Source organism: Citrus clementina, unplaced genomic scaffold (genome assembly GCF_000493195.1).
Source record: "Citrus clementina cultivar Clemenules unplaced genomic scaffold, Citrus_clementina_v1.0 scaffold_5, whole genome shotgun sequence".
NCBI classification, from domain to species: Eukaryota; Viridiplantae; Streptophyta; class Magnoliopsida; order Sapindales; family Rutaceae; genus Citrus; species Citrus x clementina.
This window is the reverse complement of record NW_006262201.1, coordinates 20,910,923-20,983,011: the sequence shown is the minus strand read 5'-3', so window position 1 is coordinate 20,983,011 and position 72,089 is coordinate 20,910,923. Positions and strand designations below refer to the sequence as shown.

Below are 72,089 nucleotides of genomic sequence, written 5' to 3'. Positions count from 1 at the left end.
TCGTTTACAACCTTTAGGCAATTCAATAAGGTCTCAAACATCATTGTGATGCATTGATTTCAACTCTTCTTTCAAGCGTCTATCTATTTAGCATAATCAGCACTTTCCATGACTTAAGAAAATGAATCTAGATCTTCATTAATTCCCAAGTCAAATTCTGACTCTTGTAAGTAAACCACAAGATCATTAGAAATGATAGATCTTTTTTGTCTTCACTACAAGAAAAATGATATTTTATTACAAAAATTTAGTCACTAAAGGATAACAAATTATTCACCTTATACTTTCTAATAAATCATCACATGTTAGTCGTAGAAAGACCGTCTTAAAATGTTATAGCGATCAAAACTATTTTCGTTATGTTAAAAATATGCTTTTGTGACAAAAATCATTGCCTTAAAATTAAGTTAAAATTGTCACAAATGATAACTTTGAAGGTGCCTATCATTTTCGATATTTATAAAATTGAAGATTTTTCTAAAAGTATTTCACGATTTGGTCATCTATTATTGGTACATCATTTTCCTCCATCTATCACTAGGCCCTACATGATTAAAAAAAATATTAATAATAAAAAACTTGAGAAAACACTTAATTAGTGTAGAAGAATACCTTACAAAAGAAAATACCATTGCCAATGCATAAAAGAATAGTAAATAGCAAGGCAAATAGATATAAATGAAAATATTTAGGTAATAATGCAACATTAATTAAACTTCTCAATGAAACATATCTGCAATCCATTCTTTCATCCAATAAAAATATGTAAAAAAAAATCTAAATGAAAGATCAAGAGATTACAAGCACATACTTGCTTCCATTATTACTTCATATTAGTAATATAATCAAAAGATTACAAGCACATAATCAACCTCGATTCACTTGCACAAATTTTGCATCCAAAACTCTTAAGTTAATCTATTAAATAGTTGGTTTCAAACTTGAACTAAATTAAATTATTAAGCAGTCAATGAATCAATATTTACATTTAGTTGAAAGAAATTAAGAGAGAGAGAGAGAGAGCTTACACATTTCGATTTTTTTATGAAGACTACTTGTACATTCTTTCCTCACTCCAATGCATCTTCTGAAACAAAGTAATTTAAGAGACTCTCCATGCTATTTTGTTATCCCAATACAAAAGAAGATGATTCAGAAGACTCCCCTTACACATTTAGATTTTGTATGGAGACTAATTGTACCTTTTTTGCTCACTCCAATGCATCTTTTGAAACAAAGTAATTCAAGAGACTCTCCATACTATTTTGTTATCCCAGTACAAAAGAATATGATTTAGAAGACTCCCCTTACACATTTAGATTTTGTATGGAGACTAATTGTACATTTTTTGCTCACTCCAATGCATCTTCCGAAACAAAGTAATTCAGGAGACTTCTCCATGCTATTTTGATATCTATCCTAGTACAAAAGAAGATAAGTACATTAATTTTGATTAAATATAAAACAACCACATTAAAAGAAAAGAAAAGAAAAGAAAACAAGGCTTGTTGACCTTTATTTAGTCACTTCATGTTCACTTCCTAACAAATCCAACAACATTTTGAGCAAAGTGTAGCAACCCAAGCTTTAAATTTGTAGCTTAAATATTCTATAACTCTAACTTCTAATTATATTGGTTGGACTTGAATAACTTATTAACTCTTTTCAATATATTAATACTAACTACAATTTTCTTTAAAAAAATAAAGAAAGATGATTACTTAAATACTAATTACCAAGTTGAAGTGAACAATAATAGGAAGATCCAAATTTTCGAAAGTTCTTATGAAGGACTATTAGGAAAAAAGAATCTAATGTTATCACATCTAAACCCATTGCCCGAATTGACAATTCATCTTAATATACTAATTTTGCAAAAGTTTCTCAAAAACTACTAAATTTTTTCTTTATTTATTTGCATATATTTTCTGTTTTTCTTTTACTACATTCTCTTAGGAATTTTATCAAGCTCTTGATAAGCATAAAAATATATTCAAATAATAGATGTAAGAATTTCAATCCTAGTTTCACCAATCACAAAAAATATAAATTTTACATAACCCAATCACAACTAAACTAATCAAGATTAAATTGGCTGAGTTTATATTTACTCAAAATAAGAGTGAATTTCATTGAGTGGCTTATTTTGACATGCGTGAGTGCACTGGTGAGGGTGGCATGCTTTTGGGCGGCGACAAACGACATGATTCTAATGGCCCTTGCGGTGGAGTTACGATGTTGCCTCCCTAGTTGCGTGTTTTCTATTCATTCACACATATACAAATTGGAAGGAAAAAAGGATAAAGATGGGTTGTTTTTTAATTCAAAACCAATCAAAGTGAAGTGGCTAGGAAAGGAATGTGAGGGAATTCATTTATTTTGTTTGAACTACAACAAAAGTGATAAGGGAGGTGTTGTGCGCGAAATGCAGAATCAATCGCACCAAATAATTATAGAAAAATAAAGGACACAAGAATTACGTGGTTCGGTAATTAAACCTACATCCACGGAGGCAAGAAAGGCAAGAAAGAATAATTGTTTATTTAACAATTAATAGGGTACAAATATTTGAGTAACGAATCTCACTTTCCAGAAACCCAAATTATACACAGTACTCTCACACTCTGCAGGAAAGATATATTCCCCAGACACACTTCTCTCATTTCTCTCAAAAGCTTAGAAACTTATAAGCTTAACAATTTTGGGATACAAAAGAATGGAAGAAGTGCCATATATTTATAGGGAAAACAATGGCATTATTGCACCAACCCCTTTACTATTCCACCTAACCTAAGTAAATAGTCAGTGGTGTCCATTTGGCAAATTTGACAAATTTGCCAACTTTCCATTTCTTTCTTCAAATGTTTGGTAGCCATTTGAAATTTTGCATGCATTTTTGAATTTGAATGTCACGTGCATGACTTTTCAACAATTCTCCACTTCGGCGAAAATTTGTCCAAATCTGAGCCAACTACCAACGAACCCTCATCCCCAAAGTGATCCTTCAATAAGGATCCAGAATGGCTGTGTCGATTCGACTGCCTACGTACCCAAAATTTAAGATCAAGCCAACCTTAGTTCATAATTCCCGAAGGACATATCTTAACACAATCGAAGGATTTGAATTAATTTCAAGCAATGTTGAAACTTAACTCCAGAAACTACCTTCGTCAACATATCTGATGGATTATCTTTGGTATCGATCTTTCTCAACAACACAACACCGCTCTCGATAATCTCTCTCACATAATGATATTTCACATCTATGTGCTTTGTCCGAGCGTGATATGTTTGATTCTTCACAAGGAATATCGCACTTTGATTATCACAGAAGACCGCAATGCTCTCCTGGATTACTCCCAAATCACCTAACAAGCCTTTCAACCAGATAGCTTCTTTTACAGCTTCAGTTGCTGCCATATACTCTGCTTCCGTAGTGGACAGATCAATTGTCTATTGTAGAATCGACCTCCAGCTAACCGGACCTCCACCCAATGTGAATACGTAGCCCGTTGTTGATCTTCGCTTGTCAAGGTCTCCAGCGAAATCAGAATCACAATACCCAACACATTATTGACCACAATCCTTCTTGAACAATAACCCAACATCAACTGTCCCATACAGATATCGGAGAATCCACTTTACCGCAAGCCATTGATTTTTACCCGGATTGTGCATGTATCTACTAACCATGCTCACTGCTTGAGATATATCGGGCCTTGTGCATACCATAGCATACATAAGACTACCCACAACACTAGCATATGGAACACGAGCCATGTAATCGCGCTCCTCTTGAGATCTAGGACATGAAGAAGAGCTTAATTTGAAATGAGGAGCTAGAGGTGTACATACCGGTTTAGTTTTGTCATTCATACCGAATCTTTCTAGCACTTTCTTCAAATAAGACTTTTGAGTCAACCATACGCTCTCATTCTTCTTGTCTCTACGAATCTCCATCCCAAGTATGCTATGTGCATCACCCAAGTCTTTCATCTCGAACTCAGAAGCCAATTGCTTCTTTAATCTTTCGATCTCATCTCTATTCTTCGAAACTATAAGCATATCATCGACATAGAGTAACAAATAGATGAAAGCTCCATCTGGTAGTCTTCTAAAGTAAACATAATGATCATGTTCACTTCTGGTGAATTTCTGCCCTTGTATAAATTGATCAAATCTTTTGTACCACTGCCTTGGCGATTGTTTCAGTTCGTACAAAGATTTAATCAACCTACACACATGATTCTCCTTTCCAGCAACTCTGAAACCATAAGGCTGAATCATATAGATTTCCTCCTCCAAATCTCCATGCAAGAACATCGTCTTAACATCCAACTGAGCCAACTCTAACTCATATTCTGCAACTAAGGCAAGTAGGATACGAATGGAAGTATGTTTTACAATTGGAGAGAAAACTTCATTGTAGTCAATACCTTCCTTTTGAGCAAAACCTTTTGCCACGAGCCTTGCCTTGTATCGAGGAGTTGTTTGATTCAGAGATCCTTGCTTTTTGGTGTAGACCCATTTATTGCCAATAACCATGTTCCCCTTTGGTAACTTTACAAGTTCTCAAGTCTAGTTTTGATGGAGAGATTTCATCTCTTCCTCCATGGCTAACTTCCACTGATCACTTTCACTACTGCGTAATGCTTCACCGAAAGTGTTGGAGATGTCATCATCAATAACTGGAAGTGCATAGGCTACCACCATATCTTTAGTAAGCTATCCGGGTTTCTTTATCTCTCTTCTTGGCCTCCTTGTTGCTATAAAATCATCATTATCTACATTATCAATTATTTCTTCATTTTGTGGGACATCAGAAAAAACAACATCTTCTTCAACTCTAGGTGTCACCTCCATAATTGAACTATTCTTTGATGTAGAACTAACTGGTACATATGGAGTTGCATCAAACTCCACTCACTGCAATACCTATTTGGTCTTGTTCTCCACCTGCTGAGAACTTGAAGCTTTCATCATTGAAGCTTCATCAAATGTGACATCTCTACTACACACAAACTTTTTATCTTCGAAATCCCAAAGCTTGAAGCCCTTTACTCCACCTTTGAATTCCACAAAAATAGATTTTCTAGCACGAGGATCCAGTTTACCATCTTTGACATGATAATAAGCTGGACACCCGAATATACGAAGGGAATCATAGTCTTGTGCATACTTTCCAGACCACATTTCCATATGAGTTTTACCTCCAATTGCAGCAGAAGGCAACCGGTTTACCAAGTGATTTGCGTAGCTCACAGCTTCAGCCCAAAACTTTTTATCTAAACCAGCATTAGATAACATACACCGTATCTTCTCCAGTAAAGTACGATTCATATGCTCAGCCACACCGATCTGTTGCGGAGTATGTCTCACCGTGAAATGTCTTTTAATACCCTCGTTCTGGCATATTTGCAAGAATGAATCAGAAGTATATTCACTCCCATTATCAGATCGTAATATTTTGATCTTTCTGCCAATTTGAGTCTCCACCAATTTCTTCCATTTCACGAAAATCTCTAGAACCTCATCCTTTGCTCGCATGGTGTACACCCACATACGTCTAGAGAAATCATCAACAAATATAACAAAATAATGGCTTCCACCAATTGATGCAGTCTTGGTTGGTCCCCATACATCACTATGAACATATTCAAAGATCTCACGAGTATCGTGATTAGCTGTACCAAACTTGACCCTTGTTTTCTTGCCTATTACACAATGCTCACAGAAACTTAATTTATAGGTTTTAGTACCTTTTAAGAGTCCATGTCTCATCAGAGTTTGCAAAGACTTCTCTCCAGCATGTCCCAGTCGTACATGCCATAGCTTGGTGGTGTCACTGTGCGCCTCAACAACATTTGCTTCATTAGTTGTACCTCCTTTCAAATAGTACAAATTGTGACGCCGAACCCCTTGCAAAATCACCATAGCCCCATGTGTAAACTTCATTATACCATCTTCAATGGTAACCTTGTAGCCTTTAGCTTCCAAAGCACCCACAGAAATTAGATTTTTCTTTAAAACTGGAACAAATCTAACCTCTTTGAGTTCTCTAACCATTCCATCAAACATTTTGAGCCGAATTGTTCATATCCCCATTGTGTGACAAGGTTGATCATTCCCCATCACAACTGCACTGGATTCCAGATTACGAAAATTTGTAAACCATTCCTTAGTAGGACACAAATTATAGGTTGCTCCAGTATTAAGTATCCACTCACTCAAACTAGCCACGTATGCTGCAGGAGTAATACTTAGTGAATAATCAGAGCCCTCATCTTTTCGTGGCATGTTTGCTGTTGCTGGTTTCTTCCCATCTCTCTTTTGAGCCTTTGGACAATCTTTCCTCCAATGACCCTTTTCATGACAAAAGGCACACTTATCTCGAGCTATATTTCTGCTTCTCGATTTGGATCGAGAATCTTTTCCACCACGCTTCTTCTGTTCCTCCATCGCCCCATCTCTGCTCACCAAAGCTTCAGACGATGCTCGTTCAGAATTTTTATCATTATTCCGAATCTCTAAGCTAGTCAATGCTGTGCAAACATTTTTAAAGACAATCACACTCTTCCCATATATCAAAGTAGTCACAAAATAGTTATATTCCTCTGGTAGTGAGTGTAATAGAACCATAGCCTTGACTTCATCCTTAATATCTTCATCAAGATTCTTCAAATCAGCAAGTAACTTTTTAAATCTTGAGACATGATTGTGCATTGACTCCCCAGGCTTCATTCGAAAACCATATACTTGGCTCATTGCATGAAGGCGATTTTCAGGACTTTTCACCAGGTACTTCTCTTCCAATGTACGCCACAAAGTCACCGCACACTCCTTATCTTTCACCAAGTATTTCACCTTCTTGGTCAAATAAGATCTAATCTGACCACATGCTTTTTCATTCATACGATCCCAAATTTCTTCATCATACAAGTGTCTTTTATTTTTCAGAACAACGTCGAGATGGATTTGAATAAGTGCATCCATAACTTCGCGCCTCCACATGCCGAAGTTGATTTTCCCATCAAACTTTTCAACATCGATCTTCTGGCCTCCTATAACAGGTGTTAAATAGCGATTTGAAAAATCTCGCCTCCCACCTGAAGTGTCTCCTGAAATAGTCTCGGTAGATCTCTCCCAAATTCTGGAAGTTTCACCTTCTATCATTTTCTCAACGAACTATTTCCACTTGAAAAACAGTCTCTATGATGTTAATTTCGCGTGCATAAATGCATCAGGAAAGTTCCTAGGAAATTGAACGGGAACTTGGTCCCAATTAAAAACCAGAATCCTTAGACTCTTATCGCATTTGTTGACAGAACTTTCCTAGACATGCAAAAATACACACTACTTACAATAGACTGTCTCCCAAGTACAAATGGTCGTCTCCACCGTATTCGTGAACAGTACCATATGTGAACAGTACCGTATACATGAACATTACCGTATCCCCCCAAGTATGAACCTTCGGCTCTGATACCACTTGTTGTGTGCGGAATGCGGAATCAAGCGCACCAAATAATTATAGAAAAATAAAGGACACAAGAATTACGTGGTTCGGTAATTAAACCTACATCCACGGAGGCAAGAAAGAATAATTGTTTATTTAATAATTAATAGAGTACAAATATTTGAGTAACGAATCTCACTTCCCAAAAACTCAAATATACCCAGTACTTTCACACTCTGCAGGAAAGATAAATTCCCCAGACACACTTCTCTTACTTCTCTCAAAAGCTTAGAAACTTATAAGCTTAACAATTTTGGGATACAAAAGAATGGAACAAGTGCCATCTATTTATAGGGAAAACAATGACACTATTACACCAACCCCTTTACTATTCCACCTAACCTAAGCAAATAGTCAATGGTGTCCATTTGGCAAATTTGACAAATTTGCCAACTTTCCATTTCTTTCTTCAAATGTTTGGTAGCCATTTGAAATTTTGCATGCATTTTTGAATTTGAATGTCACGTGCATGACTTTTCAACATGAGGGAGTGGGGGGGGATTAATTTGTGTTTCATGATTTCATTCAGAGAAATTTAAGTGATTGTTTTAATATTTATCCAATATAATATGTATATACATATATCTACATATATATATATACATATATATATCTATACATACTTAAGGGATCATCTTTGGCAGAGAGCCAATCTCGAACCAAATTTTCAGTCAATTTTGACTGTTCGTCAAATTTGGACCACCATTTTACTTTAAAGGTTCTTTGAAGGATGAGTTGGGAATCTTGGGTATGAAGCCTAAGGTTCCACATCCATACCCATGGAAGGAAGAAATTTGTACAGAAACAGAGAAAGGGGGGAAACCTTTTCTCGGATTCAGAAAATGGTGGTCCAAATTTGACGAACAGTCAAAATTGACTGAAAATTTGGTCCGAGATTGGCTCTCTGCCAAAGGCCTTCTTCAACCCACCATAACACATTCCAAAGCCCAACAAACCTTTTTGACCCAAAAGTCCAAAGCCCAATCCCTATTGGCAAGTGCCAAAACAGAAGAAGAATACTTCAAAGCCATGGAACAGCTCCTCGCTTCCCGGTCAAAGTCATCAGTAGCTGACACCTCTGAAGACGAAGAAGAAGATGAAGATGAAGAGCCATTTATTTCTCTTGGAGATGATAATGAAGATGACTGTTTCAAAATTTTCTCTCTAGTAAAGCATTGTAAATAATTATTTGATTATTTAAAAAAAAAATTATTTGTTCTGTTTCTTCGGGTGGTCCTCTGGACACAAGTGAGAGCGCACATGTCTCTTCACCCGTATCGTATTTCAATTTTTGTACAAAGAATCTACTATTTAGAGATACGATCCAGATGTTACTGTGCACTTAAAGCTCCACTACAGTGAACAGTGCAGATTTCCAGAGTTTACTGTGCACTTAAAATCCCGCTACAGTGAACAGTTTAAAGATCTTTGTATAAAAACCGAGAGGAAGACTCAGACTCCTCAGGTTTTTCATTTCTAAGTTTAGAACTTCTCTTTCTTCTTCTCTCCCTTCTCTCTAGAATCCTCTCTCTCTCTCTCTCTCTCTCTCTCTCTCTCTCTCTCTCTCTCCAGGGAATAGGAATCTGTTATCCGAAGACAAAAAAGGAATCTCTCCTGTCTTCAGATTAATTTCCCATTATTTCCCTTTCTTCTCTACAAAGAAAACCAACCGATGTAAGCATTTCATTCCAGTTTTATTAAAGCATTAGTAATTTTATTTAAAGCAATTTAAATTTCTGCAATTTAATTTTATGTAACATTTAAATTTCCGCAATTTACATTTAAAGCATTTAAATTTCAGTCTTTTAAAGCTTTCTATGCATGCTCTGCAGACTGATCTGTATCAGTTCTGCCATATAAACTGTACGTTCCTCTGAGGCAAAGAGACCAGATCTTGATCCTCAGTTGTAAATCTTCTCTTCTCCCTCCATTCCTTCAGAGCACCATTTCCGGGAACCGGATCTGGTACTGTGTTTGTACCCAAGCCTTTAGATGTATGTGTTGCTAGGCTTGCTAAAGAATTTAATAAAGATTTGGTAAATTGTTTAAAATTTGACAACCGCGTTTAAAGAACTTAATTATTATCTGGTAAAGCAAAATTAAGTTGGTATATCGGCTGGAAACCCGAACGTGCGGGCTATTGATCTGTTCTAAGTCAGATCTGGGTCCAAAGGCAGATTCCCTTCTGCATCGATCTGGTTTAACAACGCCACGTACTAATTTAATAAATATAAAACCTGACCAACCGCGATCCAAAGCAAATCTACTTAATCTAAAGTTGGTAACTGAATTTAAAATTTGAACAAACGCGATCCAACTTGTTTTATCTAAAGCAATCAATAAAGAATTATTTCGAAAACACATCCATCTTTCGATCCTATTTCCTTCTGGTATCAGAGCTTTAGTGAGAACAATAAGACATTCTAAATTCCATTTCCTTCTTGTAAACTTGGCTCTGATAAAAGGTTGGTGGGATCATCTTCTCACTAATCAGCAACAATTAGACATTCTAAATTCCATTCAACTCGATGAAAATGGGGTCCCTATTCTTGATGAGTTCAACAATCCAATTCAGGATGCTGTTGCTACTCTAATTTTAACCATTTCCCTCCATTTCATTGGTGACCCCTCACACCTTCGTGATAAAAACGCTGAGTTACTATATAATTTAAGATGTAGGAAACTTAGTGAATTTCAAAGTTACAAAACCTCATTTTTTACCAGACTATTTCTAAGGGATGATGCAAATCATATAACTTGGAAAGAAAAATTTCTCGCTGGATTACCTACTCTTCTAGGTGAAAAGGTAAGAAATTCCATTAAAGTCCTTTATGATAACCGTATTCCTTATGATGAGCTCACCTATGGTGAACTCGTCAGTTTTGTCAATAAACAAGGATTAAAGATTTGTCAAGATTTGAAATTACAGAAACGACTTAAGTGGGAGCTTAAGAAGTCTAAACAAGAATTAGGCGGTTTCTGTAAACAATTCAATTATGACCCCTTTAAAACTTCTATCTCCAAAGATTGTAATGGCGAGTGTTCTACTAAACCCCCTAGGAAACATTACAAATCAAAAAATTTTAGGAAACCCTTTCGTAATTTTAGAGAACTTCCTTATAAGAAACCTTCGAGGCCTTATAAGAAACCCAAATTCTCTAAAAGAAAAGAGTTTAGAGCCAAACCAAAGACCCCTTTCAATTACAAAGAAGCTATATGTCATAAATGTGGCATGAAAGGTCATACTGCAAATTATTACAAGATGAACAAAAAGCTTCATGAACTTGACCTCGACGAAGAGATCCTTTCCAAATTAGCCCCCCTTTTTGTCGAATCTTCTGATTCCAAATCTTCCATGTCGGGAGACGGTGATCCATATCAAGTTGATGAGCTTTTTGACTCAGATGACTCTGTATCTAGCAGTAGTGAATCTGAATCTGATTCATATTTAAAGAAAATCAATGTTTTGACTAAAGACCAAGAAACTTTTCTTGAACTTGTAAAGCATATTTCTGATCCAAATCTTCAAAAAGAATATCTTGATAAACTTTTGAAAACTTTGGATTTTAATAAAGCCGAGACTTCTAAAGTCCCAATTGTTAAAAAGAATTCTTATGATCTTACTCAAATTTTGGATAAAAAGAAAACAAAGAAGACGGTTTCTAATATCCAAGATCTTCAGAAAGAGATAAAAGAAATCAAATGTGAAATCAGAGATTTAAAAGAAAAACAAAAAAGTGATTATGATAATATCCAACTTCTTTTACAAAAACAATTGCAGGATAATTCAGACAATGAATCTAATCCTGATGATGGTGATGATATTAAAGTAGAAAACATTGAGTCAGTACCCAATGATTTTCTATTTGTTTTAAAGCAAATCACCACAAGAAAGTATTTGATTAAAGTCACTTTAATCTTTTCTGATGATTTTGCAATGGACGCCATTGCCCTTTTTGATACTGGCGCCGATTTAAATTGCATTAGAGAAGACATCGTCCCCAAAAGATTTCATGAAAAAATAAAAGAAAGACTTTCTACCGCTAATAATTCAAAACTGAATGTCAGTTCCAAGGTTGAAGCCTCAATCCATAATAATGGTTTTGATTTTAAAACTTCTTTTGTCCTCACAAATGATATTCATCATGCCATCATTTTGGGAACTCCTTTTATACTTAAGTAGGCAATCCGCCCATCACTAGGTAACGCCTTCACGTTAATGCCACATCACCCACATGGGTGTTGGTAGAGTCACCACCGTGGTGGTGCGGGCCCCAGTTACAGTGACTGGGATATACATTAAGCTCATTCCTCCCCTACGGCTCGAACCCTGGCTGGCTCTGATACCATCTTAAGGCGCTTACCAATTGCCCCAAAAGCTTAAGCTGTCAGGAATGACGCTACTTTATACTTAAGTAGGCAATCCGCCCATCACCAGGTAACGCCTTCACGTTAATGCCACATCACCCACATGGGTGTTGGTAGAGTCACCACCGTGGTGGTGCGGGCCCCAATTACAGTAACTGAATTTATAACGGAGGGTATCCCAGAAGGAAAGATAGATAAAACAATTAATTTCCCATTATTTCCTTCTGGTATCAGAGCCAAGGGGAGGAAAGTGTTTTATTGTTTAGAGTTTCGTGTTTAAAATCTTGTGTTTTATTTTGAAGTTTTGTTTTGTGGTGAATTTTTACTGGTTGTAAGTCCCGTTTTAGGATAAGGATTCCGCTGAGGGCTGTAAATCCATACCTGTAGCCATATTGACCAAACCAAAAATAGACCATAAGGTCTTGACCATGGATCCTCCGATCTATAGAACATCGTCCTTTTCTAGCTCTTCTTCTGGGAAGACTAGTGAGTCAAAGCATGTTGTGAGTTCAGAAGAATTCATTATTGAGAACTTTGATAAAGCAATTGATTGTTGGGAACTTCCAAAAATTTCCAAAGAAAAAATTTACAAAACAAAAATGCTTGATCTTTTAAAGCATGATTATATTATAAAGACTGAAGAACGTGATATAACTCTTTCAGAGCCTTTTGAAACAATTTATTTGTTTTCAGAAAAATCTTTAAAGAAATTAAAAGAAAAGAATTTCAAATATATTCACATTGGTTTAATCCAAGTAGGAATAAAACCTTTGACCAAAGAAGGCCTAGTACTTCTATCCTTGCTGTCCTTAGAGATGGGCGATTCATCTCTTTTGATGATTCTTTACTAAGTAGTATCGAATCTAGTCTATGTAAAGGTCCCATATCTTTTGATTGTTATCCAAATATAACAATTTCTCTTAAAGACAAAAATATTTTAAAGAGCATGATTTTACAAATCAAAACCCATAATTATCATATGATTAAGGGATCCATCCCAGTTGCATTAATTTTTAAAATTTCTTACAAAGCCATGATTTCTGCATTTAGCACACAGCATAAATACCAGTCGAAAAGAGATGAGACCCTTCTCTTGCAGACTGACTTGTCCAAAGCAAACACGGTCATTCCTAAACCAATCCAATGGAAGGATGTCAATCTTCCAGAGGAATGGATCCTTGAAGGAGCCGCTCCACCAGTGATTCCGAAACAACTTGAGCCCAATATAGAGTTGCAAAATGTGACTCAGTATTCCGATGGTAAAGTGAAACTATCATTCAAGAGATCTACCTCATCCAGATTTTCTGATAAAGCGTCGTGCTCAAGCATTCCTTCATTAGAAAGGAAATTTACAAAAATACCCTCTGTTATAAATCTCCATTTTCAGTCCATAAAAAGTCAACCTATGTTTTCTACTTCAGATATACCTAGTACCTCCATTCGATCAGTTGATTACACCACTAGTGTTCCTCATTCGATCTACACTAGTAATCAACATGTACAAAGTCAGGAAGAGAAGGAACCTTCTCCTCCAACTTCCCCTACGTTTTCTGCTGTTACAGAAAATGTCATCAATGTCATTGAAAAAGAATTTGAATTAGATAACTGAATTTATAACAGAGGGTATTTTTGTAAAAGGTTTTATTGTTCTCACTAATCAGCAACAATTTACTGTGCACTTAAAGCTCTGATACCAGAAGGAAAATTCCGAAACAATCATCTTCATTATTTCGAAAACACATCCATCCTTCGATCCTATTTCCTTCTGGTATCAGAGCCAAGGGGAGGAAAGTGTTTTATTATTTAGAGTTTCGTGTTTAAAATCTTGTGTTTTATTTTGAAGTTTTGTTTTGTGGTGAATTTTTACTGTTTGTAAGTCCCGTTTTAAGATAAGGGAAATAGGATCGAAGGATGGATGTGTTTTCGAAATAATTCTTTATTGATTGCTTTAGATAAAACAAGTTGGATCACGTTTGTTTAAATTTTAAATTCAGTTACCAACTTTAGATTAAGTAGATTTGCTTTGGATTGCTGTTGGTCAGGTTTTATATTTATTAAATTAGTACGTGGTGTTGTTAAACCAGATCGATGCAGAAGGGAATCTGCCTTTGGACCCAGATCTGACTTAGAACAGATCAATAGCCCGCACGTTCGGGTTTCCAGCCGATATACCAACTTAATTTTGCTTTACCAGATAATAATTAAGTTCTTTAAACGCGGTTGTCAGATTTTAAACAATTTACCAAATCTTTATACTATGCGTTACAAAATTTCAAAGTGATTTATTAAATCAAAAATTTCTACTTAGAATTGATTGCAAAGCTGCAAAACATGTTTTAGAAAAAGATGTTCAAAATATTGCATCAAAACAGATTTTTGCACGATGGCAAGCCATTTTAAGTGTTTTTGATTTTGATATTGAATATATTAAAGGTGATACAAATTTTATTCCTGATTAGTGCCTCTTTCAATTTTAGAATTTTTATTAACATAAAAAGCGGCACAAGACCATGGGGACCTTGACTTAACAATGAGTCCTTTTGACTCTAAATCTTTGATTTCATTTTTGCAATGTTGTTCCAATTCCATGTTCATCTGGATTGGACGTGCTTTAGTGGGGATCTGTCTTTCATTAAAAGAAGTTTCATAAGGTAGATCTACCATGTGTTGTTTTCTGTCCTCAAAAGCAGAAGGTAGATCAGCACAAATTTCTTTTTCAATGAGAGTTTTGAAATCAAAAATCTTTCTTTTAATGAAATTACTTTGTAATTGGCTTTCAATTCTTTGTAAGTTTAAATCCTTTTGTAAAAACATTAGATCACACTGTTTTGATTTAAGTAGGTTATTTATTCTGTTTTGGTAAACAGAACAGGCCTTAACAATATTCAAATTCCTTGTTTTAGGTTTTTCAATAAAAGGGAAAACAAGTTTTTTGTTTTTTGCTTTGAATGATATACTATCATAATTGACAGTATATGGAGTTATAAGATTGCTTCTATATCAAAAGAGGCTATAGACATTTGGTCTTGTTCTAATACTCCAATCTTGCTAGATTGAGGAGTATCAGGGGCTATCTGAACTTTGCTAGATGAGGAAGAAGCAGCTTCTATCCTATCTAATTGTTCTCTAATGGCTTTAGCAAAATCTGATTTTGACTCTTGAACAAGCTTTTGGCTAGTTTTCGAAACCTGAAAGGGTTTGACAATAGGTTCCTTAAGCTTTTTGTCAGAATCCGATTTTGTTGGAATAGGAGAAATTGATGGAACAGTAATAGTTGACTTCTGGATTTGGTTTTCTATCCTAGTCAACTGCTTTCCGATTGTATTTAAGTTAGTATTACAGAAATTATTCTGTTGGATAATACTACTTAAATTTGCCTCAGAATCATTTGATTTTAGAATTTTGTAAGGTGAAGCTCGAATTTGGATAGGAGGTTCACCGTGATCAACGGTTACACTCCGAAGAGGTGGGTGTTCAGACTCTATAGTTCTATCACTATCAAGAAGTTTCCATTCAGGAACTTTCTTCCTAATAGTAATAGGGTTTGACTCTTTAAAAGGATAAGAGATGTTGTTATCAGAAGAATATATCTTAAACCAATCAAAAAATAATATATGAATTTTATGAAAATTCACAAATTCATAGTAAGTTTGTTAGATTTCTTTTCTTTGGTTTAAAAAGTGTCTGAAAAACCAAAGTCTTTTTTCTTTGTTTAAATCAGAATAAAAATCATTATGCAGAAAAGTTAAGTAGGATCGAAGGATGGTCCAAAGACGAGCCAACAATCTACTTTATACTTAAGTAGGCAATCCGCCCATCACCAGGTAACGCCTTCACGTTAATGCCACATCACCCACATGGGTGTTGGTAGAGTCACCACCGTGGTGGTGCGGGCCCCAGTTACAGTGACTGGGATATATATTAAGCCCATTCCTCCCCTGCGGCTTGAACCCTGGCTGGCTCTGATACCATCTTAAGGCGCTTACCAATTGCCCCAAAAGCTTAAGCTGTCAGGAATGGCGCTACTTTATACTTAAGTAGGCAATCCGCCCATCACTAGGTAACGCCTTCACGTTAATGCCACATCACCCACATGGGTGTTGGTAGAGTCACCACCGTGGTGGTGCGGGCCCCAGTTACAGTGACTGGGATATATATCTACATATATATATACATTTTCTGCAGTCACAGAAAATGTAATTAATGTCATTGAAAAAGAATTTGAATTGGATAAAAATCTTCTTCACAATGATTTTTACTCAGACATTAATAAAGACAAAAGACTTTGGTTTTTTAAGAATTTTTTAAACCAAAGAAAAGAAATCCAACAAATCTATTATGAATTTGTGAACCTACATCAAGTTCATATATTATTTTTTAATTGGTTCGAGATATATTCTTCTGAGAACAACATTTCTTATCCCTTCAAAGAATCAAACCCTATTACTGTTAGGAAGAAAATTCCTGAATGGAAACTTTCTGATAGTGATAGAACCATAGAATTTGAGCATCCACCTCTTCGAAGTTTAACCATCGATCATGGTGAACCTCTTATCCAAATTAGAGCCTCACCTTACAAAATCCCAAAACCAAATGATTCCGATGCAAATTTAAGTAGTATTATTCAACAGAATAATTTTTGTAATACTAACTTAAATACAATAGGAAAACAGTTAACTAGGATAGAAAACCAATTCCAAAAGTCAACCATTGTTATTTCCTCTGTTTCTCTTGTTCCATCAAAATCGGATTCTGACAAAAAGCTTAAGGAGCCTATTTTCAAACCTTTTCAGGTTTCAAAAACTAGTCAAAAGCTTGTTCAGGAGTCAAAATCAGATTTTGCTAAAGCCATTAGAGAACAACTAGATAGGATAGAAGCTGCTTCTTCTTCATCGAGCAAAATTCAAATAGCCCATGATACTCCTCAATCTAGTAAGATTGGAGTATTAGAACAAGACCAAATGTCTACAACCTCTTCTGATCTAGAAGCCTTTAAAGAAGAACCTACCCTGAAAGCCAATAAAATCCATTGGGAACTAGCCCTTCCCACTGTCAAGTCTCCACCTGATTTGACCATAGACAACAGGCCTAGTGCATTAAATCAGTCTCGATATAATGCATCCTCTGTCTATGAGTGGAATATAGATGGAATGTCCGAGTATAACATCCTAGGATTGTTACAACAGATGACCATGACAGCCAATGCCTATAAAACCCAATCAGGAACTTCTGACAAAGCCATTGCAGAGATTCTTATTGCGGGTTTTACAGGTCAACTTAAAGGTTGGTGGGATCACCTTCTCACCAAGCAGCAACAATTAGAAATCCTAAATGCTATCCAAATTGATGAGAATGGAGCCCCCATTCTTGATGAGTTTAATAACCCAATTCAGGATGCTGTAGCCACCCTGATCCTAACCATATCCCTCCATTTCATAGGTGACCCTTCTCACCTTAGAGATAAAAATGCTGAGTTACTACATAATTTGAGATGTAGGAAACTTAGTGAATTCCAAGATTACAAAACCACCTTCTTCACCAGACTCTTTCTCAGAGATGATGCAAATCATATAACCTGGAAAGAGAAGTTCTTAGCAGGTTTACCTACTCTTCTAGGTGAAAAGGTTAGAAATTCCATTAAAACCCTTTATGACAATCGTATTCCTTATGATGAGCTCACCTATGGTGAATTAGTCAATTTCGTCAACAAAGAAGGTTTAAAGATCTGTCAAGATTTGAAATTACAGAAACGACTTAAATGGGAGCTTAGGAAATCTAAGCAAGAATTAGGCAGTTTCTGTAAACAATTCAATTATGACCCCTTTAAAAATTCCACTTCCAAAGATTGTAATGGTGAGTGTTCTTCCAGACCCCACAAGAGACATTACAAATCCAAAAGCTATAGAAAGCCATTCCAGAAATTTAGATAATCTTCTTATAAGAAACCCCAGAGGCCTTACAAGAAGCCCAACTTCTCTAAGAAAAAAGAATTTAAACCTAAACACAAAGCCCCTTTCAACTACAAAGAAGCCATATGCCATAAGTGTTGTATAAAAGGCCATACTGCAAAGTATTGCAGAATGAATCGAAAGCTTCATGAACTTGGCCGTGATAAAGAAATCCTCTCCAAAGTTGCCCCTCTTCTTATAGAGTCTTCTGACTCTGAGTCTTCCATGACGGGAGATAGTGATCCCCTTCAGGTCGATGAGCTTATTGACTTAGATACCTCTGCATCTAGCAGCAGTGATTCTGAAACAGATTTTTATTTAAAGAAAATCAATGTTGTGACTAAAGACCAAGAAACCTTTCTTGAGCTCGTAAAACATATTTCTGATCCAAATCCTCAAAAAGAATATCTTGATAAGCTTTTGAAAACCCTAGATTTTAATAAAGCAGAGACTTCCAAAGTTCCAATTGTTAAAAAAAGTTCTTATGATCTTACTGAGATTTTGGATAAGAAGAAAACAAAGAAAACTATCCCCAACATTCAAGACCTCCAAAAGGAGATCAAAGAAATCAAATCTGAGATTAGAGAATTAAAAGAAAAACAAAAAGGTGATTCTGAAACTATCCAACTTCTTTTACAAAAACAATTACAGGATAAATCGGATAATGAATCCAATTCTGATGATGGTGATAACAATGATTAAAGCTTAGAAAACATTGAATCTGTACCCAATGATTTTCTATTTGTTTTAAAACAAATCACCATGAGAAAATATTTAATTAAAATCACTTTAATTTTTTCTGATGATTTTGCAATTGACGCCATTGCCCTTTTTGACACTAGTGCCAATTTGAATTGCATAAGAGAGGACATTGTCCCCAAGAGATTTCATGAAAAAACAAAAGAAAGACTTTCTGCCGCCAACAATTCAAAACTTAATGTTAATTCTAAAGTTGAAGCTTCAATTCATAATGATGGTTTTGAATTTAAAATTTCCTTTGTTCTTACAAATGACATACATCATGCTGTCATTTTAGGAACTCCTTTTATAAATCTTATCACTCCTTATACTGTCAATTATGATAGTATATCTTTCAAAGCAAAAGACAAAAAGTTTGTTTTCCCGTTTATTGAAAAGCCAAAAACAAGAAACTTAAATATTGTTAAAGCATGTTCTGTCTATCAGAATCAAATCAACAATCTTCTCAGATCAAGACAAAGTGACTTAATGTTTTTACAAAAGGATTTAAGTTTAAAAAGAATTGAAAGCCAATTACAAAATGATTTCATCCAAAAGAAAATCTCTGATTTTAAAGATCTAATTGAGAAAGAAATTTGTGCTGATCTACCTTCAGCCTTTTGGAATAGGAAACAACATTTGGTAGATTTGCCTTATGAGAATTCTTTTGATGAAAAACAGATACCTACTAAAACTCGTCCAATCCAAATGAATATGGATTTGGAACAACATTGTAGAATTGAAATAAAAGACTTGGAGTCTAAAGGACTCATTGTAAAATCTAGATCCCCATAGTCTTGTGCTGCTTTCTATGTAAACAAAAATTCTGAAATTGAAAGAGGAACACCAAGACTAGTCATAAATTATAAACCCCTTAATAAAGCATTGAAATGGATTAGGTACCCAATACCTAACAAAAAGGAATTGCTTCAAAAACTGCATTCTGCTTTCTTATTTTTCAAATTTGACATGAAATCAGGTTTTTGGCAAATTCAAATTCATCCAAAAGACCGTTATAAAACCGCTTTTACTGTTCCTTTTGGACAGTATAAGTGGACTGTTATGCCATTTGGGTTGAAAAATGCACCTTCAGAATTTCAAAGAATTATGAATGATATTTATAACCCTTATTCTGAATTTTGCATTGTTTATATCGATGATGTTTTGATTTTTTCTCAAACCATCGACCAACATTTTAAACATCTAAAGACCTTTTACCTTGCTACCAGAAAAGCTGGTTTAGCAATCTCTAAGTCTAAAGTCTCTTTGTTTCAAACAAAGATCAGGTTCCTAAGTCACCATATTTCCAAAGGAACCATTACCCCTATTGAGCGTTCTCTTGTCTTTGCAGACAAGTTTCCTGATAAAATTCTTGATAAAACTCAATTGCAAAGATTTCTAGGAAGTCTAAATTATGTTCTTGATTTCTATCCAAATATCAATAGGATGTCCAAACCTTTGCATGATAGGTTAAAAAAGAATCCTGTTGCCTAGACCGATGAGCATACTAAAGTAGTTAGACTTATAAAGAATTCTGTAAAAAGCATCCCATGTTTATTTCTTGCAAATCATGTATTACCTAAAATTGTTGAAACTGATGCATCCGATTTAGGTTATGGAGGCATATTAAAGCAAAAAGATAATGATAAGGAACAGATAGTTCAATATGTTTCTGCACATTGGAATGAATGCCAAAAGAATTATTCAACCATCAAAAAAGAAATTCTTTCCATTGTTTTATGCATTTCAAAATTCCAACATGACTTATTAAATCAAAAATTTCTACTTAGAATCGATTGCAAAGCTGCAAAACATGTTTTAGAAAAATATGTTCAAAACATTGCATCAAAATAAATTTTTGCACGATGGCAAGCCATTTTAAGTGTTTTTGATTTTGATATTGAGTTCATTAAAGGTGATACAAATTTTATTCCTGATTTTCTAACCAGAGAATTTTTGCAAAATAGATAATGCCGCCGAAGAAAAGAGACAAAGGTAAAGCTATTCTCAAAGATACCGAACCTACAAAAACCCCCAAAGAACCTCAATCTACTCCCTCTAAAGAAAAATTACTTTCTTCAGCTATACCCATTAAATCCTGGATTGAAATGGTTGAAGAAGAACAAGAAACCCAATACAAAGCTATCTCCTCTGAACAACAAGTAAAAGAGTGGATGGAATCCATTACAAAGTCCCCCGAGCTTATGCTTGCCTTACAAGGTATTTCAAAATCTAAAGCCCTTTCTCAAATCCCCGAGGAAGATAACCCATCCTCTAAAGAGATTTCAAAACCTCCTTCCCAAAGTCAAAATGTTGTTTTATCTGGCGAAAGTTTATCTTCTCAGATTGTACTTTCCCAACCAACCTCTTCAAAGAAAACCTCCGATTGGTATGATAAAACACATTTTCAAAACATTTTAACAATGGAAGATGGTTTTTACCACATTGATCCTTTCCAAGCAATTTCAAAATTTTTCCCTAAAGGCTGGCTTTTTAAACCGTGGGATTTAACAAAACCCCAGCCTTATTATCAAAGTATTTTAGAAGCCACTGAGTCTGTAAAGTTTAAACATTTCTTTCTCAGTGAAACCCATTCTGAACCGGCCTATTCCACGGCCACCATCTTAAAAGTTCTAAGCCCAAAACAATGGGGTGACTTACTCTATAATCAAAAACGTTTTCCCTCCAATTTCCAAATGCGTTTACCACACTGTTTGGTTTTCTCTTACTGGGATTACCAACAAGCTTGGTTTAACACATTTTTTATCCAAAACCCAAAGAAATCCCATTCATGGTTATTTTTCTTTAATTCAAAGATAACTGTTCAAAGCCTTCCAAATTGGTTTAAACAATGGTGGAATCATTTTGGCCCAATCCCTGATATCCTAACACCAAATGCAATCCATTGTTTAAATTTGTTCAAAGCCCATTATACTCCTTCTGAATCTGAGAAAAGGTTTCCCCCCTTTCTCTGTTTCTGTACAAATTTCTTCCTCCCATAGGTATGGATGTGGAATCTCAGATATCACACCCAAGAAACCCAACTTGTATTACAAAGAACATTTAAAGTAAAATGGTGGTCGAAGTTTGATGAACAGTCAAAATTGACTGAAGCCTTAGTCCAAAATTGGCTCTCTGCCAAAGGATTTCTCCAACCCACCATTAAACACTCCAAAGCCCAACAAACATTCATTACCCAAAAATCCAAAGCCCAATCTCTTTTAGACAGTGCTAAAACTGAAGATGAGTATTTTAAAGTTATGCAACAGCTTCTCGCCACAAGGTCCGAAACATCTGTTGCAAGTTCCTCCTCAAGCACCTCCGGCAACGAAGAACCCTTTATTTCCCTTGGTGACGAAAATGAAGATGACTGTTTCGGCATTTTCTCCCCTATAAAATACTAAACCTTTACATTTATATTTGCACAGCAAAAAAAAAAAAAAGTAAATACCCATTTTGTATTATTTTCTTCGGGTGGTCCTTTGGACACAAGTGAGAGCGCACATGTCTCTTCACCCGTATAGTATTTCAACAATTATACAAAGAACCTACTATTTAAAGATACGATCCAAAGGTTATTGTTTCCTCAACCTTCGCTACAGTGAACAATGACGACTTCCAAAGATTACTGTATACTACAGTTCCGCTACAGTCTACAGTTTAAAATTTTTAATTTGTATAAAAACCGAGAGGAAGACTAAGACTCCTCAGGTTTTTCATTTCTAAGTTTAGAGCTTTTCTCTCTTCTCTCTCCTTCTTCTTCTTCTTCTCTCTCTCTCTCTCTGGGAATCAGGAATCCGAAGGGTTCAAGGAAATTTTTCTGTTCACAGAATAGTTCCTTACCTTCAAGATTAATTTCCCTTTCTTCTTTACAAAGAAAAATCAATCAATGTAAGCATTTTATTTTCAATTTATTTTAAAGCATTAAAGCATTTGTAATTTTATTTAAAGCTTTGCATGCATGTTTAAATTTCTGCACTTTAATTTCAGCAATTTACTTTAAAGCAATTTAACTTTATGCATCCTCTGCAGACTGATCTATATCAGATCTGCTTTAAAACTGCTACGTTCCTCTGAGGCAACGAGACCAGATCTCAATCCTCAGTTGTAAATCTTCTTTTCTCCCTCCTTTCCCTCAGAGCACAATTTCTGGGAACCAGATCTGGTACTGTGTATGCACCCAAGCCTTTTAGATGCATGATTGTTGCTATGTTTGCTAAAGAATTTAATAAATAATTGGTAAAGAATCTTTAAAAATTTGACCAACCTCGTTAAAAGAATCTAATAATTACTCGGTAAAGCAAAATTAAAATGGTATATCAGCTGGAAAATCTGGACATGCGGATTATTGATCTGTTCTAAGTCAGATCTAGATCCTATAGGCTCGACTTTGATTCGAGCATTGACCAGGGAACCGAACGCCACATACCGTTTTAATTATTAAAATATTGACCAACCGCGATCCAAAGCAAATTTATTTAATTTAGATCTGGTAATATATTCTAAAATTTGATAAAGCCGACCCAATTCAAGCAATTGTTTATTTTGAGTTTTAATAATCGAAATCCAACGAAAGCACATCCATCCTTCGATCCTATTTGTAGGAGAAAATGACATTAATTACATATATATATATACATATGTATACATATATATGTATACATATGTATACATATATATGTGTATATATATATATATATATATATATATATATATATATACATATATATGTGTGTGTGTGTGTGTGTGTGTATGTGTATATATATATATATATTTATATATTTATAAATCCAACGTAATTAACTATTATAGGGTTCTTCTAAAAATAAAAAAGAAGCAATTACAAGTTTGTTAATATTGGTTTAATAAAAAGTCTATAATCATTTTTATTAATCCAAGTTAATTATTTTAAGGCTATTATTTTAATTTTTATTAATCTAACATAGTTAGTTAAACAAAATTTGTATGGAGTTAAATAATAAACAATAATGTGTGTAATTAATTTCAAGAAAAAAGATATTTAACTTATTAGTTTTGAGGGAAGCTAACATTCAAGCAAGTTCAAGTTTTTATGTAAAATTTGAGAATTTTCCTTCAATATGTTTTAGGATAAACTTCAATTTACTTCTTACTTAGAATGACGATCATAAATTATCACCTAAAATTTCGTCAGAAGATGGTAATGACTTTTTTTTCCCTTAAATCTTCTTAACAGTAAACAGAGCTAGATTGATGTTTTCACACTTTAATAGGATAAAATATCAACTATTTAATCAAATACATAAAAAAACATTGTTGGTCACAAAATATTATACAATTGGGAAAACTATTGATTATTATTCTTTTTTTTTTTCAGTGTATTAAAGTTTGTCACAAGAAAAAAAATGAATCAAATACTAAATAATGTGGCTTTGAAAAAGAAAAGGTCATGAAATATAATATTACTCATGAAAAAATTTTAAACTACTATTTTTTAGTTTTGTCACAGTAAGTAATTATCCATGATAAAAAAAAATAAGGTCTTAAAATTAATCAAAACCATACTAGATTTGGAAACTAAGATTTTTTGTCACAAATGGTTTAATTAATTTTATGTCCCTCTTTTAGCTGCGAAATAATTATGTCACCTATAATTATATTTCACTACCATACTTTTTGTCATAAAAGATGATATTTTGTCAAAAAATGATCAACTTTGGAGGGAATATTTTGCGCTAAAAAAAGCATGCCCTTTTGCGATTAATTTTCTATTTATCGCCAAACATTTGATTAGGTAACCAATTAATGGGTCCTAAAAAAATATTATTCATTACAAAATATAACACGAGCGAGGATGAGATTATTGGTTATGATTTTAAAAAATCATCACAATAGGTACTATTTTATGAAAAAAAATCTACAAGTGTCATAATGTTATTTCTTGTGATTCAACTACCACAAGTTTATTATTGACGAGTTCATTATGTTGCATTGGGTCATCTATTTGTTGTACTTGAAAGTTATTAATGCGTTCAATAACCATAGGAAAAACAACTTTAGAAGAAGTCACAGGCAAAGGAATTTGCAGTCTATCTTCTTGAATTTTCTCTTTTCGTGGTTCCATACTCCCACTAATTTCACCATGTTTAATGAACCTAGCATTTCCAAATTCAACAATTCTCATACTATGGTTAAGACTATAAAATTTGTACCTTTTAGACTTTTCTGAATAACCAATGAAATATCCACTAGTTGTCCTTGAATCTAATTTCTTTTTACGTGAATTATAAATCTTTACTTCTACTTGACAGCCCCAAACATGTAGGTTTCTTAAATTGGGCTTCTTTATTGTCTACAGTTCAAAATGAGTCGTTAGAACTAGCTTACTAAAAACCCTATTTAACAAATAAGCGATGATGGTTAATGTTTCTATTCACAGGGATAAGGATAAAGATGAGTAACCTAACATACTCCTAAAGATATCTATTAAAGTACGGTTACACCTTTCTACTATACCATTCTATTATGGTGTACCTAACATTATATATTAAGCACATATGCCACATCCTTCAAGAACTTAGCAAATGGACAGGGATTCTCCATTCTCAATGTATCTTTCATAATATTCATTGCCTCTTGCAGACTTAATAAATTTTCACCTTTCTATCCAGTTGTCTTTCAACGTCATTAATAAATAACTCTAGGGCATCCACTGATTGAGATTTTTCATGCAACAAACAGATATAACAATAACGTGAAAAATCATTAATAAAGGTGATAAAATAATTCTTATGACTCCTTTGTTTATTTTCCCTTAATAAAATCCACACAAATATCGAGATTAGTAAAATCCAAATCTAAAAAGATTTATTCTTTACTAATTTTTCTATTCATATTTTAGATATGTGACCGAAATGTCTATGCCATAAGTAAACTGGACTTTCATTCACTAAACCACATTTAGTGCCAACATTATGATGCATGGTTACTAGAGACTGAGCAAAAACATTATCAAGCTTTAATTTGTATACTTGGATTTGCACATGAGTTACCACAAGCATTACAAAAAAAAAAAAAAGGACCAAAACATTGTGAATACTATGAAATTATTTAAGTGTATAAGAGAAACTCGTAAAAAATAAGAGAGAATGGATGGGACTTTACTTAGTGAAACTTCTTCTTATTGTATGAAGCATGATATGTTCCTAATAGGGATGATTCCTTTCAAGCTCGAGGAAGATCACAACATAAGGTTCAAAAGTTCACAAATATGCATCGTTTTCTTGTTGAATTATTTTATGCAATTAAGGACATGCAACTTTAAGAATTAAACAATTGTTTCAATGAGATCAATATTGAGTTGCTTCTTTCCTTGGTATGTTTATGCCCTAATGACTCATTTGCAACTTTTGACAAACAAAAACTACTTCACCTTGCTGAGTTTTATCCAAATGATTTTTTCAGAATGGATCTTATGGTACTTGAAATTCAATTTAATGTTTACACTATGGATGTGGGCTGTGAAAACAAATTTTTAAGATTCAAAGGCATTGATAAGCCAGCAAAAAAAATGGTTGAGACTAAAAATAATAAATTGTATTCATTAGCTTATTTATTGGTGATATTAGCATTCGTTTTACCAATTGCCACAACTATAGCAAAAAAAGCAATTTAGCTATGAATTTTGTGAAAAATCGTCTGCGAAATCGGATGGAAAATTAATGATTGAATAATAATATTTATTTTTACATTAATTGTAAATATTAGAATCTGACTATAATATTACAATCAAAGTATAACATATATTATATGAGACTACTATTGATATTTATAATTAAAATATTATTAAGATTAATTTATATTAATTTTTATGAATCACTGTCCCTCAAATTTTGTAAAAAAAAATATTGTCATCACTTAATTATTTGTAATAATTAAGGAAAGAATTTAACCTCCACAAAATTCGAACTATACCCTCACAATTGTGACATGTCAGTGATGGCACCATAGAAGACTTACCCATACCAATGAATTTATTTAGATATCAAGATATAATAGTAAGGCAGACATGGGTATGTGATGTCAAATCTAATACACGGTGTCAGACGGAGGGTGCGTGCGTGCCGATTTTGTTAAAACAAGAAAGACCCACAATTATAGTCTTTTCATTTTCACACAATAAAGCTTTTTATCTCTAGAGACTCGGGACACAACATGGCAATGGAATAGTCCCGATCTCAATTCTATTTGTGGGGTCTTGGGGCTTTTATAAGGGTGCACAACCCTCCGGGGTTTGAGTCAAAGACAGCTACAGAGCTTGTCTTTCTCCCCCGGCACACGAGTGCTTTAACGAACTGTCATTTCTCATTTGATTTGCCAACCACTTTAGACATTGATTTGACACTCTCTAGATTTTCCTACTTTTTGCCAGGAGGCCCGAAGGGGTACAATTGAGCTTATCAATGCAACAATTAATAGAAATGTTAGTTTTGTCCGGAATAATCCAATGAACTTGATTTTTACGGTGAAAGTAAAAGGTCCCAATAATATAGACTATTTTTTCTGATCAAACTAGCCTCATCGACAACTAAGCTTTTCGATATTTGATCACTTATCATAATCTTAAAATCATAGAGCATAGATGATATATTAGAAAACTTTAATTAGAGTTGAAGATGTAGATTAATTAGACAACATCAACGTGAGAATGTCATTGAATGAATTCAGCTATCAAGGCTTTCGTTAAGAACTTAAGAATTAAGATGGCTTTAGAAAGATCTAAAAATATGATGAAAGCTAGGTGGCAAGAGCCTTTCTTCGCAGACCCACAAATAATAAATGGATGCTCTCTTTTGATTAGAGAAGTTAAAGAAAAGACAGAGAAGAAATGCAAATAGAGCCATACATTCTACTGTGATGGTATAATGAAAGGTGGGGGAGGAGCGGATGTCTCTGATTATGGGTAGAGATGGAGGGGTTAAGGCCACATGTTCCCCATAAATGCTTGAGACAAAGCTCAAAGGCCTGTTTGTAAAGACTTTCCATATCCCTTTGTACAGTTTTATGTCGCCTTGGGTTGCTCTCATTGTCCCCTTTTCTTTTGTCCACGGTTCATGAATCTCACCCTAACTTCCTGTATTCGTGGCCGCTTGTTGACCTTTGCCTCCGTGTTTGGCCATTAGGGTGGTAATTTGGCTCACTAATAAGACACGAAAGTTTCAATTTCAAATTCTTATAAAATAAAATGAACAATAATTATATTATTGCAAAATTACTTTTTAATCGAGTGATGTATACTCGTTTATTTAATTTTTTTTTAAAAGTTTAGACCTTGTATATTCTCTTATTTTCATAATAAATATTAATTTTTTAGTTCACTTATTTTTAAGTACATTTGGCCAATTTTGGGCCCATATTCTCTATATACAAGATGCAACGCTAGAAGTCAAGAACCCATCCAGTTGTTGGCTTTTGCCTGCATATTACCTCGTCGTATAAGGGCCTTGTATATAACTACATAGAAAGTTCTCATTTATTATTTCTATCTTGGGTGGCAGACCAAAGATTGATAAGGAAGTTATGTAAATGTCTATTAATTCTGAGCTTATTGCTTTTCAGAGCCACGCAACAGCCTGGGAGCAACGTGTTGAGTTCCATGGGTGTCCTTCAATATTTTCTTTAAAATTGCCTCATCTATTATGTCATCTTTTGGTTTCCCTACCTTACGTTATGTGGGATCTAATGTTTAAAAACCATTTGGTTACGAGCATGAGACAGCTATTAATTTATTTTATCTTTCTTTTTTTTTTTGTTAAAATCATCAAGATGGTGGGGGAATTATGTTAGATTCCTACTTGTAATATAGATCAGAAAATGAGATACAAAATGAGGGAGAAAGACCAAAACCTCTAATATAAAGGAAAAAAACATAACAAGGCATAAAAGAAAACAATCACCTAATATGAAGAGTTTTAGAAGCATCCAAATGAAGAATATCAATCAAACCAACTCGAAGGTCTGGATAACCTAGGAACCGCTGACGAACCTGATGAGAACACGCCCACTTGGCTATAAAACCAATACCAAATGTAGTCTCTCGTAAAACATACCTGATAAGTACTGAGGGGCCAGAAAAAAAAAAAAAAGTACGAACACGACTAAGGAGATAAGCAAAATCCCACCACACAAAGCCATAAGAATTGATCCATTATATTTTTCACTTGATATATTTTACAAATAAATTTCAAGAAAATGATAATGTTTGAAAGTGGAAGTGAAACATCAGTTCCTTAGCACATCCATGCAACTTTAGCTAAATAAATTTGGTGGATGAAAATCTGTCTATTCTCCTTACCAAAAAAGTCATTCATCATGTGCGAAGGTGTAATGGTATCATCATATAGCAATGGTTGTACTTAGCTTTTTGTTAACTTAGCAAATTAAGAAGAATTTTTGCAAATTGAACAAAGAAGACAAGCTATTAAATAATCTAATTGGCATACAAATTAATTCTGGGGTCCGGCATACAACTAATAATAAGCCAAGTACAACTTCTACAAATCAAATTGTGATTCCTAGTCATTTATTTGTTTACTGTTATTCCAAATGGCTCCCATGATGGAACTCTTTTGCTGAAAAACCTTCCCACCACCTTTGAATCCAATAGGTTTATTGCTTCCTCAGATTTGATGCACCTAGGGGTCTTGTATTGGTTAACAGAAGAGCCCTGAGATACAGAAAAATCCATAAGTGCATCAAAGGTTCCATCTTTCACCACCCTTATCTCCAATGGACCTATTGAATTGTCCTTTTTCCGGCACCTCCTATACACAGAATCAAGTGATTCTTCAACTCTAGAGCAGCATTGCTCCATTATATCAGTATCAAGCTCTGACAAATTATTACTTCCTTTTGACTTAAGCTCCCAAAATACTACATAGTGACCTGGAATGGAGCAAGTGTCAGCATAGGCAGTGTACTCAGTTAGCAGGAACCCAAGAGGCTCAATAAGTAGCTTTGCTTCTGTCACTGCTTTTAGTAAATCTTCTTCATTGGTTTTATCTGTGTCAATGCTCAGGATCACGTTTTTCCGATGCACAAACCAGAATTGAGGAGCATTGTTGTGAAATCCTGTAACCATAAGAATGTCTCCAACTCTGTACCTATATAGGCCTGCAAAGAAAATTAAACGGAAAAAAAGATCACTCACCCAATGACATACAGTATGAAAAGTTTTATGCTAATGAATTGGTAAAGCTACCTGTAAAAGTTGTGACAACAAGCTCATAACAATGACCCAGTTTCACATTCGTTAGATCAACAATTTCGGTTTCATCATGTTGGCAATCCTGATCTGAAATGCCATTGCACTGGAACTCTTGAGTCAACTCTCCATTGCTTTTCTCCACCGGTAAGAACTCGAAATAGGCCATGTTAGGGAGGAGGGTATAAGAGACGTCAGAAGGCTTGCAAAGTGGTTTAAAATTTATACCAAAGTAGCATTCAGAAGATGCATACATTGTTGAAACTAACGGAAGCCCACCACTGTAAAACTCAAGTATTGGAATATACTGGGCCATAGAACCTGTTACAATTACTTCAATGTACTTAGTTCTAGGCCAAATTTTCTTAATTATCCCCTCCCATGATTCCCCACCACATTCATTCTCAATCAAATTAGCCAAATCTTGATTAGCCCTTCCAAGTATTAGGGATACAGCATTTCTGCAGCTGGGATCCGTGATCCAGTCACTTACATGACCAATTCTTATATTGCTGCATAACTCTTTCCAGTAATCTTCCAAGAACTTTATAGCGCGTAAAAAGGCAGATGCAAAAACAGCACCAACCCTTAGAACCTCGTCGCGTTGTACTAAACCACAGAGTAATTGGCAGTACATACTCTGCTTGCTGTCAGGACACAAGATGGTCTCATCAGGACTTGTGTAAACATTGTACCGATTGAATGGCCTGTTCCTGAAGCTGTTGCTCTTGTAGTAGCTTGTTAGCACTGGCCTCGCCATCAAACCAGATGGTGTTCTAATTTCTGGTTTCACAAACAATAAGTACATTGCTTTCCCTTTGTCCAAGTCATCCACATATCTGCAAGTAGAAATAACAGAAACAAAAATTGTTCAGTGACATTTGTATGAATTGCCCCTTGTCCCCCTCTTTTGGGTTACTGTTGCATTCATTTTTCAAAACGTTGCTACTCACTTGTTCATAACGGGAATAAGCATGTTATAAAAAAATGTCTTCCTCTCCAAGTCTTCATCAGTTGATGGCATCATTTTCGGCTGACCACCTGAAGTTCCAGAGCTGCAACAAATAATAATAATAAGTCAATTACTTTAACAAAGAACATGAATTAATATGACAAGATAGTGTGTGTGTGTGTGTATTTTGCACCTTGTAAGGAACTCAGTAATTGGTTGAGCTGAAATGATATCTGAAGGCTCGCCGTTGGCAATTCTCTCAATGTAAGGCTTGATATCTTCATAATTCACAACAGGAACATTTTTCTTGAAAACTTGTAACGCGTCTACATCAAAATGGCCAATATTGAGATTGAAATAGCCTTTAAGATATTCAGTTTTCGCATTTCGGGTTAAAATTTCCTTGAGAACCTGCAGTTGTATTTGATATGCATTTGTGGTGAGGTCCTCCAAAAGCTTCATTCCAGCTTCGTTATCATTTGGATCATAGTGTGGTGGTGGTAGCAACATCCTTGCCAATGTTACCGGCTGTTTGTTCATCAAGCAGTACAATTCATATTATTTTCAAAAGGCTTCTTGTGTTTGAGGGGTAGCTGCTGCTGAAAGATTATAATTGGGGGAGGGGGCGAATGATTAAATAACTGATTTTCAGGAAGGAAATGCAAGGGAAGAAGGTCCTACACACATGGCCTTGTCTGGTCAGTTCAAGCTGTGATATAATTAGATAAAACTATTACTGGTCAATACCAACAGATACAACCAACAGTCCCTTCTTATAAAATTAAAAATTAATTAATTAGACTTTCAAAGCTAATGACAAGATTTGTTTGTTTAAGATTTTCTTTTGGTTAGTGATTAAGTATTCAATCATTAATAATGATGATGATCAATTTAAACCCATAACGAGATAATCGGACAATATTGCAATCATGGCATGAAGCTTGCTCTGTTAAGAGAGTGCGGCAGCAAAAGCTAAATTTGAAGACATGGGGCTTGTTAAGATATCAGATTAAGATCATGTTTGCGGTTCTTGTGCAGCATTATTGTTTGAACAATAATGCTGGTTTGACAAAAGAAATTTTACAAAAGTTTGACAAAAAATCCCAAAACACAGTGTTTTTATTTCAGTTGAAAAGTTTAAAAAAAAAAAAAAGTTGAAAGCATGCAAACCCCAATTTCTCAAATTTGCGTCAAGTGATACTATTTACTCACAATTGGACGGTTTCTATAAATTGATGAATTTCTTATTTTGCTAAATTTTTGCATGGGTTTTAATTTTGAATTGGGGTTTTCGTGGCTGTTTATTGCTACTTCTGCTGTTATTTAGAGCTTTAATCATTGCTGTTTATTTCTGATTTCACAACAGTTTATAGAGCTATTTGTTATTTGATGCTGATTAAAGTTATGAGTAATATTATATTTACTTAATCAGGATACTTTATTTATATACCAACTGATGTATTATTAATAGAAATTCACCATTTAAATATGAAATGATAATTTTTAATAACTAATTATCACTTACGACAATCAAATAATGTCACATCAGTTGATATATAAATTAAGTAGAGATAACATTATTGTAAAGTTATATTTCTTTTTTTTTAATTAAAACAAAGTACAGTGTTTTGGGTTTTTTTTAAAAAAAATTGTAAATTTTTTTTGGTCAAAATAGTATTATTATATTACCTTAATATGTATTTTTGGTCAAAATAGTATTATTATATTACCTTAATATGTATTGTAGTATAGACTTATTGTAATATTTACTATAAGTGCGTTGAACTTCACCCACTTGCTAATTGAAGGATTTTTATAGAATTGGAGGACTTTGATCAATGAAAATTTACATTGGTTGCGTTGAACTACACCCACTTGCTAATTGAAGGATTTGAGGACAAACAGACGACTAGTACTAGCTGTATCAAGTAAAATGATCAAGCTAGCAAGTGTCAAGTTGCGTTTTGTAATTCACAAGACCATGCCCCATTTGCTCTCAATCTCTCGTCTATCTAGGCCTCCCCCATTCCCCATAAGATCTCCAATTCACTTTTTTCAATCTCTTTCATTAACCATCAATTTCCAATGTAAATTTGAATTTTACATGGAGAAGTTTATAACATGAAGAAATTCTAGTTCCGTACTGATATGCCACGAACCGTATTTCAATTGAATCAACTTTATATCAACAAAATAAAATAAAATAAAGGTCATATGTATATACTCAAAGGGATCATCTATTCATTAATGTCGACAGGATATGTTGCCGAGCATTTGCTTGGGATTGAAAAGAGCTCCCGTGGGCTGAAACTCACGTAGTCAAGCATTTTGAGGGTGTGAGTTACCATTGGACAACCAACCACACTAACGTAACATAAAATGTTAAACTATCACATAATGATTGATAGATTTGGAAAACAAACAAACAAACTTTAATAAACAAAATGTGTAAACTTAAAGAGTTTGTAATTGCGGTGGTTGATGAAATAAATTATTTTTACTGTGTAGATAAAATAAGTTGTGATTAAAAAAATAATTTTATATTTAATAAGTTATATTACTATTGTTGTTGTGAGTTTAAAAAATAGAATATATGCATTTAGTAAATTTTATTATAAAAATGTTGTTCTATTATAAAATTACTAAAATAGATATAAATTTAAATTATTATTTTTTATTTAATAAACATGGGTAATGCAGGCATTTCTGCATATGGTACTATTTTTCGAGGTTTTAATGGAGCTTTCCATGGTTGTTTCACTATGCTGCTTGGTTATCGTACTTCCATTTTTGCTGAAATTTTCGCAATCAAAGCTATTGAGATTGCTTCATCTATGATTTGGTGTTTCATTTGGCTTGAAAATGATTCCACAGCGGCACTAGCTTGCCTTCACAGTCCTCGTTACTGTCATCCCTAGCAGCTTCGAATACAATGATTGAATTGTAAGAGTATGATCAATAAAATGCAATTTCATTACAGTCATATCTATCATAAGTGTAATACTGTAGCAGATGAGATTAAATAATATGGAAATTTCTTATTCCTCTTATACTTGGTGGGATGAGCAGCTTGTTCCTTCACGTGAAAGTCTGCATCAAGACTCTTAGGCCATCTCCAATGCTTAACACTATTTTGGTGTAACACCAATACTAAAAATGTACCTTTCTCACACCAAATTTCTATTTCATCTCCAACCTATTTACATCAAATTTTACACTAAAAAGAATATTCTTCTTTTTATTCTTTTAATTCTCAAGAATTAATTCAGTTAACACAATAAATATTACTATTAATATAGATAATTAAGTAATAAGTAATTTTATATCGATTAATAAAAAAAATATAAAAAATTATTAAATTTGCATTTAATTAACTAAATTAGTACATTATGAAAATTAGTACTAAATTGGAGGATCTAACAAAGATCTTCCAGATTACTAAATAATTGTTCTAATTTATGCTAGTAGTAATAGCTTTTTTAATTTGTGTTAATTTAATTTTGTATTTTTAATTTTGTAATATGTAATCTAGTAATTAATGTTATTGGCATTTTATTTTTATTATTAATTTTTGTGTTGAATATTTTTTATTTAAAATATTAGTATAATATTCAAAAATTAAAAAATGAAATTAAAAAATAACAAAAATAATAATAATAACTTAAAATATTATATAAAATAGGACATATATGTAAATAAGAAAAAGTAATAAGAATATTTGAGATTTTTTTTCCCTAACACCAAATGAATAGTGTTGCACCATATTTGGTGCAATACTATTCATAACACCATTTTGGTGTTACATTGGAGAAGAATTTTACATCAAAAATGGTGTAAAAGGTGATTTGGTGTTAGGTTTAGTGCTATATTGGAGATACCCTTATGGGCTCTCCAAGTATCGCTTTTCATGATAGATTTATAAAATTGTTTCATCCTTTTTTCTTATTTTTATAAAATTTCTCAACATTCATAAAAAATATATATATCTTTCATTTGTATGTTAAGATTTATGAAAAAGTAAGATATAATTTTCTTTTGTTAAAATATTAAGATTATAATACGAACTTTAAAAATGTGTGATTGATTATTTAATAAACTGTTTATACTCCCTACCTCCAAATTTATCAAACACTTTATTAAAAATTATGAAATAAGTTACTTATAGTATTTCAAACGCAATCTTAAATGGGACCTTAGTTTTAATAAATTGATTGGTAAAATAAATAAAAAAAATGCATAATTAATATGGACGGATAACTTTTTTTTTTTAATATTACAATAGTTATATTGATATTATAATCAAAAGATGAATGCCATGTCTGTTAAAAATGGTGTAGACTATAGAGTGGGCACTAATAAGTGGAATGAGTTGAAATGTCAGCCAGGGAGATAAGTACAAAATGCATTAAACAAACGTCGTACAATCTTATATGGTCTTTCTAGTGGAGACGTAGGTGTTTCCACACCAAGTGAACAAATTAAATATTTATTATCTATTGATTTTTTTTCTCTAAAGATAGGAATGAGTAAAGTCTAAATTAATTTTTTAATTTTATATCTTTTATAAAATTTGAATATGAATGGGCGAGGGCCAGCTAAAGAAATGTATTGGAAAATATCTTAGTTAAGACTTGGGGCAAGGCACAAAATATCTTTGTACAAAAGTACTATTATTAATTTTGTGAACGAAGCTTACTATAATACAACATCAATTTTACTCGTGCTTAAGGTTGAGAGTTTAAGCTTCCTCATATAGTTGTGGGAGTAAAAATTCCTCATAAATTAATTAATGAAATAAATGATTGACACATAGCGCAAGGACTCAAGTTCAGTCTCAGACTTTGGGATCCCTAACATTATTGTTTATAAAATATAATTAATTGTTAAGATAATAGTAAATAATTAAAATGTTTCTAATCCATAACTTTTTGGATACTCAAAATTCATAATTCTGATGCATGTAGATAAAGAACAAGTTCAAATGATAATGAAATATAAAAGTTACACTAAGTTGAGTTACGAATTAAATTAGATTAGAGTATATATCATTACAACTTTAACCAAAATTTTCCAGCTCATTTTTTAACTTTGATATTTTAAGACAGATTTATGCTTTGTATTATGTACTATATGATGTATTATGAATATGAAGAAGCTAATTTAAGCTTTGAAAAGTAATTGAAACTAGAAAAAAAAATTACGAACTAATATTTGCATTGCCAAAGAAATGGAAGGACTAATAAAAATGTTTAATTAATTTTGAATATCTGTTATTTAAGGTTTTTCTGCCACTTATATAGCTCAGCCATGTCCTTAAAAAACGTTTAAATTTTACATTTGGTATATATATAATATTTAAGTTTTCACCTACATCCAATCTGTTAGGAAATTGAACTTCCTCCCAAGATCACTCCAAGCAATTTATCAAGCAACAAATTAATAAGAAAATTAAATGGAGAATACACCAATCAAACAACACAAGATTTATGTGGAAAACTCCAAATCCAGAGAAAAACCACGGCCGTTGTCACAAGACAACCAGAGAAAAATATTCACTATGTGGAAAATTATTACAACCACACTCTCAGAAATAAATTTCTCACCCAAGCCTCAAATACATAATCCTGAGAAATACCCCTTAACAAAGCAAACTCGTAATACCCATATTGAGGAGCCAAATGCTCCTTCAATATAACTACATGCTTACGAATATTTCTCTCCCATGTTGGAAGCTCTCAATGCTTCACTTGCATTCACCAATTGAATGCTCTCAATTGGATTGCTTCTCTTGGATTTGGATACCAAGCTCTCGAATGAGAGCTTCCTTTTATAGGCAAGATTTTGCCTAAAATCAAGCCCACCAATCTTGATCAAAATTAGTGGCTTAGCCATCAAATTTGGTCAACAAATTTGAAGCTACCTTTCTTTTTTCTTCTCTTTTTTTTTTTAATCAATTTTCAACAATCTCCACCTTAATTAAAAAAAAAAAATACATAACTACTGATATAAAGCACCGTCTTTAATTATTTTGCCTCAGTAATTTTTCTATTTTAGTTTAATTACGGAGACTTTTATTTCTTATTTTAATAGAAATAAATTTTATTACTTTTAGCCTATTTATTGACCACAATTATTTCGTTACTCACTCTTTTACAAATTTTCAATCATATAGTGGCAGATTTACAGTTGGACCACATTGGGTAAGAAAAAAATCATAAATTCTCCTTTGTTTTATAAATTTTAAACAATAACAGAGTTTTTATTTTTTTTCATATATATCCATAATTTAATTACCCTTATGTTTTCATCAATTTTAGTTAATAATAGAGTTTCCAATTTGTTTTCAAGTTTGTCCGTAATTTGATTATACATTTTTTCCATTTGAGTGATTTTATAAAATGATTGAATTATATATTTATTGAATAAACTAAAATCTTTAGGGGAGCGAAAATGTTATTACTGTTTTAACATATTTTAAAAAATGTTCTAATTTAAATATATATATGTCAATGTAATATAACATGGTCACTAATATCAAAAGTACTTACAAAAACAACATATAATAACAATTATTAATTTTTTTCACAAATTTTTTATGTGAATTTTGAGATTTTATTGTTAGTTATGTTAACTAAGAAGATGAAGTAGAAAATAAAATTTATATTTTTTGATAGAAAAATTTTCAACATCTAATTCTTCAAAGAGAATTAGAGCTCATACCAAAGAAACAACAGCACCCAAATACCTTTTTGTTAAGTTAAGTTTAGTTTATTATTAAAATTTTTGACTAATAATATTTGTATAACTTAAAAAGATTAATTTCATTTATTTGCATGGTAATTAAGTATTTGACTTCAAGTATAAAACTTTTGCTTATGATTTTCAATTAATTGTAATTACGTCTATTGATTTATTTTAACTTGTAATTCTTAATTGATTTATTCATCTTATATAATTACATGTTATTATATGTTGTAATGTTAGATTCCATAATTGAAAAATAGTGTTTTTATATTTGAATTGCTTTTTGTTTTTAACTTATTTATACTTATGGATTTTTATGTCTACTTCGAAATATAAATTTCTTAAGCTCAGGGTAATATAAAATCCTGAGTCTGCCCTTACAATCATAGATGTTGAGAATATTGGCTCACAATCAATAGTAAATGAATTCTATATTTTGAATAAAAACATGGATAACTTATCCATAACACACACATCCATAAGGTGAAATTGTATATAATAATGAAATTTTAATAAATGTTAACGATTAACAAATTATAGTACTTTCATATAAGTTGCGCGCACATTAGTAGAGAGTCAAACGCTAAGATAGTAGTTGAATCTAGGAGTGGGCAATGGTTTAGTTCAGTTCCAAACCAAATTGAACCATTGATTTTTTTTACGATGTATGAGGTTATTTTAGGTAATTTAGGATTTTAGAATATTTATTATTTTAAGATTTTCTATGTTAGTTTGAGTCAATTATAGTATGTATCTTAGTCTTTTATTTCCATTATAATTGTGATTTAGTTTCCATTTTTAGGTTAACTTAGGTAAGTTAGTTTCTTCTATTATAAATAGAGAGGTCTTGTTATTGTTTTAAGAACCTTAGATTCAATTATTCAATAAAATTATCCTTTTATAATTTCCTATGGGATTATCTATCAAAATTTCTCTTGTAGAGTCATTTGGATTAGAGCGTCATTTAATTAATCTCACTTTATACGTTATTAAAAATCTCATTGAGTCGTTTAGATTAGAATGAGATCTAATCACGCTTCGATTAGAGTGTAAGTTAATCGTGTTGGCTTGGTCCGGTAGTAGAACGATATCTAGTGTTTTCTATCCAATAAATTCCGCTTCCGCTACGCTTGCTCCATCATTTTAAAAATAAGAATCGGAACCGAATTGATTTGGTTTTTGGTTCGATTTGATTTTTTTAGTTTTAAACCATAATTTCCTTTATATTTTCTAAATTTTTTTTTTCAGTTTTTGACTTTTCTCATATAAACTTATCAGTCTTTTTTTATTTTAAAAACCAAATCAGTTTGATTCAATTTTTTGGGGCAACAGTTTTTTTACCCACCCCTAGTTGGATCCATAGATTATTGTTAATTTATTTATGTCGTGGTTTTTTTTATTGTTTTTAAGTAAATCATATTTAGGTTAGTGATTAAGGCTCATTGTCTTCCCCTATAAAATGTGCTTTATTTTTACGAATTTCTTATAATACCCAAGTTAAATCTAATTTATAATTAGATTTATGTCTGTGGTTGAAGCAAAACTCCTCCTTTTTTTTAATTATATATTAATGAACAGAGAAGAAGAATACCAAGAAGAAGAAGAATAAGTTAGAGGCATATCTCTCATAGGGTCAATGATGCACATTAGAGGGCCTTAGCCACATGAAGAAAATGATAGTTAATTGAGGTAATTAGACCAGCCCATCAGCTAAGCGCCGATCCCAATTAATATTTTTGTCTAGTGTTGTTTAATAAACACAATAATATTGATGAGAAACAATGATTAAAGAAAAAAGAATTACTTAACATATATATCGGGATTTGCTAGATTTTGTTTAGTTGCTGAGAAAGAGGAGCTAAACAAGGGTATCACACTATCTTTGACTAATAAATTATCATTGTTTTTTGTTCACTTTTCATCCCATATTAACTGTCCTCCTCGTTTGATTGAAAAAAAAAAGTGAAAAGAAAAGAAAACTTAGCTGTCCTCTTTTCTATCCGACTATAATGCTAATAGAAAAAGATAAATTTCACCACAATTTCACTATTTTTAAATTACCTTTCCTATTTTTAAAAATTTTAAGTCATTCATTTTTTTTCAAAAAATAAGGAAAAAATGGATGTGAATTGATTTTTTTTAATATAAAAGAGATAAATAAATATTTTAAAAATAAAAAGGTAATTTAAAAATAATTAATTTACAATAATGTGTAGAACTACTCATTTTAATAGAGTAATGATAGATATTTTAATTTTTTTTATCTTACATTTGATCCAAATAATGTCATTAATTAAATGACTGATAATTCGTTACAAAAGTCTGAGTGAATTAATTATATTATCTCACCAACTAATTGATGAATGCCATATTATTTAAGATAATTTTTTAGAATAAAAAATTTAAAATTCACAACACTACTCATTTCAAAATCAAGAACACAGCTCTTTTTCACTTGTCACATGATAAGTCGCACAACTCCTTTTGAAAATCATCCCATGACTAAGTAAAAGACGAGTGGTGATGGGGAAACCATTTGGGCCTTGCATGAGCAAACGATTTAGGCCTAGGTCCAGTGCCAGAAATAAGTCTAGGAGCGACCTGATTAGCGGTGGCATAGTAAACAAACTAACCGGCTCAGGCAGTCAAAGCCCAAATAGAGCACAACACACATTGCTCTCTTCTTCCTCCACGATCAAAAATTTTTGGCGTCATTTTTTATGTGATACACTAAATTTCAAACATGCAACAAATGATATAAATATGAGACATGAAACATGAAATTTATATATGAAATACTAACAAATTATATGAAAAACTAAAAGTTAAATATGTGACATTAGACATTAACATTACTATTGTTAGATATGAAGCATTAAATGATAAACATGTAACTATTAGTATTACATATAAAATGTGGATAAAGAAGAATATAAGTGAGATGAATAAAAGTGAGATTGAAGATTATGAGGAGTGTGAATAAAGATGTAACTATTAGTATTACACATATGCATATATGGTTTACAAGGTATGGGTTGAATAAATTTTTTTGTTTCTGTGCCACAGTTGGTTAGAACTCTTTCATTACTTTCCAATTGCCCAACAAGAAGACCGAAAAATTTTGTTTGAGGAAGTTTAATTCTTTATTTTTTAGATATAGCAATTTTCTATAGTGGCTTCTGGTTGGCATGGAGGCTTTTGTGGCTGATTTGTTTGTGGCTAATTTGTCTTATTCTTAACTTATTGCAAAGGTTAAGGTTAATCTAGAAGGTATTACTTATTTGTAGGTTTTGTGCATTAATCATTCTCTTTGAAAGAATTTAGGAAACCCAGAAGCAGTAATTTTCAGATTCTTATAATGCACGAGAAACAAATATTTGTTTTAGTGGCACTTCTCATTGTATCATGATTTGTGGATTTCATAAATTAGTAATCTCAATAATACTCTTTAGACAGTCACCTAATGTATTGGCAATTCTATGAATGGCGAGCATGTTTCATGTTTTGATGCTTTTTAAGTATAAGTTTTCACTAATTGGCCTTTGGTTCCATGTGAGAAACCTTGCAACGAGCCTCCATAAGAGTTTTATGGGGGTTAATTTCAGTATTCTCTCAATTATCAACATAATTAAATGAAAACAGTCTCTCCCTTACGAATGTGAAGGTTGATTCTGCTAAAAAGGCCTTAGTGCTTCCTAAAGAGGACAATGTTGCAACAACACCTTTATCAAGAAAGGATGTAATTATATTCAAGCTCAATAAACATTATTTCTCTTTCACGTCTTTTGTGGAATTGGCATATTAATTTCTTGCCAAGCAGCATAAATGTAGCACGTTCTATAGCTTTGTGCACTGTATCTTTAGTTACACAAACTATTCTTATGGAAAAAATAGTTGAAGAAAATTTCCTTATGATATGCTGCCTCAGATTCCCAGTTCTTAACTCTTTATAATATCTCTGAAGTAGAATTCTTTGGTCAATGAAGCCTATTGTTTTATTGACAACTTGCAAAACGTGCTTGGTTCCCACATTATCTAATTCAATGTATCTACTTTATTGTATCATACTTTAAAAAGAAGCTACCTAAATAGTTATAAGAAATATGCTTTGTTGATTCAGAGTGAAGAATTCAAAATGTATGAACTGATCCTCAGTCATCATTAATTCCAATTTTTGGTATGACAGACATCCATTTGCAGATTACAACACAGCCTCCTTTTGAAAGTTACGGACCTAATTGATAATCATTTTGTGATTAGAACAATTTTTGGCGACTTCGTCTTGATTAAGTTCTGATGCCAAGTAAAATTTCCTTTGCTTTTTGTAAATCCCACACTATCAATCCAAATTTTGTTCTTATTACAAAAGGAATAATAGAACAACCTCGCGCTGCTCATCTATTTTTCGGAAGGGAAGGAAAAAGATATGTTTAGCACCATAATAGAAGTAATATTTTGTTCTTATTACAAAAAGATATGTTTGCTATGAGGTGTACACGATTTGTTTGTATGGTGAAGAGCTTGCCCTGCCAAAGCCTTAACAAGTATTTTTCCTTAAACAGATCTCTGCCCAGGCTTCAAAGCCAGACTTGGATCATCACAAGGTATTTTCCACCATTGTTTATTGTCAATTCAGTGAGATGAACATGTACCTCTGCTTGAAGCGGAAAAAGGGGGGTTGAAGGGTGGCGGGTGGGTGAATGAGGTGAAGAAAATAGTGTGATTACATGAGTGTTAATTGTTGTGACAAGCTAACTCTGCCTTTTGACAGGCTTTTACAGAATCGATAGCAGAGCACGATTACAACCTACAAAAAGATCTGCAGGAACAAATCAGGAAGACATCGAAGGTGTTGTTGATCCATACACATTGACAAAAATGTTGTTCATTAACTTTAAATCCTAATTGTATTTTTGACTGCTGCAGCCTTCTGGTTCTCATTCATCAAAGGCAGTATCCAGATTTAAGATGAAGAGAGGAAGTCGTTGCCAAAGTAACTCTAGGCTGTAGCTTGTTTTTTCTTTTTCTGAAAAGAAAATGGGGAAAAGAATATATTATTTACATTTTCTTTGGTAGAATCAGGCGCAGCCACCCTAAAGAAAAGAGAAAAGAATCTACATCTTTGTATAATGACATGATACAATGGCGAGTTACATACTTCTGATATATTTACAAATCAGCAAAAATAACACAGTCAACCCTTGGGTATCTTCTTTCTCTTCCTATAGTCTTGCAGTAGTTTCTCCCTTGCTGAAGGAGTTGCAGATAAGATCCACTTGCTGAATTCAAACACATCCATACCCATGAACCTAGCAAGAAGGCTGTATTCTATGTTCTTACGATCTTTGGACGAAGCGAGGCTCTCTTTACCATCTGCACAATCCAACAAGTTTCTTCTCTTGGAATGGATTGGCGGAGGCCGTGAACTCAAATCCTGGGGGATGCTCTCTTCTTTCTTCCTTTGAAAACCAGGCTGCTTGTTGACAATGTCATCATTGCGATGAGCATAGACAATGCCTGAACATGATCAATGGTTAGATGATTGACCAGATATCTTAATAACTCATTATTCCATTCATATTCAACTCTATACTCCCTAATCAATGTATAAAATCTTAACTACGGTAAAAACACACAAGTTGAACTTACCCATGTCTTCAAGGAGCGGTTTAGATGTCCTAGCCATCTCCGGATCACTGGATTTTCTAGTCTTAGATCCTGTTGAAAGTAATTATTTGAGTCTTTAGAGGAAACAATATGGGTTTCAAGCCCCTTAAATCCCTGATTTGTACAATGATGCCGCTCCTGTTGTTGTCCCTGTTCTTCATGTGACTCGATAATTTCACTAGTGAAAAGGTTATCAGAGAGATCACGAAATAGATTGCAGATTCCAAAAAGCTCGCCTTGAAATTCTTTGCAATCCTGACAAAAGGTAATTGTGTCAAATGCAAGCACGCTAAACATTCGAATACAGAATCTAAAAACTAGAGCAAAGCAGTCAGCTTCTGATAAACATTTCTTCTATACACACCTCTGCTCCCTCTAACCATGCAACCAGGAAAAAATAATAATAATAATACCTGGACACCTTCAAAATATCGTTTTTCCAACTTTCCGGAAACAGCAATATTTGATAGCTGCTGTTTGTACACCTGACGGGTATAAACAAGTTCCTCGAGGGAGCCAGCAGAAAGAAGGCGGAATACGATGACATGCCGCTTCTGCCCAAAACGAAATGATCTGTCCTGGGCTTGTAAATCTTGGGCAGGATTCCAGTTTGGATCAAATATAACCACACGATTTGCACTTACAAGATTCAATCCAAGCCCACCAGCTCGAGTTGATATCAGGAACACCTGAAGTAGGAATTAAGAAATCAGTGTCCAAAAGGAATTTAGAGCACAAAATTCCTATTCAATTTAGAATATACCTGTTTGCTTGGACTTGAGTTGAAGTCATCAACAAGAGACTGGCGCAGATTGCTAGGAGTAGAACCATCAAGTCTTGAAAAGCTGTATCCTTTCCGAATGAGGAACTTCTCCAGTATGTCCAGCATCCTGGATGCAGCAGTTCAATGTTAAGAGCAGAAAAAGGAGTCCAATCAAAATGAAGGTGCTCTCACTAACAAGGATGATGAAAAATTGTAACTGTGTCCCAAAGAATAAAAAGTTAACTCAGCAACAAAATTTTATATCCAACAAACTTAGAAATGCCAATCAATCAAATTTATCACCAGATGACCAATTTCCATCTACTGCCATTCAGAAAAATGTGAGGCTGGATAACTTCCACGCATCAACTGATATGTGACGCAAATTAATTTCTACTAGCTTCATCAATTACTTGATGTCATTGAGTTGAAGCTGAGATACTGGCCCATTGATATGTGACAAACTTCTCATTAAAACTAAAGATAAACTTAATACCTAGTATAGCTTCATCAATTACTAGATGTCTTTCAGTTGAAGCTGGGATACTAACCCTTAAAATTTCATTATTATTTTGGCAAATAGCCAATGCATAAAAAATACTAAGATAGGATGATAATGGCTGTAGTCTCTCTCATACTTTAGTGTTTTAATAAGTGGGTTGATTGAACATCACCTGACTGAGTAACTGAAGAGAAGAATTTTGTCGCCCTTTGAAGCCCAAGAGTACATTAACTTTTCCAAGGCTCGCATTTTACCACAACTTTTAACATCACTCAAGCCTATGAAACTCTCGTTTTGAGCGTTTCCTCCCACCAAATCAATATCAGGTCCAAAGACAGCCGAGGCTAACTCTGCATCCTTCCTCTGTTTATCTGGTTCATCTCTGGGGTTAGGCTTAATAAGCTCCAGGTGATTGCTAATCTGTGACACAGTTCCAAAATGTAAGCATCAACCCAGGATACAGTTGATAACAGCAATTATCTACCACCTAAGGATTTGAGGATACACATACTTTTGAGGAATGTAACGCCACCTTATGAAAAATAACATAAATGACTTATGTTCACACCATATAAAATACTACTCTGTTTCAACAAAAAGCAAGTGTACGATTTTTCAAAGAATTGATAACAAAACTACCAGCTAATCCAATGGCTCAGTGGATGGTCCTTCCAGCATATACAGTGAACTCAAGGGCTTGTAAAGCTTATACCTAGAGTATCGAGTTGATTGAGAACTCGTTCAGGGCCCAAGTGTTAGGTCACCAAAGGCTTGTTCCCAAGATCCAAGGCTCTTGTAAAGCAAATGCACATATCATGAGTCCATATTATGTTTGGAAGTATGTATTCTCCATAATCTAAAGAAAAATGGTTTCAATAACCATAAATAAGGTTTTATGAAATCATTAAAATCTTTTTTATTGAACAGTAAATGTTCGCTTAATCCCTATATTTTGACTTAAGAGCTCGTTTAGTCCTTATGTTTTAAAAAATGTCTTCAAAACACCCCCACAGTTAAATATGTTACATTCTTACCTCTTACTTTTTCTTTTCTATTACAATAATACCTACACAACAATATTCTTGACATTAATTAATTTATCTATAAAAAATTTAATAACAACTTAACCAATAAGTATTTGTTAACAAATTAATCAATTCGTGTGAAAGAACTAGTATTTTTTGTTCCTGTTATAAATAAACTAATATCAGCCAACTTAAAGCAATATTTAATATCCTTGCAACAATTTTACTAATAATTATTTTATAAAAAGTCAATTTACCAAATTAATCGTAAAAGTAAATAATAATAAAAATATTTGTGTAAATTTTTATGTTACTTTGGAGGTTAATTTGATAAATTATCATATTGTTCTTTCCATTATTATTTCACGAATATTGTTACAAGAATATTATTGTAAAAAGGAAACAAAAAGTAAGGACAAAAGTGTAACATATCTAACAGCATAGGTATCTTGAGGTATTTTTTTAAATATAAAAATTGAAGGAGCATTTAACTCAAAATATAAGAACTAAACGACATTTATCCTTATTCCAGTCACAAAAGGAATGCTAATCTAGAACAACATTCAATAGCTATATATGTGCTGAAATGATAGCTAGATCTTTTGTGATTTTTAGGTCTATACTTCCTCCTAAATTCTGACACATCCGCAGAAAGTGTTAGAATACACTGCACCAAGTATTTTAAATAACCTGCTTTCCTTATCAAATGTTTTATTGAGTTCCAGTTTCATAAGGCAAACAGCAATCAATTTAGAAGTCAAAATTTAGTTCAACTACATTTCACTTTAGTATAATCTCACATTTTACTTTAGTATAATCTCACTGAAAGACCAAAACCACTTTTCTTCAAAAAAAATAAATAAATCCAACCATAAAACTGTGAAGATTTTGTAGCCTTACAGCAACTATAAGTAGCAATTTCTTGACCAATCAAAGCTAACTAAACTGCAAAATTTTAAAGATCATTACCTGTTGGAGTTTGACAAGGCATGGAAGGACAAGGCAAAAGGGGCATGAATCACACCCATCAAGGTTATCCCTGTGAAGATAACGCCATATAATCCCATCCGGTACAATCCTTTTGCAACATTCAACTTGGGTAAGAGGGCTTCCACAGCTACAAGGAAGATCCTTATTAATGAGGCACTGGATCTCTGGTAGTTGAAGCAATCTTCTATATGCTCTTTTTTGCAAATCACTCATTGTACAGAAAACCACATTATCTTCCTTTCCCATCATAAGATGTCCAATAGTCTCTTCCTTTGTCCTCCTTAACAAATATTTACGGAGAACTGCAACTAGGTGTTGTTTTCGTTCATCAGCAATCCGGATAAATCTTTCAGGAGCAGTTAATCTCTGGCCATGCTTGAGAGGTTCATCATAGAACTCCCTGAAATGTTCCCGTGTCCCCAGTGATCCAGGTGCAACCCAGTCAAAGAGATTGTACAGTTCCATAATTTTGTTTTGCATTATGGTTCCCGTGAGACCAATACGATTTCGTGTTTTTAGTTCTAAACATGCCATATAAAGTTTTGATTTTTCATTCTTAAGCCTATGGGCTTCATCAACAATCACTATCTCCCAATTGACCTCTGACAAAATACTTCCATGAATTCTGTATGAGTCAAAACTAGTAATAAGCACCTCAACTCCACATGCCTCTAGTTTTTCAAGAATCATATCACGATTTGGACCATGGTAAATAGAGACATTAAAGGTAGACCACCTAGAGAATTCAATCTCCCAGTTCTGGATTACAGAAGAAGGGCAAATTATCAGCACATAACCCTTCTTGTCCACCTTATTATCTTTCAATATTGTAGAGTCACTAGATTCATCTTTCCCAAACACAGCAGCAAGAAATGCAATTGTTTGAATTGTCTTTCCAAGCCCCCTAATCAAACATTTAGAAGGCCACAATGAGCTCTGATAGCACAGCAAAAAGAATTTAACAAAATCCAAAACAGAAAAGTATAGGGTACTTGTTGTCAGGCTAACAACGTTGCCTCTAGACCCTATCCACACCCGTTGCTTCAGTCGAAAATGAGAGATAAAGTGTGATCAATGTAACAAATGTACTCACATGTCATCACCAAGAATACCTCCATGTTTGTTTTTGTATAATTTGTACAAGAACTTCACTCCCTCCCTTTGATGTTCAAGCAACCTACAGTTGATCGATGCCGGAACCTGAAAAAAAGTCAAACAAACTTTCAAACTTCTAATAATACACCTGCAAGCATATTCTCAAATACTCATACTCTAACCACAATGAATCTAAACAAATTAAAAATTCAATTTGCTCAGAAAATAGTTGTATAATCATTACAAGAATTTTTCTTAAAAAAAAAGTAGAAATTTGACACCTGTATAATTGGATATTCTCCATCTTTTGACAAGACCAATGGCTCAAATGGGCCTGTATGATCAAACTGAAACTGACCCAACTGGTGTCTACCGAATTTTTCTTGTTCTTGTTCTTTCTCCTTTTCTTCATCATCAAAAACATTGCTTTTTTCAACCGGGGCCTTCTCTCTTCGGGTTTCTGGGTTCTGTTGTGGCAGAGAAAAGTTGTAAGTTTCTCCAAGTCGTTGCAGTTGCTGTGCAAGAGATGATTTTGGGGGCCTTCTTGGTATGATTAATGTGTCGTTTGATGATTCTTGGGATACTGATGAAGATTGACTGAAATTTGATGGGAAATTTGAACAGGGTTTTAGGCTTTCTTTAAAGCTGCGCAGCAATGACATAACCTGGGGGGTTTGAAGAAATACTTTAGCATCAATTCTCCACAATTTGGATTTTATGTTTTTAACTTGAGAGCTTTTGATGGATTCAATTTGTTTTCTTTTCCTAAAAATGTTTTTGGTGTTTCCAGAAAACAAATTAAATTATTTTGAATCGGCTAAGTTGGATTATCTCTAACTTAAGAACAAGGAAAATAGGTACAGTTAAAACCTCCATGTCCCTGCTTCACCAGTCACCACAATGAGATACTGCAATTTCAGCTATTTGTCCCTAATGAATATAGATAATAATCACTAAAAAGAAAATATCATAACACAGTTTTGAAATCTTTTCCTGCAAAAATAAATACTAATGGTTTAACTACCAGGAGACGAAAAACAAAGAAAGGCAGACAAGTAATCCGTACTAGTACTGCATCCTCGTTAAAGTAAAGCACTTGTCAATGTGAGGACTCATATTCCAAAGATAAAGCAATTATTTATATATTAGATTTCTGTCATGAAGATTAAATCTATATAAAGGCAGCTAAATTAATGTTTGCATAAAACAGTTCAAATCCCAGACAAAGTTCAAAATCATGGGAAAATAAACAACCCAACTCTTTCTTTCTAAACTAAACAAAAATGAGGTAGAAGCTTAATCTCAGCTTTTTCCTTGTACTTGACAAGAGTCATCATACCATGTCATTTACTTGTACAGCTCCCAAACTCAAGCAGTCAACTTTGTAAGACACAACTTTTGTGTTTATGTCTCCAAAATACAATAATTAACGAGCAGATCGTGCCAGCAATTTATTTTTAAAAAAAAAAATCTGATGATACTATTAGAAGCACAAGTATGATACATAACTACTACAGAATGGTATCAAGCAAATTTTCAAAACTTCTTTCAATGAAAGAATCCATATCAACTTGTATTTGTATTTAAGATTGACAAAAATGAAATAATTCACAATCATCAATAGGGAAATGTAGAGAAGACACTCAAGCATAGGGAATTATGATGATGAAAATATTGTTATTTTTATCTTGCCCCAACTAGTTGAGACAGAGTTGTGCTCAGTGACAAGTAATAATAAATAATAAGTATTTACTAAAGCAATTGACAAACAAGCTTTATCTAGGATTTCAGGAACAGAACAATCTAGAAAACAGGTAGGCATGGCACCCTTGTACTGTATCAAGCAGAGGAGAAGTCTGGCACGCTTCCTCCACAGCACGGTCCTTCCATTTTTTCAACATAGCTTCAGCAACAAAAGCAATCTGATGTTGCAATACAGCCGCACCAAGTGGTCCGACTAAATTCAACCTTGTTGCAGCAGAAATAATGTCTCTAAGTGTGATAAACATATAAGCCCTCTGAGAAGTTCCTCTATGCAATCCAAGAAGTCCACAGATAATCCCAAAAAGAGGAGCATGATGGAAAGCAACATCTCCAAAGTTGAGAGAGATTTCCCTCATTTTCTTCAGCGATGGGACTTCTGTAAACACCGAGGCAGCCACCCTCAAAAGTGCTGAACCTTGCGCAGTCGATGCTTTTCGACTTACTTCATTAGTTAAAGTAGCATCCAACATTCTGTCAAGTTTATGCCAGGTTTCTAAATCTGGACTCGTAGTTGCGGTGCACACAAAAGGAAGGAGCAAGCTGCCAGTATTCTCCAAGATATGAATCACATATGTCCGAAGATCATCAGGAGATGATATTAACCGAGCTTGAATTGCTGCCTCAAGACCAAATGAATGTGCAAATCCACCCGTAGGGAGAATGGAATCGAGAAGCTGCCATTCACTCCAATGTAAAGGTAATTCTACAGATGCTTGTTTTTCTTTTCCATGGCTTACATTTGCCTGATCATCCTCCATCTATTAAATGAAGACCTAAGGGCTAAGGCATTAACAATTAACCAGCATATGCAGTTGCCTTAATTAGAAACAAACCAAAAACCATTGAGAACTTTATGCATATATAAAAAGGTTAAATAAGCTGAAAAGGGATGCTAACAATCCATTATATTTTTACCATCATCTATCTGCATTAATATGTACAGCTACCAACTTAATGTAATAATGGTGGGCTGATGCCCTGAAAAAAAAAACCCTCACTGAAGGGCTCAACAATAAATTCCCTTCCCACAAATATGAAAAAGTGGATGGCCCATTCTGTGGAGAAAGGGTGCCCGACTTCTCCTCTGCTTGATACAGCAAAAGGGTTCCGTGTCTACTTGTTTTCTAGATTGTTGTGTTCCTGAAATCCCAGGAAAAGGTTGTTTGCCGATAGCTTTACTGAATGCTTATTACTAAATACTTATAATATGAATTCAATTTAGACTCCCAATAAACCTCAAAATGGTAAAATTTGCAGTGTAGCAAATTAGAAAACGCAAAAAAAAAAAAGAAAAAAAAAAAGAGAAAAGCACAACAAACACCAAAGAGTGACATGATAGTTTGTTCTTTATCTTCCCAAATTGTATTATCATCATCAAGTTTCTACTAGATAAAATAAAATTTACAAAAAGAGAGAGAGAGAGAGAGAGAGATCACATAAAGTTTATAAAACAGGTTAAAGTCACAAGACAAAAGACAATCTCATTGAAGCAATTGAATTTAGATAAGCAAATGGAAGGATGACTTTCAAATTTGAATTTTATCCTACATCTATAACAGAGTTTAATAACTGTTGTTTTATTAAGTGTGAAAAAATAATAATAATAATAATAAAATAACTTACTTCAGTCGACGCTTCCGGTGGACCACCGACGTGGAAGCTGCGCAGACCTGGAGCTAGCCGGCCACTATATTGACATTTAACAGATGACAATGGCGGTTATGATTTCTTTATCCTTGTTAATAATATGTGGGCAGTTGTATTACATTATCGTGTAACTGGGTACACATGGCTGCCACGTAATTAGTGTCTTGAAAAATATGTCATATAATATAAAAGAGGGAAGCAAAACGGAAGATTAAGGAAGAAATTTATTAGGGATTTGTCCCGGACATACCCCAAACACAGGGTATTTAGCTAAATACACCCTTATATTCCAAAATTCTTCATATATGTCTTTTAATATATGCAATTACAAAATTACACTAATTCAAAACCTAAATCATCTCAACCACTCACGTCCAGGTCGCATAACACAAACCCCAAATTTCATTCACGACCAGCGTTCGTTAAGGTGTCCGATGAAGTTGTTCCGGTGGGCTTTGAGATGAGGTGAACACCAATGACGCTTCTATTGCTTTTATTTCGCGCTCTTTCTGCTGCTTGTTCTAGCACCCAAATCTATTGTTTTAAATGGAAATTGGCCAAATTAAAGGTGAGTCACCACATCTACAATTGATTTTTAGCTTGTGCTGGTTTTATTGCACTGTTTTTTGTTGTCCTATTTTGAATATCTTGTCAATTTTATTAAACTTTAACGTGACAATCTTGTGTAAAACCTACGATGGGTTTTGGCTTTGCTTCAAGAGGCAATCATCAATGGAACTTTTAGATTAGGGTGAACAATTTAATATTTATTTATGCAACAGCTTTATATATATTTAACTGTTTGTATGAAGATTAAAATCCAATGTGCTTCAAACCTTAGGATAAAGAATCTTTTGCTATAATTATCAGTACAAATGCAACTAAAGCTGGACACTTTTTCCTTGTGAGATTCCAAGTTTTTCATCTGTGGCTCAAGGAAGGATTCACTTGTGATATATTACAAAGGAGTAAATATAGTGCTTGTGTATTGCCTAAATGGAGTGTTGTGTATATAGAAAGGCTGAGAAAATTGATCGTTTGTTTATTACTTCATGTTTAAGGGTTTTGTATTAACAAAAGGATAATGAAGTTTTTTCAAGTCATTCCAACTTCCTGTACCTCTTTTTTTTTTATGGATAATAATTATTTTTCTTAGACGGTAGAAAGTCAAGTCTTTATGAAGTTATATTGTGCAGCTTCTATTTAGATTATTTGGCAAGAAAAGAATAGGAGAGTTCTTGATGATGCTTACGAGGGACTTATTTTTTCCTATTTTGTTTTGCCTTGATGTTGGCTAGTCATTCATCTTTACTATAATCCTTCTGTTTGATCTAATAAATCTATTAGGCAGGCAGTTTACTTATGGTAATGTGATTTGATTACTCGGCAAGAGGCTATTAAGAGGACAATTGACTCCAATTCACACTTTGGAACTAAAAATTAGTTAAAGAGAGAAGGGTCAGCCAAGGCTTATGTACTTCATTCCCAAGTGAAAAATTCAAGCCATCTCTTTTCCTTTACATCCTAATTAGTTATAGAGCTTGATTTGAGTTAAAAAATTTTAAATACCAGTTGGCAAAGAATAAATGTCAAAATATACTAATTAAAACAAAGTGAGATTAGTTAATTAGATACTAATTAATGTCAAACTATATAATTGTAGAACCAGTGGATGCATGCATGCATGTTAGCCTCCACCATACAAACATTATTTTATTTTACCGTTTACATCGATACGAAAAATTGTAGATTGTAGTAAAAAACTATTTATTATAAGCAATCAATAATATGTAGAATCTGCTTGTTAAATGTCTTCCTTTTAATTTAAAAAAAAAAGCGGTCTACATTATCTCATTCTCATATTCTGGTTCTTAGGCTCCTTATGTCACATGTGTTGCTAGTATCTGTAGTTGTTGGTAATCGAAGAGATATGGAACTTGTTTTGTTTTCAAATCTTCGTCTTTCTGATGTTTGGCTGTGATGTGGTTTCTAATACTCTACTTTCACTGCATGTAATACAAAATGATTGGTTACAATTGGCCAATTTTCTTAATTGATTTCTGACTGTAAAAAAAAATTATATTTGTTGCTTCTATGTTGCGTGATCATTTAGCAAATTGAATTCACATCCAAAAAAATTAATAAATAAATAAAACTTCTTGCAATTGTCATATAAAAATTACTGGACCTTAGTTGCCTAATCACTACTATACTCGACTGCCACGCCATGTATTTTGATCGAAAAAATTACAACAATGATAATGAATTTAAAATATTATTTTTATTAGAAGCTGAAATTGATGATGTAGATATGCATTATAAGTTTAGAGTACATGCATTTTTTAATTTGAAAATTGGCCTAGACTTTCTATGTTCCCAACCGATTAGCCTCCACATTTTGGCCAACTAGCCACTATAATTCAAATACTTACATTTTATTCCTAAAACTTTTGGAAATTATTATATGGACCAAAAAATTTTAAGTTTCTGCAAATAGGTCTAATTTCAAAATTTAAAACAATATTTATTGAAATCAAAGATTACAAAACTCTTTCATTTTAGTCCATACATTGAACAAAAACCAATTTCATAAAATACTTGATTTATAATTATATAACCTTTGGTTTATGAAAAAATGATAATTTATAAACATTTCTAGAAGCTTGGAATCTGCTCTCAGTTGCTTCTTTTATTTTTTTTCCCGTCACCCGCTCTTTCTATCAGTAATTTATGATTTTCTACTGCTGCCTGGGCAGGTTGATAAGCAAATTCTTCTGCCTTGTTGATTGCTTAGTTGTGTGTTATACTGATTTATATATCATGTGACAGTAATCGTTTATTTCTTATTTTTGTTTGTAAGTCCTTTAAAATTATTTTAGTTCATGGTTATGGTCAATAACTTTTGATTTGATGGGTTTGCTGTTGTAATAATTATTTCATTTTCTATTAAGGCAAATTATTTTTGTTCTAGTCAATAACTTCTGCCTTGTTTCTAAGTCCTCAAAAAAACATATTTGCTGCACATCTTTTATGCATTACTTTATTTTCTACAGAGGCAATGAATCATTTATGCTTTATATACTCGACTGTAGTTGTGTAATAAATACTTTACTCGACTATAGTCGTGTAATGAATACTTTACTCGATTGTAGACGTGTAATGAATACTTTACTCGACCAGAATGCCTTGTAACTTTTTTGATTGGTTTAGAATTTATTATTATGCAATTTTTTATTTGTATTTATATTATAATACAAATATTTTTGTGTTTATGCAGATGGAACTATAAATCAAGGAATATGAATACTTCAAAGTAAAGATTTCTAATTGATCACCACTAGATGCAGTGGAGGACATAAAAATAAAACTCTCTGAAGAGCATAAAGTATTCTCAGGCGTTATTGTTTAAGTCAGTTTTTGGATGTAAAAGAGTTGAAGTTTTCTGCTCAATTACTCCATAGCATATTATTGAGAGAAGTGAAATCAGATGAGAAGGAAATATGGTTTAGGATTGGACGTAAAAATATTTCATTTTCAATTGAGTAGTTTGCCTTAGTAATGAGATTAAATTGCAATCTATCGTATGAGCCCAATACTGAAAATAATGACAATGATGATAGAATATTGATGAGTTCTTAGATGGAAATTGTGTAATCACAACAAAAGTACTTCGTGAAAAGTTCATGAAGCCTGAATTAGATAATAACATGAAAATAGTCAAACTTGTTGTGTTATACTTTGTAAAGTTGGTATTACTTGAAAAGGACAATAGAAATTATATAAATGAAACTAATGTTCTCCTTGTGGATAATTTTAATGAGTTTAATGAATATCCATGGGGATGCATTTCTTTCAAGATGACCATTGACAGTTTGAGAAAAGGTGTTGCAGACCATGTGGCTAAGCATAAGGAGAAGTCAAATACGGCTTGTAAATACAAAGAAGCAACGTATAGTGTGCATGGGTTCCCCCATGCCTTTTTGATAACAAAACTAAACTAATTTCTATATTGCTTATTGAGTTCTAGAACAAGTGTTCATTGTTTTATTTTGTTTTGTTTTTTGCAAGGAAATTCCTTATTTGTAAAATAAGATAATATTTGCTTAATGGATTTGTCGCTGATTTTTAATTGTGTGATATATTCATGGTCTTGGCTTTAACAAAAATTCTTGCTCAATTTCTATCCATGGTCTTGGCTTTAAATTAAAATATTCATATTAAGTTTGTTTAATGCAAACTTACTTTAGTAATTGCTTAATTGGACCCACCAACAACTAAGAAGTAAGTAGAGTTGTTAGTATAATCTATTTATTTATAATTTACCATCTTTTTATTTATATTGAAAATAAATTGTGTCATCGATTATATAGGTGTAGGTATATGAAGCTGTTTCCGTCATTGGTGATAAATGTGCAAAACGTTATGGTGATTTATTTTCTAGGATTTTGAGACAGAAATCGACAGAACTTAAAGATTTAGAAGAGATTCAAAAGAAGATATTTAATAAAAAAGCCTTCAGGATGATTTTCATAAAAAAATTACATGTTATCGAAGATGTGGAGGCAAATAAACATTATATGAGGTATTTTAGTAAAGATGAGTGACTTGAAGAGATTGATGAAGAGAATAATAATGATATTGAGTCAAATAACCACCTAGAGGTGAATCCTTCACATGATGATAGTGAATCACATGATAGTGAATCAGAAGGTGCTCCTACCTTCAGTGCTCCAAGAACATTGCCCCCAGAACATTTAAACGAACCAACATCAATACCAGTTGACGTCACAAAAAAAGGTAAGTTATTGCTATATTATTGCTATATTAAACGTTTTAGTTTATAAGTACTTTTTCGATTGTGCATGCAAATCTAATATTTCGAAATTTTTTTGCTTAATTATTAGGGTGGTCCATCTCGAAATGCCTCTAATGCATTTCATGGTTCTATTGTCGAGGAGAAGATTAATCATCTTGGTTGTCGCATTCAAAATATTGAAGAAAATATCACAAAGATGGAAAATATGATGATGAATATGGGCACAAAGATTGATAACATTGAGGAAAAAATTGGTCATATTGACTTGATCGACGGTAAATTGAACAAGCTTATTCAGTTACTTGAGGAGTCTTCGCCTACAGAGTCTTAGGCATTTCATTCTAATGTTTGATACATAAAACAATTAATATTTTTTCATTGAGTATATATGTTTGGTTAATTTTCAAACAATTTCATTGTTTTGTCTATAGCCTATGAACAATCCTATAGACATGTCATTGGTCTCACCAATGCAACAACCTTTGGAGATGCTCGTCAATCTTTGTGGCATAGAAAATGATACACTCCCATTGAAGATGCCAGATGATTGTGCTAGTACAAAGAGGGATCCTATTATCATCTCAACGCAAGGAAAAGATTATAGATTGGTGTATAATTTACGAAAGAGAAGAGATAGAAAAACTTCGACTTTTTTACGGACACGGTATACCAATTCCTTGAAAAAGCCGCGAGAGACATCGGATGTTGAGGCGCACCCTCTAGAGACAGTGGACTTTGAAGTGCATCCCCATATACCCCAGGAGGAGTTATTGGAGTTGCAACGATGGATGGATATCGTCAATGATAAAAAAAACCGTAAGTTATCCTATATTATGATATTAGATTTTTATAAATTTTGATTATTATAATATATGTTTATTTAACACCTCTAGTAATCTTATAATCTATTTTATGCAAGAAATTTATCGATTTGACTCTTATGGAGGTTAATTGAGAATTTTTTCGTAAATTATATACATTGGTGTTAGAGTGCAATTTATGCACTAGTTTTGCATTGTTTACTTCCCTTAATATCGATGTTTTGCACTTAATTATAGTGATTTACTTGTGATTTACTTTTATAGGTGCAATTCAATTGATTGGTGATAAAATTGAACTACAAGATGGTGTTTAAGGATTATTGTTCCCTTGGAGAAATTATGAGCGGCAGAAGAACTTTGTTGATAAGGCGTGGGCGCGTGCTGTCAACTGCAAACCTGCAGTTTTTAGTTTAACGTGTTTTGTATTTTTGGTTATTTTTGTAATTACGAATTTAATATTTCAGATATTAGTATTTTATTTTAAATAGAATTCTAGAGTAGAAGAGAGAGAGAGTATTTAAGGAAGGAATCTATTGTGAAAAAAGGGGGATTTTGGATTGGAGAAAAAGAAAGAAACCCTATATCTAATTTTTCTCTTCTCTCTATGAAGAACTAAACTTATTTTTCTGGTTGAAGGATAATGAAGCTTTGATTCATCACTACTGTGAGATTTTTCTTATGCTTTAATTGTTTTATTACTTTTTGGGTATTTGTTTATTCTCTGAATTAGTTTCATGATTATGTTTGTTAATTAGTTAATTGACCACTATTTAATTATCAACTTAATCTATTGTCAATTAAAGGATTCATCGTATGAAGATTTTAATGTTTGTGACAAATAACATAGCAGTGAGTTGTGTTATGAGAATAAACAATCTAATTTAAATGAATCATCATATGTGTTGATTAGGATTTGGGTCTCTCTGGTTTTTCAGGCTGTCAATTGATTAAATCCTATGATCGTATTTAGGGTTGTCTATTGATTAAGGAAATATCCAACGGTCGTACCTTGGTTATCGACTAATTAAGGAGAGATTGGCTATTAGAGGGTCTCAATAGCTATAACCGGTCTATTCATAAGTAATGATAATCTATATTTGAATCAATGATTAGTAGTCGAATCAAGCTGAGTTAATTTCTTCAACCAGAGCTTTCTCCAATTTGAATTACAACTTTAATTTGCATTCTTGTTATTTTTAATTTGATTTTTATTATTGTCAACAATTCCCCCATTTTATGTTTTACGTTTCAAAAGGATTTAAATAATTACCGATCTCTGTGGACACGACCCTGCTCAATCACTATACACAATTTATTTAGAGTAGGAATTTATTTTTGTTGGCTTCGACACCCATCAATTGGACATGTGGTTGTCTAATCTCGTAAGTTTTTTTAGCACAATATATTTTTGGGATTATTTTGATAAACATTTGTAATTTTGTTTACTTTTTCACATTTTATGTTCAGCACATCGACATTACATGCTACTACTTAAGGAAAGAAATGTCTAAGGCTACGAATCCAAACAGACAAGCTTTTGCTATTATGGACTGCAATTTCTTGTATAGTCAATTTTCATTACATATTCTTTAACCTTTAAAAATTATAACATCTAATGTATTCTTGTTAAATTTTTTAGAATAATATGAAGGATAGATATAAGGTGTACATTCAAGACCTAGATAGGGTTTTGGAAAAAGATCGTTACTGTATTGATTATGTTAATGGTGCAAAATTGGACTATGCCACTCCTTGGAAAAATATTTTGACGGTAAGTTTCACATTGTATACTTAATTTTTTACATTATGTGGCATTTAGTTGTTAAAAATATTGTTCATATTTCGTAGGTATATTTGCCGATATTCATGAATGAGCATTGGATTCTCGGTGTGGTAGATATACCTGTGGGCAAGATTTTTGTTTATGACTCCATGGTAAACTAAATAAAAGATTCAATTTTAGTCAGACAACTGTTGCATGTTGCAGACATGATACCTCTGTTATTCTAGAAGATAGTAAATAACAAAATTTGTTGTATATCAAATAACATAGGTCCAATAAATGTTCGAATCATAAATAATTGTTGCGAGCAAGATTTCTGTTTATGACTCCATGGTAGACTACACAAAAGATTCAATTTTGGTCAGACAATTGTTGCCTGTTGCAGACATGATACCTCTGTTATTCCAGAAGATAGCAAATAACAAAAGTTGTTGTACATGAAATAACATAGGTCTAATAAATGTTCGAATCATAAAAAAGTCTTAATAGAACAGAAGTTGATGCACAATCATCATAATTATTTGCATGCTTAGCCCAAACACTTGGCCCATGTATTATAAGCCTTTGGTCGCCTCTTTTTGCAAACAGCATAAGTCACACAAATATATTTAGAAACCTACGAAACAAAAAAGGTTGAAATTTATCAACTAACTATTACAGATATTAAAGAAACTAAAATAACAAAAATGTCGAGTATGTAAGGTTCATAATAATACATGTACTTGTTTCTATTTCATTCGGTCTAACTATAGGCTCATTGTTAGACAGCGGGATTGGTGCACTGCAAGTTAATCGATTCTGTCCTCGAGAACCACACCTACCACACTTACAACGCAACTTCTCTTCGCCTTTATGATGTTATCCTAATTTCTTGTGGTCAAACTTTTTTTTCACTTTTCCACAGAGGGCAAAACCTCATTACTATGCACTCCCTTTGAAATCTCTCATTCTTTTTGTGTGCCAACAAGGTAGATTGTTTCTGCGTATGCTGCAATTCATGTTTCACTGAAATAGTAATGAGAACACATATCATATATAAACAATGTTTCGTGATATCTACAAACAGTTAATGCATGTTTACAAGGTATTTGATCGAGTTGAAATTCCCGACAACTACATGTCTTCTCAAGAATGTTCACATGACCATTAAGGTCACCATCTTTAACAATAAGCTCATACATATTTAGTGTCAACACTTTACAGGTACGAGAATACTCTGATTTTTTTTAACAACTCATTTTCAGTCCATTTTGTAAGTCGAGTGTGACAATTAACTACCTCATCTTGCCTGTCACAACACGACTCCTGTAGCTTATCAATAATCAAATCTAATAATTTATGAATGGGAAACTATCGGGGATTTTTAAAAATGAAATTCATGGATTTTGCTATGTTCGTTGTCATAATACTGTAACGTAATCCATCAAAATGATAACGAGCCCACTTGTTATACCTTGCATCCTGAAGATATTTTGTAACTCTTTCATCGATCTTTTGTATTTTATTCATAAAATAATTAAAATGTTTGGTCGATTGATAAGCCTTTGCAGCTAGTTCAACAATTGCAACTACCTCAATTTCTTTAAACTTAGCACGTAAGTTTTGCTTCAAGTGATGTATACAAATACCATATACAGTATCTGGGATTGCGATATTAACATCTTTCTTTATAGTTTGGTGCTAGTCCGAAATGAAACCAAATTATGAACTTCATCTATTGCATCATTTAACTTCATTAGAAACCACCTCAACGATATATCATTCTCATTGTCACCAATGCCAAATGCAATATGATAAAGCTTATTGTTACCATCAAGTGCTGATGCAATGAACAAAGTTCCTTTAAATTTTTCCTTCAAGAACGTGTCATCAACTGCAACGACCAGCCTTATTGATGATGTGAAAATAGGTAGAGAAAAGTTTATGTAATAATTCTCATACATGTCTTAATGAGACTATACACAGTCTTAATATAGAAATATAATAGACTAATAAAGGAAAGAAAAAATTAAAGTAGAATATTACACACTGATTTCTAGAAAGCAACAACTCTATATTTACACAGAAATATACACCTAAATATATAAGGAAAACCAAATCAATTTGATTTGGTGAAGCTTTCAACACTCCCTCTTAAGTTGGTCTAAAAATGTCTTTCATGGCCAGCTTGCAAACCGATTTCTCGTATTGTTTCTTGGTGAGTATATCAGCAATATGCTCATCTGTGGGAATGTAGGGCATGCAGACCAAACCACTGTCTAGTTTTTCTTTTATGAAGTATTTGTCCAATTCGATATATTTAATTCAGTCGTGGAGTATTGGATTATGTGCTATTGCAATGGCAAATTTGTTATCACAATATACTGTCATAGGTAGCGAATTACTTGCCTTAAGTTCTTCAATAATTTTTTTTTATCCAAAGAACCTCACAAATTCTTAGAGCTACTGCTCTATTTTCTACCTCTACCTCTGCACTGCTTTTTGCTAGCACAATTGATTTCTTGTTGTGCTAAGTGACTAAATTTGCTCCAACAAAGATGCAGTAACCAGAAGTGGATCTTCTATCGGTTACACTACCAACCCAGTTAGCATCTGTGTAGACTTCTACTTGCAGGTGCCCGTTTTTTCTAAACAAAAAACCTTTACCCAGTGATCCTTTTAAGTATCTAAGGATTTTGTATATTGTTTCAAAGTGTTCTTGTCTTGGAGCATGCATAAACTGGCTGACTAAGCGCACTGCAAAGGTTATGTCCGATCATGTATGTGAAAGGTGCATTAATCTACCTACAATGCGTTGGAACCAATCTATGTTGGTCATATTTATAAACTGGCTGACTAAGCTCACTGTAGAGGCTATGTCCGAGCGTGTATATGAAAGGTAGATTAATCTACGTACAAGGTATTGGAACTGATCTACAATTTTAGTTGGCTGTAATTTCATATTAGGATCTATGGGTGTCTCGACTGCTTTACATCCGAGTAGATTGTCTCTTCAAACAAATCAAGAACATACTTACATTGAGACACAATAATCCCATCTTTTGATCTAGCAAACTCCATGCCTAAAAAATACTTCAGGTTGCCAAAGTCTTTGACTTTAAAGTCACGTGCAAGCACTTTCTTTAATTTGTAAATCTCAACTAAGTTATCACCAGTCAAAATTATATCATCTACATATACAATTAACACGACTAATTTCCCTTCAATATGACATTGTGTGATCTGCCTGACTTTGGGAGAAGTTGTGTCCCTTTATAACATTACCAAAGCGTTCAAACAATACTCTAAGAGACAGTTTGAGACCATATAAATACTTTTGTAGTTTACACACTTTACTGCTACCATGATTTCCCTAAAAAACTAGTGGTACGTCCATAAAAACTTCTTCTTCTAGCTCCCCATTTAGAAAAGCATTTTTAACATCTAACTGGTATAGATTCCAATCAGAATATATTGCCAATGAGATAAGGACCTGATGGAATTTATCTTTGCAACATGGGCAAAGGTTTTTTGATATTTAATTCCATAAGTTTGAGTTAATCATTTTACTACGAGCCTTGCCTTATATCTCTCAACACTCCCATCATCGTTACATTTAACTGTAAACACCCACTTACAACCCATAATTTTCTTTTCTTTTGGTATATCCACAATCTTCTGTGTACCATTCTTCTTTAGAGCATTCATTTCCTCTAAAACTGCTAACTTCCATTCTGGGTGGTCTAGGGCTTCTTTTATGGTTTCAGGAATTGGTATCTGAGAAATTTTTGTGGCCAAGTCTCTTTGTTTACTGGACAACTTTTCATAGAAAACATGTCTAGTAATAGAGTGTTTAGTACAAGTTTGAGATCTTTTCCTATGTGCTATGGGTCAGTCAAGAACAGGAAATAGAGTGCTAGAATGTATAGAAGAAGAAATGTTACCTAAATTTTCTGAGAAATCAATGCTTGGAGGTGAGAATTGAGGCTGTACAGAGTTTATAGGAAGGCTTTTACTATTGTAATGATAACTTTGTCGACTATAAACACAAAGCTCTAGTGGTGGACTTTTATCTTGTAATATTTCTCCCTCCGTCTCTAGTACATTAACACTTAGTTCCTGTAGCTCAAGGTTTCCTAAGTTTTCATTATTAGAAAAATTAGTTTTTTGAGTTTCAGTTGAAGTGCTCAGATCAGGTAAAAATAAATTAGGCACATGTGAGAAGTGTGCCAAAAATGATCTTCACTACTCTTTTTCTCCCCCTAATGAGAATTTTGGCCAAAAAAAGGCTGACTTTTTAGAAATATAACATCCATACTAACATGGAATTTCTTTGTTTGAGGATTGAAACATTTGTAGCCTTTTTCATTAGAAGCATAGCCCAAGAAAACACATTTTTCCGATTTAGGATCTAATTTAGATCTAAGATGATTAGGTATGTGAACAAATACAGTGCACCCAAAGACTCTTAACTAAATATTGGAGGTAGTCCTACTAGAGGAATATATAAGTGTAAAGTATTCTAAAGGTGATTGATACTTTAAAATACGAGTAGACATCTTATTAATCAAATAACATGCTGTTAAAACAGCATCACCCCACAAATATTTAGGAACATGCATAGAGAGCATGATAGCCCAACTAACTTCAAGTAAATGGCGGTTTTTTCATTCCGCAATTTCATTTTGTTGTGGAGTATCACGACAAGTGGATGTGTGACTTATACCTTTTTTCCTTACAAAACACCCTTATATAAGTGTAAAGTATTCTAAAGGTGATTGATACTTTAAAATACGAGTAGACATCTTATTAATCAAATAACATGCTGTTAAAACAGCATCACCCCACAAATATTTAGGAACATGCATAGAGAGCATGATAGCCCAACTAACTTCAAGTAAATGACGGTTTTTTCATTCCGCAATTTCATTTTGTTGTGGAGTATCACGACAAGTGGATGTGTGACTTATACCTTTTTTCCTTACAAAACACCCTTATATAAGTGTAAAGTATTCTAAAGGTGATTGATACTTTAAAATACGAGTAGACATCTTATTAATCAAATAACATGCTGTTAAAACAGCATCACCCCACAAATATTTAGGAACATGCATAGAGAGCATGATAGCCCAACTAACTTCAAGTAAATGACGGTTTTTTCATTCCGCAATTTCATTTTGTTGTGGAGTATCACGACAAGTGGATGTGTGACTTATACCCTTTTCCTTACAAAACACCCTTAGATAATTATTAAAATATTTAGTACCATTATCTGTATGGAGTAGGCTTATTTTTGTTTGAAATTGATTTTCAACCATGTTATAAAAATCTTTGAATAACCCCTCAACTTCAGATTTTTCTCTCATTAAATAAACCCAACAAAGCCGAGTATGATCATCTATGAACGTTACAAACCATTTTTTTTCCAGTTAAAATATTTATTTTTGAGGGTCCTCAAACATCAATTTGAATTAAATAAAAAGGTTTTGAGGCACGATACTTAAGTGTTTTATATGAAACTCGATGACTTTTAGATAAAAAGCAACTTTCACATTGACAAGTAGTACAATCAATATTTTTAAATAAATTTAGAAACAGATATTTCAAATAAGGAAAGCCAGGGTGTCATAGTCTGAGGTGCCAAAGCATTATTTGATCCCTAGTAGAATTTGAACTAATATTACTACTCAATTCTTAAGCTTGTTTATTATTTGAAAAGTAGTCATCAAAATAGTAAAGACCTTCTCGCAAACTAGCACTGCCAATCATCGTCCCCAAGTCCTTATCCTGAAATTCACAATAGGAGTAAAAAAAGACAGCACAATAATTAGATTTTTTGGCTAATTTACGGACAGATAATAGGTTGTAAGAAAGTTTAAGGACATGTAGCACAATTTTAAGCTCAATGGTTCCAAAGATTTTTATTGATCATTTTCCAACTATGGAAGATAAGCTTCCATCAGCAATTTTTACCTTTTTGTTACTAGGGCAAGGGTAATAGGAATCAAATAAACTAGAAATGCTAGTCATATGATCAGAAGCACTCGAATCAATAATCCATAATGCAGTGGTTGAGTGACTAAAATGAGCATTAATAAAATTACCTGTTTGGGCTAGTGAACCACTAGGAATACCAGGTAGAGGATTAAAAGACAGCAGTTTTATGAGATGATCAATTTACTCATTGTTGAGATTTTTTTTAGATCCTCCACTTCATTGGCAGAGGGGCAGTGCACAGCCTTTTTGCTTTTTTTTAGTTTACATGATTTCCATGGAGTTTCCAGTAAGTCTCCTGAGTATGGCATGGTTTATTGTAGTAATCACAGCATACGCAAGGTTTTTGTTGTTGTTGAGTGAAAGAACGAGTAGCATTAGCATCTGCTGTAACAAGAGCAGATTTCCACAGAGATAATTGAGTTCTTTTTTCCCAACATAACACCTCAACGATTTCTTCTCTCCTTACTTCAGAGAAAACATTCTCAATAGTAAAAAGTGGCTTCTCCCAACAATTCTTCCTCTTAACTCATCAAATTCAACATTGAGCCCAACCAGGAACTTGAAGATTTGCTCATTATTGACAGTTTGTTTATGGTGTTTAAAATCTTCCATGCTCTTCCACTCGTAGTCGTTGAATAAATCCAGATCTTGCCACAATCTATTTAAAGTATGCAAGTTGTAACTCATAGATCTAGGACTGATTTCCATAGTCAGAGTACATCTTACTCACATTATCCCAGAGTTCTTTTGCAATAGAGTAGCACATATAATTTTCACCAATATCTTCATCCATGGAGTTGACTAACCATGCTATAATCATGGAGTTTTCGGCATCCCAAACACCATAAAAAGGATCATATATTTCAAGAGCCTTGACATCTCCAGTAAGATAACCAATCTTCCCTCTTCCCCTAATATACATTCTAACCGACTGAGACCATCTTTGAAAACTTCCTTCATTTAGCCGGATAGTTGTAATCTAGATAGAATGAGATTCAGAATAGGAAATTTTTTGTTCTAGTTTTTTTTAGATGACTGTGGTTTCAGAAGATTGGTCAGACATGATGAGGAAGAGATCAGTAAGAAATGGAGCCTAGCTCTGATACCATGTGAAAATAGGTAGAGAAAAATTTATGGAATAATTCTCATACATATCTTTATGAGATTGTACACAGTCTTAATATAGGGATATAAGAGACTCAGAAAGGAAAGAAAAAATTAAAGCAGAATATTACACACTAATTTCTAGGAAGCAATAACTCTATATTTACACAGAAATATGCATCTAAATATATAAGGAAAACCAAATCAATTTGATTTGGTCAACCTTTCAACATATGAAATAAATCCATGTATACAACCCCCAATAACCATAAAGAAATATTTAAAATTATTTGCATTGTCGACTTCAAAAAATGTACGGGTGACCAAATTTTTCTTCTCTAACATTTCCATGTATAAAGGGAATAACTTGAATGAATCCTCAGGCGTGCCTCTAACTTTCTCCATTGTATATTCTCTTACTTTCCATGTTTTGTGGTAACTTATTTCATACCCAAACTGTTTCTGGAAATCTTCTCTGATATCATCGGGCCTATATGAGAATGAAGCATCATCAAACTTGTGACAAATCTTTTGTGCGATAAGCTTAAATGAAGCGTGATGATGATTTTTCTTACGAACATAAAGTGTGCAACTATGGATGACGTTATAGTACTTTCTGATTTCAAACATATTCGAACTTCCAAACTCAGTAGCATGGAGTCGCCACTTACAATTATCGTCAATACACCTAACAATAAGTCTATTCTTCTTGACTTGAAGGTTTGAAACTCAAAAGTTTTCTTTAAGGCTTCCATATAAAGCACTTTTTGCAACTCCTTTTTTGAACTAAACAACTTTTTCCCCATTAATCCATCACTATCACCAACAACTTCCATGGATGGCAAGTTATTACTATTAGAATGTGAGTTTTCATTGTCTAATGAACTGCTACATGCAAACAAATTGACTCTAGACATATATCTACTATCGGGCGGTGGGAAACTCATATTAAAAGGCGCTACATTCCTCATTGTTGGATCACCAGTTGTTATCCCATTAAAATCATCATGAATGATACCATTCACATTTTCTAAATTCAGCCTCCTTCTATCATTGGGTTGTGTCCCATGAACAAATTCTGATATTGAGTGAACTTCAGCAACCAAATTGTTTGGGTTTAAACTTTCACCTCCAACATATAGCTTAATAGGTTCTTGTGGACAGTTATCTGGCTCAAAGTTAGGGTCAACATCAGCAATAAGGGTCACCAAAATCTATTTTCGCTTGTAAGTAAAACAAAGAGAAATTTTCAACTCAACTCCACTAATTGTTTTCTCTAGAAAATTATCTAGACCGACGACATTGGATCGAATGTTTTAAGCTTGAATTTTATTTCAATGTCAAATTCAGAAATATCAAAGCAACTAACCTCATATATTATTTCTATTAATTTTGCATACGTTGTAGAACGGGGCACCATGATCCTTCTTGCCTTTGTACCGTTTTGCTCAATCTAGTCACCACAAAACATAATAGACACGCATACTTAAGTCATTTCTTGCAATAATACATCACATGATTATAAAACAAATAAAAAAAATCAAACAAGACATATAATGAAGTGTGGAATCGTTTGTCAATTTACATGACTGTTGTCGTGTAACTTACTAAAATACATAACTATAGTCTAATAAACAGTCAGAGGATATATTTAGTATAACAAAAAAGTATTCTTTACACTAACAGAATGTTAGGTGTCATAACAACTACTATATGTTTTACACTTGCACAATTGTTATCGTGTAAAGTCATACATACACGATAAAAGTTGTGTAAGTTGCAAAAACACACGACTACAGCACAGTAAATAGTCAGAGGACATATTTTTTCTCCAAAAAATATTTTTCTTGCACTAATTGAATGTTAAGGTTTCATAACGATTAGAACATTTTACATATATGCACAATTGTAGTATATAAGTTCATACGTACACGATAGTAGTCATGTAACTTATTAAAACACACGGTTATAGTCCAATAACAGTTAGAGGACATATTTAGTAAAAAAAAATATATTTTTTGCACCAATAGAATGTTAGGGTGTCATGACAACTAGAACATTTTGCACACTTACACGACTACAGTCATGTAAATTCATACATACATGACTGTTGTCGTGTATGTCGGGTGCAGAACAAAATGTTCACAACAAATTCAAGTTTCAACAAATGTAGTTATAAAGTCCATCAAATAGCAGTGTATGATGCAAATGTAATGAAAATGCGAGTTGCTTTATTGTTAATCCCAAACCAAATAAAACCTTAAAAATAATATAATGTTAACAAAATGAATAAATAACACAAAATAAATATAAAGCTTCAAATACGTTATTCATTGGATGAATAATGCACCTAGTTACAAACTAAAATCTCAGTACATTGGTTGTTCGTGAGTGATTTTGAAAGTGTGGAGTTAAAAAGTGTGGGAACTAAAGAGTGTGTTGGTGGGGGTGAGTTGTGTGTGTTCTATATTTTTCTTTAGTGGTATCTTACATAATATACCTCTTAAAAAGACATACCTACATAATTTTCAAGCATAGGGTATATTTAACTAAATACCCTTTTTTTGGGTATCTTTAATTAAAAACCCCGAACACCTATCTTATTTTATTTTATCTAGTGTTGAAATAATAACAAAGAATGTTAGTTTATATAACCCTATTCAAATTATGAGTCTGCCTTAACCAAGTCCTTAAGGGGTCAGTACTCCAATCCTATGACCCAATAGACAACAAAAGGTGGAATTTTTAAGCTCACTAGAATGTTTGAAGTTAAGACCTCAATACTGTTAGCCTAAAGGGCTACTCATAATGTAATTTTGATGATAACAAATATATGTATTAAGTGATTTAATAGATATTGTATTTCACATTTTCACTAGTTTTTGAAGTGTAATATTTATGCAAGTGAATCAAGTGAAATCAAGCTCAAGACACTCAACGGACAAACGACGAAATCAAGAATATAGTTTAGAGCTCAACGAATAAATTAGTGCGATAAATTCTTGTAAAGCCGGTATGATTTAATTGATGCATGATTTAGCATTTGAGAAGCTCAAGAGATTAATTTAATTAAATACTTTTCATAAACTAAAAGGTTTATTTTTATAAAGTAAAGCATTTTGTGGATTTGAGTAATTTGGACTTAAATGCTAAGTTTTGAAATCTTTGATTTTAATAAGTATTATTATTAAATTTCGGAGTTGGACATTTTTACAAACATTTGAAATGTTTTGGGTCATACTATAATTTATGAATATTTTAGACTAAAGTGAAATGTTTTGAGAACTTTGAAAAATATGGGCATTATGTTGAAAAGGACCTTTTTGCGAAATAATAATATCTTTGGGGCCATATCATAATTTCAAAAAGTTTTGGAAAGTCAACTATTCTTAGGAAATTTTGAAATTGGACATATTTACAAAGTTTTATGACGTTTTGAGCCATAATATAATTATAGAAAGTTTTGGGTCGAAGTGTAAATTTAGTGAATAATGTTACTGTAGCAAAATTCAAAAATAACGGTAATATCACTGTTCCTGAGTGGCTAGCCGGATAAATCAAGCAGCTAACCGCTTGGGCGCGAGAATTTACCTATAACGGCTAGTTTTCAGGCTTTAACTATAAAAACTCAACTCAAACTTCATTCTAAGAACTAATGCAAGCAAATATAAGATCATACAACATATATTGAGCTTTCAAAACGCAAATCATCATAGATTGAACCATTGTTGAGCTATTGTTTGCATATCCACTCTTGAAGAGAGTTTTTGTTGTAATTTTCATTTCTTATCAAATTGTGAGTGTATAAGTGTGAGAAACACTTGGGGTAAAGAGATTGGGGAGATAATCTCTTGATTGTAAAAGTTCATTGACACCTTGTAAGTCAATTGTAAGAACTTGAAGCCTTGAGAGGTTTGGATAGTGAAATCCTCGAGCTTGGTTGGCTTGGAGGCATGGACGTAGGCAGGGATTACCGAACCACATAAAAATCTGTGTGTTTGTTTTTCTCTTTCCTTACTCTTTTATTTTTACGCTTGTTTGAATTTATTGTTTTCTATTTCATTAAGGCGTTAGATTGATTTGTTGAGCGAATTATATTGCATTATTTTTAAAATCTCAATTCACCCCCTCTCTTGGGTTGCGTTACTTGCATTTCAAATACAATCAACTAGATCCCAAGCTCTTAATCAATTGGGCAACCATGTTGGAGGCACCAAAAAGTATATTGCTGAAAAGTAAAATATAATATTTTTACATATAAATTGATTAATCAATAATCAAGATCTCTATTAATTAAACTTTGTAAATTTATTTATTAGAATGTCACATTTATTTAAAAGTGATAATTTACGTAAATTTATTTATTAGAATGTCACATTTATTTAAAAGTGACAATTTACGTTGGTATAACGTGCCAAATTTGAGCTAATCTGAACATGATTACTTATTATTCGTGTCAAGAATAGATAAACACTAACTAATTCCTTTTATTATCATGTCATAATTGTGTTACCCATTTATCATAATTTTAATATTTTTTTAAATCACTTGTTTAACATGTTTTTAGTTTTCTTTTTTTTTTTTTTGAAAATTTGTAGTACTACCTACTTTAATAAATTTAGATATATTTTAAAACAAAATGCTTTCTAAATTATAAAAAATACAAAACAGTCTTTTTATTACAAAATAAATAAATGTAATATAATTAATCAAATTAAAAATCATGTCATAAATTAGTTATTGTGTCAGAAATTTTAAATTCAAACTGGATATAATTATTAAACAAGTATTCTAAATCAGACTTGTTTAATAATTATGTTAATTTTGACCGATCTAAATCTATTTATTTGTGTTATGTTTTAGTGGCTGGCGACAAGATTTCCTCCACTACATATACCCAATGTTGTTGTTGGTTTTTTTTTTTAATTAGGTCTTGTTTGCTGGTGGGATAAAAAGAACAAGATATTTCAAATAAATCATATCCCATCCCATGTTTGGTGAGCTAAAGTGCCTCAGAGTTAGAATAGATTATCCTAGAGCCTATCATGTATACTCACTTATAAAAGGAAAGGTATCTCTTTGTTAAATTAGGATTATGTTGTTAACTAAACTATATATTATAATTTATGAATATTAAAATTATATTAATATGTGATAAATGTAATAAAAATATTGATTTTGATAATGTAAATAATTAAACTAAAAGAAATATCATTATTAATTTTTTAATAACACAAATCAATAATTTGAAAATAAATTTTTTATTTAAAAATAACTAATTAATTACTTTCAATTATATTTTCAATGTTATAATTCATATTTGCGCATAAATTATAATATTATTGAATTTTTTATTATTAAATATTTTTATAATTTGAAGTTTACATTTAAATTAATTGTTAAATTAATATTCAAAATGTTTTTGGTTAAATTTTGATAAAATTATAGATTATTAAATAAGTATAACATAAATATTGGGAAAATATTTAATAAATAAGAATAAAAACTTATTTAGATCATGATTTATATTTAATTAATATCATTGACATTGATTGTTATAATTAATAATACAAAATTGTTTAGTTGATAATAATAAAAAATTATATTAAACTATGATGAAATAAATTTTTTTATTTATAAAAACTTAGTTAAACTATGATTCAATAAATATTTAGTTATTATTACAATTGAATTTAATCATGAGCTACTAAACAAAATACCATATTAAATATAATCTTATTATATCTCATATTATCCCATGACATCCTTAAAAATAATTTATTGAATGCACTTATGCTATATTTACTTACTGAAGTGAGAGTGAAGAATGTGGATTTCTTCCACTTGAATTTTTACTTATATGTTTTGAGGGAAGAGTGGGAATTCCACTGCATAGACCCCACTCATTTTTGGAGTGTGGAGTGAGATTTGCACTGTCATGAAGATTCTCACTCCCACCTCATCTTTTTCTACCATTCTTTTATTAATTTAATATAATTATATTTAATAAAATAAATAAATAAATAATATTATTATCTTTTAAAAAAATAATATTATTATATTTATTTAATATTAATAATTAATAGTAATAAATAGTTTAATCTAAGAAAATATTAATTTTTTACTATATTATTAATAATAATGTTTCATTTGAGTTACTTTTATCAATAATTATTAATTTACATAATTAAAATTAATAAAAATTTTGATTTACAAATTAAGAATATTATTAATTTATAAATATAATAAAATAAATATCTATTTTTTAAATATTTTTATTAATTTTGTAATAAAAAGTTATAATTTTTAAATAAGGATAAAACTGTAATTTAAAACTATTTATTCACATTTTAAGATAAAATAATCACATAAATTAAATTTTAATTTTGATTTCATATTTCTATCTCAGTAAACAACGTACTTGTACTCCCACTCCACACTCTCAATATCAAGATTCCCCACTTATGATAATGCTAATTGAAAAGTCATTCTTCATTGAAGGAAGTTTAATAAACAGCTGCTCAGGCACTAAGCACAAGGAGAAATCTAGAACCTCCTGAGACTCAGACTGAGAGAGAAAATGAGCATTGAGAAGTGAGAACAATACTTACAAGCACCTCATAATCTT

The 72,089-nt window shown here is 32.7% G+C and overlaps 3 protein-coding genes across 5 annotated transcripts; all 3 read right to left on the bottom strand.

Annotated features, from left to right (window-relative positions):
- Positions 1 to 29,048: 29,048 nt before the first annotated feature.
- LOC18041056 (indole-3-acetic acid-amido synthetase GH3.17) lies at positions 29,049 to 31,431 on the bottom strand. Its single transcript, XM_024184369.1, has 4 exons — positions 30,958 to 31,431; positions 30,766 to 30,867; positions 29,810 to 30,651; positions 29,049 to 29,721 (listed from the first exon to the last, which is right to left on the bottom strand). Exons 1-4 carry the CDS (start codon positions 31,302 to 31,304, stop codon positions 29,132 to 29,134), a joined length of 1,881 nt encoding a protein of 626 aa, XP_024040137.1. The 5' UTR covers positions 31,305 to 31,431; the 3' UTR covers positions 29,049 to 29,131.
- An 11,235-nt stretch (positions 31,432 to 42,666) lies between these two features.
- Positions 42,667 to 51,010, bottom strand: LOC18041055 (switch 2). Its single transcript, XM_024183137.1, is given in 10 exon segments — positions 42,667 to 43,025; positions 43,158 to 43,241; positions 43,244 to 43,430; positions 43,589 to 43,864; positions 43,939 to 44,065; positions 44,613 to 44,860; positions 46,435 to 47,359; positions 47,549 to 47,655; positions 47,832 to 48,215; positions 50,938 to 51,010. Coding segments are annotated over 9 exon segments (2,658 nt in total). The 5' UTR covers positions 48,213 to 48,215; positions 50,938 to 51,010; the 3' UTR covers positions 42,667 to 42,702.
- LOC18040746 (urease accessory protein F) lies at positions 49,097 to 51,018 on the bottom strand. 3 transcript variants are annotated; one of them, XM_006432330.2, is made up of 2 exons: positions 50,938 to 51,018; positions 49,097 to 50,094 (listed from the first exon to the last, which is right to left on the bottom strand). In XM_006432330.2, exon 2 carries the CDS (start codon positions 50,070 to 50,072, stop codon positions 49,338 to 49,340), a length of 735 nt encoding a protein of 244 aa, XP_006432393.1. In that variant the 5' UTR covers positions 50,073 to 50,094; positions 50,938 to 51,018; the 3' UTR covers positions 49,097 to 49,337. The 3 variants fall into 3 exon arrangements, with proteins under 3 accessions (XP_006432393.1, XP_006432392.1, XP_024038906.1); XM_006432329.2 differs by having other exon boundaries at positions 49,097 to 50,087; XM_024183138.1 differs by having other exon boundaries at positions 49,097 to 50,072; positions 50,938 to 51,006.
- Positions 51,019 to 72,089: the final 21,071 nt, after the last annotated feature.

Coding starts and splice junctions, on each gene's coding strand:
- LOC18041056 (XM_024184369.1), bottom strand. CDS start 31,304: ATGAACAAACAGCCGGTAACATTGGCAAGGATGTTGCTACCACCACCA. Junction 30,868..30,957: donor ATTACTGAGTTCCTTACAAG/GTGCAAAATACA, acceptor TATTTGTTGCAG/CTCTGGAACTTCAGGTGGTC. Junction 30,652..30,765: donor CTTATTCCCGTTATGAACAA/GTGAGTAGCAAC, acceptor TTCTACTTGCAG/ATATGTGGATGACTTGGACA.
- LOC18040746 (XM_006432330.2), bottom strand. CDS start 50,072: ATGGAGGATGATCAGGCAAATGTAAGCCATGGAAAAGAAAAACAAGCA.